The sequence below is a fragment of the Doryrhamphus excisus genome, chromosome 23, assembly GCF_030265055.1.
Source record: "Doryrhamphus excisus isolate RoL2022-K1 chromosome 23, RoL_Dexc_1.0, whole genome shotgun sequence".
NCBI classification, from domain to species: domain Eukaryota; kingdom Metazoa; phylum Chordata; class Actinopteri; order Syngnathiformes; family Syngnathidae; genus Doryrhamphus; species Doryrhamphus excisus.
Genome location: NC_080488.1, coordinates 4,609,582 through 4,679,237, shown reverse-complemented (window position 1 = coordinate 4,679,237; position 69,656 = coordinate 4,609,582). Strand labels below are relative to the sequence as shown.

The 69,656-nt window shown below is 39.7% G+C and overlaps 7 protein-coding genes across 23 annotated transcripts in view; 1 reads left to right on the top strand and 6 right to left on the bottom strand.

Annotated features, from left to right (window-relative positions):
• The window catches only part of ccdc142 (coiled-coil domain containing 142), a 12,969-nt gene extending 1,119 nt beyond the window's left edge, over positions 1-11,850 (bottom strand). The window contains exons 1-17 of one of the 2 annotated variants that reach the window (XM_058063899.1): positions 11,811-11,850; positions 11,594-11,737; positions 11,333-11,407; positions 9,861-9,889; positions 9,443-9,488; positions 9,050-9,279; positions 8,713-8,937; positions 6,453-7,486; positions 6,093-6,352; positions 4,743-4,829; positions 4,421-4,603; positions 3,592-3,758; positions 2,231-2,377; positions 1,692-1,806; positions 1,254-1,431; positions 1,062-1,172; positions 781-881 (exon numbers count right to left, since the gene is read on the bottom strand). In XM_058063899.1, coding sequence (XP_057919882.1) covers positions 781-881; positions 1,062-1,172; positions 1,254-1,431; positions 1,692-1,806; positions 2,231-2,377; positions 3,592-3,758; positions 4,421-4,603; positions 4,743-4,829; positions 6,093-6,352; positions 6,453-7,486; positions 8,713-8,937; positions 9,050-9,279; positions 9,443-9,488; positions 9,861-9,889; positions 11,333-11,396 — 2,977 coding nt within the window. In that variant the 5' untranslated portion in view covers positions 11,397-11,407; positions 11,594-11,737; positions 11,811-11,850. The other variant, XM_058063898.1, reaches the window with a different exon arrangement.
• Positions 11,851-13,246: 1,396 nt separating this feature from the next.
• immt (inner membrane protein, mitochondrial (mitofilin)) lies at positions 13,247-25,988 on the bottom strand. Of its 8 annotated transcripts, none has more exons than XM_058063692.1 (16): positions 25,851-25,988; positions 25,416-25,477; positions 24,990-25,048; positions 24,360-24,552; positions 24,095-24,233; positions 23,418-23,435; positions 23,020-23,112; positions 21,167-21,310; positions 20,957-21,090; positions 19,018-19,121; positions 18,701-18,836; positions 16,451-16,580; positions 16,148-16,371; positions 15,954-16,085; positions 14,177-14,306; positions 13,248-14,058 (listed from the first exon to the last, which is right to left on the bottom strand). In XM_058063692.1, the coding sequence occupies exons 2-16, from the start codon at positions 25,455-25,457 to the stop codon at positions 13,451-13,453; spliced, it is 2,286 nt and encodes a 761-aa protein (XP_057919675.1). In that variant the 5' UTR covers positions 25,458-25,477; positions 25,851-25,988; the 3' UTR covers positions 13,248-13,450. The 8 variants fall into 8 exon arrangements, with proteins under 8 accessions (XP_057919681.1, XP_057919675.1, XP_057919677.1 ...); XM_058063694.1 differs by having other exon boundaries at positions 24,360-24,549; XM_058063698.1 differs by lacking the exon at positions 25,851-25,988 and having other exon boundaries at positions 13,247-14,058; positions 21,167-21,253; positions 25,416-25,595.
• Positions 25,989-26,144: 156 nt separating this feature from the next.
• On the bottom strand, positions 26,145-32,970 carry slbp (stem-loop binding protein). Of its 2 annotated transcripts, none has more exons than XM_058063700.1 (8): positions 32,812-32,970; positions 31,899-32,018; positions 29,513-29,617; positions 29,282-29,353; positions 27,990-28,112; positions 27,713-27,859; positions 27,522-27,630; positions 26,145-26,537 (listed from the first exon to the last, which is right to left on the bottom strand). In XM_058063700.1, exons 1-8 carry the CDS (start codon positions 32,862-32,864, stop codon positions 26,472-26,474), a joined length of 795 nt encoding a protein of 264 aa, XP_057919683.1. In that variant the 5' UTR covers positions 32,865-32,970; the 3' UTR covers positions 26,145-26,471. The 2 variants fall into 2 exon arrangements, with proteins under 2 accessions (XP_057919683.1, XP_057919684.1); XM_058063701.1 differs by having other exon boundaries at positions 29,282-29,347.
• A 274-nt stretch (positions 32,971-33,244) lies between these two features.
• LOC131110427 (fibroblast growth factor 4A-like) lies at positions 33,245-35,961 on the bottom strand. The gene is made up of 3 exons (XM_058063537.1): positions 35,610-35,961; positions 35,266-35,369; positions 33,245-33,726 (listed from the first exon to the last, which is right to left on the bottom strand). The coding sequence occupies exons 1-3, from the start codon at positions 35,959-35,961 to the stop codon at positions 33,550-33,552; spliced, it is 633 nt and encodes a 210-aa protein (XP_057919520.1). The 3' UTR covers positions 33,245-33,549.
• ugl (ureidoglycolate lyase) lies at positions 35,660-49,636 on the bottom strand. 5 transcript variants are annotated; one of them, XM_058063529.1, is made up of 20 exons: positions 49,493-49,636; positions 48,266-48,544; positions 48,124-48,182; positions 47,957-48,031; positions 47,613-47,741; positions 46,433-46,651; positions 45,960-46,050; positions 45,818-45,894; positions 45,625-45,735; positions 44,258-44,317; positions 43,954-44,110; positions 43,456-43,654; positions 43,226-43,304; positions 43,069-43,161; positions 41,792-41,864; positions 41,656-41,723; positions 41,406-41,527; positions 40,443-40,586; positions 38,969-39,080; positions 36,119-36,265 (listed from the first exon to the last, which is right to left on the bottom strand). In XM_058063529.1, the coding sequence occupies exons 4-19, from the start codon at positions 47,960-47,962 to the stop codon at positions 39,017-39,019; spliced, it is 1,692 nt and encodes a 563-aa protein (XP_057919512.1). In that variant the 5' UTR covers positions 47,963-48,031; positions 48,124-48,182; positions 48,266-48,544; positions 49,493-49,636; the 3' UTR covers positions 36,119-36,265; positions 38,969-39,016. The 5 variants fall into 5 exon arrangements, with proteins under 5 accessions (XP_057919511.1, XP_057919512.1, XP_057919514.1 ...); XM_058063531.1 differs by having other exon boundaries at positions 48,266-48,416; positions 49,493-49,616; XM_058063530.1 differs by lacking the exon at positions 49,493-49,636 and adding an exon at positions 49,158-49,271.
• Positions 49,637-49,800: 164 nt separating this feature from the next.
• On the top strand, positions 49,801-57,910 carry hars (histidyl-tRNA synthetase). Of its 3 annotated transcripts, none has more exons than XM_058063534.1 (14): positions 49,835-49,992; positions 50,350-50,696; positions 50,770-50,859; positions 51,033-51,152; positions 51,238-51,333; positions 52,446-52,571; positions 52,980-53,087; positions 54,536-54,634; positions 54,722-54,815; positions 56,481-56,608; positions 56,679-56,939; positions 57,009-57,125; positions 57,206-57,352; positions 57,422-57,910. In XM_058063534.1, exons 2-14 carry the CDS (start codon positions 50,601-50,603, stop codon positions 57,503-57,505), a joined length of 1,566 nt encoding a protein of 521 aa, XP_057919517.1. In that variant the 5' UTR covers positions 49,835-49,992; positions 50,350-50,600; the 3' UTR covers positions 57,506-57,910. The 3 variants fall into 3 exon arrangements, with proteins under 3 accessions (XP_057919519.1, XP_057919517.1, XP_057919518.1); XM_058063535.1 differs by having other exon boundaries at positions 49,837-49,992; positions 50,449-50,696; XM_058063536.1 differs by lacking the exon at positions 50,350-50,696 and having other exon boundaries at positions 49,801-49,992; positions 57,422-57,906.
• A 2,776-nt stretch (positions 57,911-60,686) lies between these two features.
• On the bottom strand, positions 60,687-65,081 carry dnd1 (DND microRNA-mediated repression inhibitor 1). Of its 2 annotated transcripts, none has more exons than XM_058063434.1 (5): positions 64,951-65,081; positions 63,283-63,388; positions 62,794-63,119; positions 61,439-61,571; positions 60,687-61,215 (listed from the first exon to the last, which is right to left on the bottom strand). In XM_058063434.1, the coding sequence occupies exons 1-5, from the start codon at positions 65,074-65,076 to the stop codon at positions 60,698-60,700; spliced, it is 1,209 nt and encodes a 402-aa protein (XP_057919417.1). In that variant the 5' UTR covers positions 65,077-65,081; the 3' UTR covers positions 60,687-60,697. The 2 variants fall into 2 exon arrangements, with proteins under 2 accessions (XP_057919417.1, XP_057919418.1); XM_058063435.1 differs by having other exon boundaries at positions 64,979-65,072.
• Between the last annotated feature and the right edge of the window lie 4,575 nt (positions 65,082-69,656).

Sequence of the window (69,656 nt, the reverse complement as noted above, 5' to 3'; positions counted from 1 at the left end):
TTCATTGCCCAGTCCAGGTACATTGGAAACATAGTCAAGGAAGTGCCTTTTTATAATGGATAAAATCCGATTTACGCATATACCGGATATAAATCCGATATATGCGTAAAACGGACATTTTCCGGTATACGCATATAACGGATTTCGCTTATATCGGACAAAACCAGTGGGAACAATTGAATCCGATATATCCGAGGTTTACTGTACTATTGACAGATGAAAATATTCAACACATGACTTCATGAAAGTACAGTGGAACTCGTTTTTTTTTTTTTTAATGAAACCCATGAAAATTCTTGTCAAAAATCTCGACATTATTGTACGGGCAAACAAAGTATCCACGCATTGTGCATGAGGTGTTCGAGCCCCCTGTATATGTTTTTGATTATTTAAATTAAAAACGCGTTCATGACCTGCCATGTCCAGTTCCAAATCAAAAACCACTGTTGAACAAAAAAGGGCATTAAGGCTTGTCTCAATTTTTTCCTCAAGACCTTTGGGAAAATACTCTGGTCTGAAGAAACAAAAGTTGAACTCTGTGGAAGGTGTGCGTTCCATTACAAGTAACGCCACCTTTCAGAAAAAGAACATCATACTAACAGTAAAAGATGGTGGTGGTAGTGTGATGGTTTAGGACCGTTTTGCTGCTTCAGGACCTGCATGACTTGCTATATATGTTCAGGTTTTTGCTGGACCTTTTGGAACAGATTAAAAAAAAACAAAAGCCGAGGTTCCACCGTATTTCGGATTACCCATTGATTGCCAGATTGCGAGACTCACAGCAGCGTGTGAAAGGCTCCCAAGCTGTGCTGTGAAGATACGGTTTCACGTGGGGCTGCTGAAGCAGGCACAAGACTGCAGAGTCCACCTGCTGAAAGACTCTGCAGACAAAAAAAAATACTAATCTGTCCATCAGATCTACAATGACATAATGACCTGCTAACACTTCAGAAATGGCTAATAAAAATGAGCAAACTACTTCCTGTTTGACTGACACAAAGTGGCGCTTTCAGTCGTGCCATGGTAGTGGTTCCTTGCTAAAATATTCCGAGGCCTGATACCTGAGGCCGAGTAATGGCTGAAGGCGTTCCTCTGGCAGACCGTACGCGTTCGAGCAAATCAGTTCTCTGATGGAGTCAAAGTCCTGCTTGAGTTGGAGCGCTCCCTGAACACTTGAGAAGAAGCAGAGAACATGTCAACTCACAACTGACTCGCCTGTTTTCTGGCGAGTGTAACTGGAGCGTAGGACGTACCTGAATTTGATCTTGTGCTTGAGGATGTGTTCCATCCATGCCTCCATGAAGGCAGTCGTGCTTACACTGAGAGCTTGGATGCAGGCATCATCAGACAACGATGTCACCCCCTCCAAAACCTGACCGATGATGTTCTGAGCCGCTAGAGACGCATATTCACTGGGACTGCTGGGAAAGCCTGAATTCATGAAACAGAATATCTTGCGTTTGCAGCGTTGCATGCGCGTCCAGGTACATTGGAAACATAGTCAAGGAAGTGCCTTTTTATAACGGATAAAATCCGATTTACGCATATACCGGATATAAATCCAATATATGCGTAAAACTGACATTTTCCGGTATATGCATATAACGGATTTCGCTTATATCGGACAAAACCAGTGGGAACAATTAAATCCGATATATCCGAGGTTTACTGTAGTTGCATGATGAGAGTACCTGGCCTGTGGTTGAGTCTCCAGTGTCCAGCAGGGGGCATGGTTTGCTCAAAGGCGTCAGCAGATATTCTTTTGCAGTCATTGGAAAAGGTCTCCAGCACCAGAGAAGAAAGGGTCTGATGATAGTAGATGGTGGTGGAAACACAAAGTAGTCATTAAGGATGAAGTAGGGCCTTTCTCGCCTTTGTTTACGTTCTTGATTCCACTTGCAATAACTTCTTGCCTGACTGGGTTGTATGTGTAGACTACGGTATTCTTGAAGGTCGGTTATAAAAGGCTGAATTTGAATAAAAATCAACTATTTATATAAACAGCAAAGACATTCTATGTAAAATGTATGCTATGCAGCATCAGGCTCCTCTGAATCAATTTTAAAAGACACCCCTAGTATCAAAGTATGAAAATGTAATTTTTACTATCCTCCCCCAAAGTGTAAGATACTGGAGATATTGACATTGCTTGACAAAACGGAGCTCCTAACTTCACTTCCACTTCCACGCACAAGTGTGTTGCCTTGCAAACTAGGGATGATGAAGTCACCTGCAGTTGAGATACAGCCACGTCTAGCTTTGTGCGCTGCTGCGTGAATAGCAGCTGGTTGTGAATGTGAAGAGCGGAAAGACCGTCCGAGTCGATCTTCAAGCATGTGGTCTGCTGCACCATTGTGTCCAGTGACTCTCTCAGCACCTGCAACCGATAAATAACATTTGTATTACATGGTTGTTCCTTCACAGAGCAATCAGGGGTTGATGCTTTTTATTTTTATCTAATTTCGTGACATGCAAGTTGAACAGAAAATAAAATCCACAACGGATTGACATGATTATCACACCAAAACTAGCATCAATACACAACACAGAATGTGAACAAAAAAATGTGCTTGAGTTGTAGTGTTGACTGCTGAAAGAAAATGGATGGCTAGACCAGGGGTGGGCAAACTACGGCCCGGGGGCCACATCCGGCCCGCCAAGTGTTTGAATACGGCCCGCCTGTTCTTTCCAAAGTATTTCATTTAAACTCAACATACAACCTGGCATCACGGCTTGAGCCAGCCTTTTGATGGTGGAAATAGCTGTTTTATCAATTTCGTTATTTGATGTGGTCTGTTGTTTACAAAATTCATCCATTCATTCATTCATTTTCTACCGCTTATCCTCACTGGGCTCCAAAATGATTGTTTGTCTATATGTGCCCTGTGATTGGCTAGCGACCAGTCCAGGGTGTACCCCGCCTCTCGCCCGAAGACAGCTGTTTACAAAATGCTTCTGAAAAAAGGGACACAAACACATAATAATAAAAATAACAATAATAATAATAAAATAATAATAATAATAATTCATTCATTCTCTACCGCTTTTTCCCACGAGGGTTGCGGGGGATGCTGGAGCCTATCCCAGCTGTCTATGGGCGAGAAGCGGGGTACAACCTGGACTAGTCGACAGCCAATCACAGGGCACATATAGACAAACAACCATTCACACTCACATTCATACCTATGGACAATTTGGAGTCGCCAATTAACCTAGCATGTTTTTGGAATGTGGGAGGAAACCGGAGAACCCGGAGAAAACCCACGCATGCACGGGGAGAACATGCAAACTCCACACAGAGATGGCCGAGGGTGGAATTGAACCCTGGTCGCCTCGCTGTGAGGTCTGCGCGCTAACCTTATAATAATAATAAATGTAATTTATAACGCACTTTACATCAAATAAATGATCTCAAAGTGCACATATAGCAGATTGCATGACACTTTTACTTGTAAAAAAATGGACTGTTACTTGTAAAATACTATAGAGTCTGCCCCCCCGTCAATTTTGTTAAATTAATGCGGCCCGCGAGTCAAAAAGTTTGCCCACCCCTGGGCTAGACAGATACAAGTATTGTGATTAACATCTTACATTCAGGTCTCCTTGTGTAATGAGTAGGAACTTGTTAAGGCTCCATGAGGAGAGGAACTGGTAGGCCTTCGACATTAGCCACACTGTGGCTAGCTGGACTGTGGCTAACATCGAGTTAATGGTCCATCTGCAGAGCGCGTTCCATGATGGCAAGAGGTTCAAGGAACCTGAACAACGAGTGGAACAGTGCGTTAGAATATTTCAAAATGTTTCCCCCACATTAGAAAGTATGTAGGATAAAGTATTAAGCTTAGTACCAGTACTGATTTTGAGTAGCTATGAAATATTTGTAACCAACAGGTAGTTGGCACATGGGTAGTACATGGATCTGAGATATTCCTTTTTCTATTCTTGATGTGAATCGAAACATAAGCACCGTAAATTCTTTTGTGTAAGCCACACCCACTACATATAGAAGAATAAAAGGATTTGTACATACAGTATTAAGCTGCACATGTCCACCTCATAAAATAAAAAGGAGCCAATCACAACAAGCTTGTCACCCATTGGAAATTGCAAGTCATTACTCAGTATTACAGTTGAGTCATCTAAAAAAAAAAAAAGCTCATCACACAGCAACTTAACACCCAAAAGCTATATCTAATAAATATACAAATAAGTATTAATACGAGTGTAAAATGTAACCCCACCCAACTATTTTTACTTGTATTTTCTCACAATGCGTTTCATTGGATGACACAATGCTGCCTCTGAAAAGCCCAGAGGGAGGCTGACGTCAATGCACCCCCCCCCCCCCCCAATTTATACTCATATTGATACTTTTCACACTGGAAATTACGGTAATAGTAACAAATATTTGAGTGTTTACTTGCAGCACCGCAGTAGGACACACAGGACAGTAGAGGTGGAGGAAGCTGCAGCAGGTTTTCCGCAGTCAGTGACATCATCACACTATCGTTGCGATTGAACGATGGTGTCAAAAACCGGCCACGCTGATTGACATGTGTTTGACACTTGTCATTCAAAGCCGCTCCTAAACTTCTGCACACCGCTGTAAAAATAGACACATTTCAACAATAAGATTAAATCAATGCCAAACATGGAAGTTTGTACCCCAAGCCAAACAAGGAAAACCCACAAGAATTAGTGCACAACCTTTTAAAAAAAAAGGTGAATTTATAGACACTAACCGTAGTCCCACTGAGCATGCGCTGTGCTGACTAACATATTTAGACTGAACTCCTCCAGCATGGCTCTGCCCTCCTTTGGAAGTAAATCTGCGATCAAAACAACAGCACCACAGCAATTTGTTATATAACAAAAGATGCAAAAAGTCTAGCCTCCAAGGGGACACAGGAAATAATATTGAACAAAGCATTTAAATCCTAATGCAGTGTTTTTCAACCTTTTTTGAGCCACGGCACGTTTTTTACATTGGAAAAATCTTGTGGCACACCACTAATCAAAAATGTTCCAAAATGTCACCACGACCTCAAACGTGATTCAATAAGTCTATGGGAGGAACAAGGTAGGTGTTGCCACACGGACCAATATTACATTGCTCTGCCAGTCTTTACACCACAGACACTCCACAGTAGCCACGTTTTTACATCACCACTTTTTCTCTTTCCGAATGACCTTTCGGGAAACAATGGTATCCATAGAAAGGAATATTCCAATCTCTTGTCTACATGCGCCGTGAAAATCAAACAGAATAGTCAACAGGGCATGCCCAGTAAAACGTAAACACCAACATCACGTGATACCGGCTTCCCCGAGTTTTTCTTTCACTTGTTGGAATAACTCCGTATTGACAGTTTTTCGTCTGTCCAGTCTTGAAATTTAGTTTGAATCAAAAACAAACTTTGCTTAGTCCAGTGCCGATTGCTGGCCTCCATTTTTAAGAACGTCTGGATTTGCGTGTTACGTCATATCTGAGCATGCGCTGAAAGAACGCACCCGGGATAAATTTAAACAGGAAAAGATCAAATTCAATCTTGCTGATATTTTATCATTAAACTAAGGACATGTTTTATATAGATATATATTTTCTTTTTTTAATAAAACTGCACTTGTGAATGGCGTATAGAAGGGTTTAGATTCTGTTTCACAGATGGCGGTAATGCACACGAAAGCTGCTTGCCAACCGCCAATAAACAACAGAAGAAGAAAAACACCACGAAGAAGATACCTCAATAGGAATATTCCATCTCTTTCCGTTTGAGCAAATAAACCAAATGCAATTGGAATATTTGGGTCCATGTATACTATTGACATAATGGCTATTGACATAATATTTGCAAATGATGATTAACAAATGTTAATTATAAAAAGTGATATTGGATAATTCCTGACGGTTTCTCAAGGTACACTAGTGTGCCGCGGCACAGTGGTTGAAAATCACTGTCCTAATGTAATACGTAGTAGGGGAAAAACAGCAAATCTCTCCTTTAATTTGGACATGCTGAAATATCATAAGTAATACAAATTCCTAGTGTGGTAACACAAAGTGGATTCTGAATATCAACACGTCGTCTTACCTGTCTTAGAGGCCTGGCTGATTATCTGCAGGACTTGAAAACACCTGTGGTTGTCGTGGAGGTTGATGCTACCGACGCGTCTTCCCTCTAGTGGTACGTGCATCTGCAGCCGCAGTGCTTTGCCGCAGCGAGCCCACAGAAGGGTGTGGTAGTGCCCCAGCAGATCATCCAAAGCCAACGACTGATCCAAGTCCAACCACTGAACGGAGCGATGTTCATGCTCGGCGGTTTGTTTGGGGCCTGGTTGTCCATCACCGGAGCTGAGGGACACACAGACAAGATGTTAGGATGACGTGGTTATGTGTTGAGCATACGCTGCACACACACAATAATGATTACATAACTTCAGCAGCAATTTACCTGTGATGGCCTGCCAGTGTGGCGGTTATCTCCAGTTGGACAACTTCTTGGTCATTTCCCTCTATACTACAATCCTTGGTCTTTTGCTTTAACGTTTCAAGCTTCTGGTCAGCTTTTCGAGTTGTATCATCACAGTGCAACGTTTGTATCGTTGTCTCTGCTAGTGATGGATCCGATGCCAGTGGAAGCAGCAGATCATTGGAGGAAGCGAGCATGTGAAAAAGAAGCTCCACTTTGGATCGGTCTTGCTGGCAAAGTCGGAAGAGAGGGATGGTCGACAAATGGCTGAAGGACATAGGTGGAAAATGCTGGGAGTTTTTTTTACATTCTAGGTGTGTCCGGACTGGACCAGTCTTGTGTAAACATGTTTGGCACCGGTTGGAGTGTTTTCCTTTTTCAAAGTGAACTTCAGGAGTGTAAAGATGGCACGTCTTAGTAGAGGAGCAAGAAATAAAGAAATTGTCCTGCAACTGCTTCCAAGTTGCCAGAGAAGGTAATCTGACCGGTAGATTGTTTTGTTTAGTGTGTGATGGACACAAACACTGCTGGTAAGTCCAGCGATGGAGCTGATTGGCTGCCATGTTTGCATGTTGGACCGCTAGAATACTCAGTAGGTCCTTGACTGAAACAGCAGCGGGGTGATGTCTTTGACTCATTGTCTGTTGTGATATGTGACTTCTCGGCTCAGTGATGCTGTGTTGTAGTCGCTGCTCCTCCACTGCTTGGCTGTACAGGTCTGTACTATCCAGAATATCTGCCAGGACTTCCCTTGGTAGGTGGTCCATATCAGCGTGCGCCACAGCGGACAGAACAGCATTCACATAACGCTCCATTAAAACCAACGCCTGCAGTCGAAGCAAGTCAAGAGTCTGTCTGATGTCTCTCAGCAACTTGTTATGCCGGCCCAGAGCACGCCTCAGGTGAGGATCAGACTGGACTTTTGCAGACAGGCAAGACCAGTGGTTGAGATGAATCCGGAACTCCTGGCACAAGGAGCTAAGATGGACTCTGACTGAAGAGCACAGATGTGGAGTCTGAAGAAAAAAGTATAAGCATAATTACATATCAGTTCAGTTCATTCATTCATTCATTCATTTTCTACCGCTTTTTCCTCACGAGGGTCGTGGGGGGTGCTGGAGCCTATCCCAGCTGTCTTCAGGGCGAGAGGCGGGGTACACCCTGGACTGGTCGCCAGCCAATCACAGGACACAAATAGACAAACAACCATTCACACTCACATTCATACCTATGGACAATTTGGAGTCGCTAAATAACCTAGCATGTTTTTGGAATGTGGGAGGAAACCGCAGTACCCGGAGAAAACCCACGCATGCACGGGGAGAAAATGCAAACTCCACACAGAGATGGCCGAGGGTGGGGAAAGACAAAATAAAAAGCCAAAAAGTTACCACTTCCACACAAAATAGGAGGAGAACTCATTCATTCATTCATTTTCTACCGCTTATCCTCACAAGGATCGCAGGGGGTGCTGGAGCCTATCCCAGCTGTCTTCAGGGCGAGAGGTGGGGTACACCCTGGACTGGTGGCCAGCCAATCACAGGGCACATATAGACAAACAACCATTCACACTCACATTCATACCTATGGACAATTTGGAGTCGCTAATTAACCTAGCATGTTTTTGGAATGTGGGAGGAAACCGGAGTACCCGGAGAAAACCCACGCATGGAACATGGAAACTCCAGTTCAGGGTGTACCCCGCCTCTCACCCTGAAGACAGCTGGGATAGGCTCCAGCACCCCCCACGACCCTTGTGAGGATAAGCGGTAGAAAATGAATGAATGAATGAGTTCTCCTCCTATTTTGTGTGGAAGTGGTAACTTTTTGGCTTTTTATTTTGTCTTTCCCCACCCTCGGGCATCTCTGTGTGGAGTTTGCATGTTCTCCCCGTGCATGCATGGGTTTTCTCCGGGTACTCCGGTTACCCCTGTACCCTTAGTGAGGAAAAAGCGGTAGAAAATGAATGAATTAATAGAACGTGAGAGATGTCATTGAGGATGTTTTTTTGCTTGGGTGATGGCGGCCTGATTGAATAGCTCCTGAGGTGTTGAGGGGGGAGTTGCCCATAATCTTACTTGCTACTCTGACCAGGTTGAGAATCTGGGTTTTTGATTTGACGTTTAGATTCCCAAACCAGCTGGTGATCCCGTACCGTAAAAAATACACTCTTATTGTTGCTCTGTAGAAAATCTGCATGATGTCCATATTGTCAGTGTGATGTTTAGCAGCTTGGACATACCTGGTCAGATGTCCAGTGTGACTTCCAGAAGCGATCTTCGAGTAGCTGGCTCACTTTGGATATGTACGCAGCAGTGAGATGAGCCCTCCTGGTGTATTCGTGGATGAAGAGCAGCAACGATCTCTGCTCCATGAGCCTCCACAGAGCGTGGTAGTGTTCGTTCAGGGAGGGTGAGGAGGGCACAAAGTAAAGCTTGCCCTCCGCTGGGAGGCCTTTGATGCAGACCTTGACAAAAGGAGAGGAAAAAGAACTAAGACTCATGCGTGTGTGTTCTGGAGGCAGACAGCTTGGAAGTAGTATCTTGTTGATTCAGCCATTTTTAAATCATGAAGCTCACCTTGTGAGGAGCGCCAACATGTTGCCACTGCATTGCCACACTCAGAAGGGCGTGTTGCAAACGTACAAGACGTGCAGAAGAGCGGGACACCAGGTTGTAGGCCTTGACTAAATTTCCTTCTTCTTCCTCCTCCTCGGAGTCATCTTGACTTTGGCCAGGAAACAACCATCTCATACGCGGATTAAATGTGCTTCGGAGTAAACGAGAGATGGTCCTCTGTGACCATGAACCTGAGGGGTACACATTAAACACAATGTGCTCAACGGACAAAGAGTCGGGAAGGAGCACAGGGGTGCATATTGAGGGACTCGTCGGTTATTGATCATATCATTTACGCATGCAGAATAGCTGACTCAAAATAACCCCCGCCCCATAGCTTTTATTACACTGTACCATGTGTGTTCTGCTCTTCTGTTGCTGTACAGGACGTGCACGCCTTCTGAAAGATCAATCAAAAATGACAGCTCAGTGAATTGTAAATGTGTCTTCTCACATTCATATCCCAATTTCATATCAGAGGTCATTTGACGAATCCAAAACACCCTGAGATGAGACTACTTTGGCTTCGTTCCGAGCATTTTGAGGGCTGATTATGTAATAGGCAAAAACTTTAATTGTTAATTAAAATTTAAAAATAGTAGAAATTTTAAAAATATTCACATTAGCAAGGCTGAAATTTTAGGGTATTTAAATTTTTTACCTGAAAAAACATTCATCAAATACCAAAATAGTTTTCAATTTATTTGATAATTGATTAATCACTGATTCAAAGTTGCAGTAATGACATTGTATTCCACAAATAAAACACTACCTTCTCCCCTTCTGAAGATCCAGACTCTCCTGAAAGAAAACAAAAGAGAGAAAAAGAATGTGAATCTTCACATATAGACAAACAACCATTCACACTCACATTCATACCTATAGACAATTTGGAGTCGCCAATTAACCTAGCATGTTTTTGGAATGTGGGAGGAAACCGGAGTACCCAGAGAAAACCCACGCATGCATGGGGAGAACATGCAAACTCCACACAGAGATGGCCGAGGGTGGAATTGAACCCTGGTCTCCTAGCTATGAGGTCTGCGCGCTAACCACTCGACCGCCGTGCCGCCCAGAATGTGAATCATCACATACGAAAAAGACAGTAGAAGTCTATATTCAAAGAGCTGATTTGATCCCAGCTTGAAATGTGTCATAAATATGGAGGGGTGAAAAAAGCAGTGATCTTTCCACACATACAGTCAAATATCACTTTCACGACCACGTCAGTGGTGTCTTATTGAAACACGTCAATCCATATATTCATTATAATGAATAATGGCAACTTTCCTTGTGAAATGTTAAATGGGATTTTGGAGGAAACGTCTTGGGTGACATCCTGGGATATCGATATCCTCGAAGTAGAATGCTGGGATAGAAACAGGGACTTTGTTTTGGTCAAACATGATAATAATGGGGCTGCATGACGGTCGAGTGGTTACTGCGTAGACCTCACAGCTAGGAAACCAGGATTCAATTCCACCCTCAGCCATCTCTGTGTGGAGTTTTGATGTTCCTGTGCATGTGTGGGTTTTCTCCGGGTATGCGTGGGTTTTCTCCGGGTACTCCGGTTTTCTCCCACATTCCAAAAACATGCTAGGTTAATTAGCGACTCCAAATTGTCCATAGGTATGAATGCTGGGATAGAAACAGTGACTTTGTTTTGGTCAAACATGATAATAATGGGGCTGCATGATGGTCGAGTGGTTAGCGCGTAGACCTCACAGCTAGGAGACCAGGATTCAATCCCACCCTCGGCCATCTCTGTGTGGAGTTTTCATGTTCTCCCTGTGCATGCGTGGGTTTTATCCGGGTACTCCGGTTTCCTCCCACATTCCAAAAACATGCTAGGTTAATTGGCGACTCCAAATTGTCCATAGGTATGAATGAGAGTGTGAATGGTTGTTTGTCTATATGTGCCCTGTGATTGGCTGGCGACCCTCGGGAGGATAAGCGGTAGAAAATTAATGATAATGATCAGATGGGTTTTATTTAGAAACCGTAAATTCCTTGATCCCCTTAAAATATCCCAACACAAAACTATTAGTGACTAATGTTTTTTCCCACATTTCTCACTCCCTGGGGTCATGTGACTTAGGAGTGGTCTTAGGAGTGAATGTTCAATTTGGTACTGAATTGTCAATGAGTTTCATATATGTATCAGCTATGGTTATAGAAGCGTTTCAATATTATGAATATATATATTATCATCACATGTTTAAGACATTCGTTTCTTAATATCACCTGTCGTTGTAGCAGCGTTTCCATCAGGATGTTTGACGAAGTCCACATTGTTTCCATGATCCATTACAGTCCCGTCTGTGGTACAAAACACAGTATGTCCATTTGAATTAAGATTTAAATAAACAGCACAGTTGGGGTGTAAATTTGGTTACAAGCACAGCAGAAGTTACAATTTATGAATTCTAAACCCTAAGTTCAAATGTGGTCGTTTTAAAGCGTCAAACTCTTGACTCAAATCGTTGACACGTTACAGGCACTCACCAACATTTAAGCCACAAATGTCCTCGTTGTGTCCTCGTGCGTCAAACGTCTTTTCTTCACATTAACTCGACATTTAAACTCGATATGTCGCTAACATGGCAAGCTTCTTTATCCGCCCGTCAGCCGTGCTGTGTTTTCTTTCCACTGCACAACATTTAAGAAATGTTTATCTTCTTAAGCTCCATGTTTAAAAATAGACCAAGCTCGCGAGACTTACCATAGCAGCCAATCAGATCGGATCTGATCGTCTTTGGTTGTCATGGAAAACAAGAAAGCTTCCGTAGTTTCTTCTTCGTGTAAAAATTCTTCTTCTGGGTGTTTTGCTGTTACTGCTGCCATCTTTTGGAGACACTTGAATATTGCAATGAAGTTGCAAAACAAAGCACCCAAGCAGACGTACGGTTTAATTTAATGTACCTTTAGTTAAATCTGAATATCTGAAACCGATGTTTATATTAAATGATGAAATATAGGAACCGATCTATAAATGAAATGATGAAATAAGAACGGATGTATGTAGATAAACAGGAAACAACACACTGCATGTTACACTGAAATATAAATGAAATAGGAACCAATGTACACATGAAATGATGTAATAGGAGCAATTGAAGCAGAAGAGGACAAATATATTTTAAAATATAAAGGAGTGAGACTTGTGGATAGAGTTGGCTACAGGATTAAAATTAAAAGATTAAAAATATGACTTATTTTATGACTGATTTTCTAATCAGGCTTAGCATTTGTCTGTATCGTTATTTTGACAACTGGAAAAAAGTTGATGTCTTACAGCAAATACTAGTGGAGTAGTGTATAGTAGTTGTATGACATTGACATAAACATTCATTCATTTTCTACCGCTTTTCCTCACAAGGGTCGCTGGAGCCTATCCCAGCTGTCTTCAGGCGAGAGGCGGGGTACACCCTAAACTGGTGGCCAGCCAATCACAGGGCACATATAGACAAACAACCATTCACACTCACATTCATACCCATGGACAATTTGAAGTCGCTAATTAACCTAGCATGTTTTTGGAATGTGGGAGGAAACCGGAGTACCCGGAGAAAAAAACCCATGCATGCACGGGGAGAACATGCAAACTCCACACATAGATGGCCAAGGGTGGTCAAAGACACAATAAGAAGCCAAAAAGTTACCACTTCCACACAAAATCAGAGGAGAACTCATTCATTCATTCATTTTCTACCGCTTTTCCTCACGAGGGTCGCGGGGGTTGCTGGAGCCTATCCCAGCTGTATTGGGGCGAGAGGCGGGGTACACCCTAGACTGGTGGCCAGCCAATCACAGGGCACATATAGACAAACAACCATTCACACTCACATTCATACCTATGGACAATTTGGAGTCGCTAATTAACCTAGCATGTTTTTGGAATGTGGGAGGAAACCGGAGTACCCGGAGAAAACCCACGCATGCACGGGGAGAACATGCAAACTCCACACAGAGATGCCCGAGGGTGGAATTGAACCCTGGTCTCCTAGCTGTGAGGTCTGCGCGCTATTGACATAAACAGTCATTTCTAACTAAATGTGTGAAAGCAGAGCCGTTGAACTCATGATTGGATGTGATTTATATTGTGTATTATGTACAGTATGTAGTATGGATATTATAAGACTGAACGGTGGCAGAAAAAATGAACAATTTCCACTTTCTAATGATTTATTGTGATGTGCATTATTGAGAAAAGATCTATTCTTTAAACAAGTGAATGACACTTGAGCAGAGAACAAATAAATAAGTGGTCGATCATCCATGAAAATCTCTACAATTAACTCGGTGTGGAAAAGCAGGGCGGGTACGATACTGAAGCATTTTCTAAAAGGTGAGAAGATGAGCCTACGGAGCCTGTGTGGTTCCTAAGCCGACAGCGTTAGCATAAGCCGACAACAAATTGACCGCCTGTTTGGTTTCTAGGGTGAGTCTGGCTTCATGAAGCCAATCCTCCACCACTCTCCTGGCCTCTCCTGTCAGCTGGTTGAGCAGCTTAGCTGCCAACTCCAGATCGCCATGCTCCAGGCAGTAGCTGGCATATGACAGCAGCTTGAACGGGTCTAGATCCTCACTGTTTAGCTGGGCGGGGGGTGCTTCCTGCTTACTCTCAAACAGCAGTGCGGCTTGCAGGTAGGACAGGAAGTACTGGTACAAAGAGTTGTGAGATTCGTCGATGAGTGCGACTCTGCGCACCAGCGAGCGCAGACCATAGAACCGTGCGCGGAGAGACGCCTCGCTGTAGACGCCGCGCTGTAGAGATTCTTGGGGAAGCGCCGAAGCCAGAGCCAAGGCAAAGGTGTTGTCATGGCAACTGTCTCGCACCACCTGAGCGGCGCCCTCGAGCGGCTGCGTGGGGGTGTCGGCGTCTGCCGTTTTCAAGGTGTAGTTGAGAGCTTCCACGCTGAGCCACAGCTGGTGGGCTTTTCGAGCCTCCTCCTCTGCAACCACGTGACCTGCACACGCATCAAACATCACCTTTCATGAGGAGGTAACACCTGCGATGTGGATGGACTACCACAGCAACTTTCCATTTTGGTTCAATTCCTAATGATATAACTTTAAGGTTCTTACTGTCGATGGCCTCCTCCATTCCCTTGAGTCTTGCGTAGGCAGCGTTCATATCCAGAGTGAAGTTATCCAGGTGCTCCTGGCTCAGCTGACGGTATTGAGTCTCTTGTTCCAACAGCTTGCTGTTCAGGACCTAAAGACACCCAAGGAGCCCCATGAGCTACAAGACCTCAACTCTCTATGACACCTGGACCACAAACTTAAAGGCCTCATTATGTTCGAGCATCACAGCTCCATCATAAGTGATGCAGGCTGGCCCCACCCTGGCTCCAAACCCTCAGACGTAGCTTGATGTGCAACCCCCCCTCAAGAATGATGCCGACCGGTACCACTATTTTTACAAAAAAAAATGTACCTGAATGTGTACAAAAGATGTACACTTCAGGGTCAAAGCATGGAGGGGTGATGTATAGTTAAATTACCTGCTCGATCTACCATCTTATCCCTGACGTCTTTATGCCAGGGGTGCTCACACTTTTTCAGCATGCGAGCTACTTTTAAAATGACCGAGTCAAAATGATCTACCCACTACAAAAATGCAAAACATCTATTTATTCTCAAATGTATTGAGGATTATTTGTACGTACAATGTATGTTGATGTACCTTACATAACCAAATCAGCCAATATTGCAAAACACACATAATTAACTATTAACATTTTTTGTAATTACCTGAGTTTACTTTGATGACTTGCACTGAATTGAACCAGCCAGGGATGCATAGTCCGGACAGTAGCTGCTGATAGCCAGCCTCAAGCACACTTCCAAATGTTCATGTACATTGTGAAAAAAAAAGTCCAGCTCCCATTCCGTATGGAAGTGATATGTTTTTGCCTTTTTACTTGGTCCAGCTCCTTCACTCATTTTAGTGACCATAAACTTTAGCGAGGGCTTAAAATCTGACGCAATTCGCCGACTAGCTTAGCACTTTGCATCGTTGTTTACGCATGAGCGGTGACCTAAAGGTCAAAATTCAGTTGTCATCTGACTGGTTGTCCTGTATGTCAATCAAGTAACGGGGATGGATGATAGGCTGACATCGTAAGTTCTGCTGCACTTGGAGACGTTGTTTGATTTGATTGGTCGCCCGAAGGGCAACATTCAGTTGTCATCTGAATGGCTGCCCTGTATATCAATCAAGTGACGGCATTGATGCTGGGATGATATTTTTTTAATGTCACGCCGCGATCGACCAGCGATCGACCAGTACCACCTCCGCGATCGACCGGTAGATCGCGATCGACTTAATGAGCACCCCTGCTTTATGCTATTGGTATGCTATTATTACAGTAAAAATGATGTCAAGCAGTGAGTTTTTAATTACTGTAACTGTATGGCTGTAATTGTGTTTACTATCACGGTTCATGTCTTCATTGTTACTATTGCTACTGGTAAGTTGGACTGTTTCATTTCACTGATATCATCTCCATTGTGACCCTTAGCCATCATTGACATTTAACTGTTCTGTTTGTCACTGTTGTTGTTATGGGAATTCTTGTTGCTGCTGTTTTTGTCTCTCTCTCTACTCCCCCCCCCCACACACCCCAGTTTCTCTTCTTCTTTTCTGTGTTTCTTTTTGCTCCGGTCCGGTCGCTCCAAATGTGCATAACAAAAACATCAAATAACGGCAAATACGGTAACGGTACAGGGAAGTAGCCAACACCTTTCCTGACACAGAGCAAATCTGTTTAGCATGTAAGGGCATTTAGATCAACAATACTATCTGCACCAATGGCTGGACGGGACAAAAACAAAAACAAAACAAAAAAAAAAAAATTACCTGCTCAGCTTCAGCTTTCAGTTCCTGCTCCTGCACTTTGAGAACATCTTGGACGTGGTCTGTGTGAGCGGCGGCCTGACGTCGAAGTTGAGTCCTCATCTCTGCCTCCATCACTTCTCTCAATTCAGCTAGCTGCAAAAAACAAACATCAGCTTTTATGGCATGACGATTGTATGACTCTTTTAATACGTTACCTTCCTCTCCTGTTCCAGCCTGGCCTCCTCCTTGATGTGCTGTAGGGACATATTCACGCTTTCTTCACGGGATTTCAGGTGCTCCATCTTCTGTTGCTTCAGAGCCGCATCGATGTGGATCTGCTCCCTTACTCTCTGCTCGGCAAGCTCGCGGTTGAGCTGGTCAATGCGACGGTGCGCGTGGGCGATCAGCGCATTCAGGTCATCAGTTGACAGCTTTCCAGCTAACACAAATGACACTTAATGGACTTGACGGTACACAATTGAAACATCATGGGCTACATGAAGTTGACGTGGTCTTACTGAGTCCCTTCCAGTTGGCTTGAATCTCTGGAGTAAGGCTGCTCACTTCTTTCTGGAATTGTAGTTTAGCTTCCTGAACCAGTTCACTGTACTGAGACACGATCTTAGCTTCCGTCTCTGCAGACTGAACCTACACGACACACACAGTATGATGTTAGGACTACATGTATTGATGCTTTTCATTTCATAGAGTGCTCACAATTGTTGTTGACAAAGGGTCCAATTCTAGCATGTAGCGCCCAGGCTATGCGGGATTCTCCCGCTTCTACTTAAGTGTGTCGCTGCGCACTTTCATTCAAGATATGCACTTTTACGCACTACTATTCTCGACTTGACTTAAGCACTTTTGTCCTGGCATGTTTCTGAGGCTGCAAGTAAAGTTTGTTGCGTATTAATATAGTACAACAGTTTTTTTCATGGGCGGCACGGCGGAAGAGTGGTTAGCGTGTAGACCTCACAGCTAGGAGGACCAGGGTTCGATTCCACCCTCGGCCATCTCCGTGTGGAGTTTGCATGTTCTCCCCATGCATGCGTGGGTTTTCTCCAGGAACTCTGGTTTCCTCCCACATTCCAAAAACATGCTAGGTTAATTAGCGACTCCAAATTGTCCATAGGTATGAATGTGAGTGTGAATGGTTGTTTGTTTATATGTGCCCTGTGATTGGCTGGCGACCAGTCCAGGGTGTACCCCGCCTTTCACCCGAAGACACCTGGGATAGGCTCCAGCACCCCCGCGACCCTCATGAGGAAAAAGCGGTAGAAAATGAATGAATGAATGAATTCTTTTCATTCATTCATTCATTTTCTACCGCTTTTTCCTCATGAGGGTTGCGGGGGTGCTGGAGCCTATGTGTGGGAGGAAACCGCAGTACCCGGAGAAAACCCACGCATCCACGGGTAGAACATGCAAACTCCACACAGAGATGGCCGAGGGTGGGGAAAGACAAAATAAAAAGCCAAAAAGTTACCACTTCCACACAAAATAGGAGAACTCATTCATTCATTCATTTTCTACCGCTTATCCTCACAAGGGTCGCAGGGGGTGCTGGAGCCTATCAACAGCTGTCTTCGGGCGAGAGGCGGGGTACACCCTGGACTGGTGGCCAGCCAATCACAGGGCACATATAGACAAACAACCATTCACACTCACATTCATACCTATGGACAATTTGGAGTCGCCAATTAACCTAGCATGTTTTTGGAATGTGGGAGGAAACCGGAGTACCCGGAGAAAATCCACGCATGCACGGGGAGAACATGCAAACTCCACACAGAGATGGCCGAGGGTGGAATCGAACCCTGGTCCTCCTAGCTGTGAGGTCTGCGCGCTAACCACTCGACCGCCGTGCCCATTTTCTTTTCTTCTTTCTTTATTATTTTCTGGATAATATTATAAACCTACCACATATTTTGTCTTTCCATTGCATAATTCATTCCTATTACCTATCATCCATTAGCCGTTACAGTGTATCATTCACAGTTTGACAGTTTGAACTATGCGACAAATAAAAAATAGACATTGTAGCGTCTGTCAGAAGCTCCAAAAGGAATGAGGAGATGATTGAAGTAATCAATCAAAATAGGTTGCCGTCGGCCGCAATTCCATCACAAAGATCAGCAAGAATGTAGCATGCAGAGTACAAGAACATTGCGCAAACGAGTACAGGCCCCCTTAGTGTGTAGTTTGTGTGTTCTGCACAATTTAACAGTTTATATAGTACAGTAAACCTCGGATATATCGGATTCAATTGTTCCCACTGGTTTTGTCCGATATAAGCGAAATCCGTTATATGCGTATACCGGAAAATGTCCGTTTTACGCATATATCGGATTTATATCCGGTATATGCGTAAATCGGATTTTATCCGTTATAAAAAGGCACTTCCTTGACTATGTTTCCAATGTACCTGGACGCGCAGGCAACGCTGCAAATGACGTCGTATAGCGGCCTGTCACGATTCGGCGAATCGGAGCGCCACGATGCGGCCATCCGATATATGCGAGGGAAATTTAATGGAAATGCATTGGAACGGGACTGGAGATTTTGTCCGAAATAGGCGAAATCCGTTATAAAAAATCCGATATATGCAATGAATTTTTATTGGAAATGCATTACAGAAAAATCGGTTCTTTTTTATCTGTCCGTTGTGAGCGAATTTCCGATATATCCGAGTCCGATATATCCGAGGTTTACTGTAGTTAGGTTGACCCTACTGAGCTGGAACGATCTGGGATGGAGTGCAAGCTTACCCTACTGCACACTTTATCCAGGTCCACCGCCATCTTGTGGAGATTCTCCTCTGCCGCTAAGATGAGCGGGCGCACGGCAGGGATATTCTTGTCTTGGGATTTGACAATGACAGACTTGAGACTGTCCAAAGACTCGCTACAATGAGAGACACATCAAATGTACATCACTATCAAAAATGTACATACATTCATCTACATATGCTTGTTTGTTATGAACTACATACTGCTACGTCAATTATTGTTAACAAAAGAGCAATGTCTGGGTCTGAAGAAAGTCGCTTCCAGGGGAAAAAAAAACCCCAAAAACTTCCTCTTACTTAGCTTTCAGCAGAGCAGTCCTGGCATCTTCTTCAGCAGATGTTCTATTGGCAAGACTAGCCTCCAAATCCTTCCACTGGGATGACTTCTCCTGAGGTGGAACCTGAATCGAAGAACATTTGTTTTTAATCAACACAAGAACGGGCACACAGCTAGAATGTCCTGTTTTTAAAAAAAGATTAAAGACGCACCTTTTTAATCAGGCTTTTAACTCATATTTTTAAGCTTTTCTTATGTTTTTATCTTTTTAGTCCTATTTTATGCTCTTAGTCTTCAGCTTTTAACTCCAGTGTTATGTTTTATCTTTTTAGTCCTATTTTATGCTCTTAGTCTTTAGCTTTTAACTCCAGTGTTTTGTTTAATCTTTTTAGTCCTATTTTATGCTCTTAGTCTTCAGCTTTTAACTCAAGTGTTTTGTTTTTATCTTTTTAGTCGTATTTTATGCTCTTAGTCTTCAGCTTTTATTTCCAGTGTTTTGTTTTTATCTTTTTAGTCCTATTTTATGCTCTTAGTCTTTAGCTTTTAACTCCAGTGTTTTGTTTTTATCTTTTTAGTCCTATTTTATGCTCTTGGTCTTTAGCTTCTAACTCCAGTGTTTTGTTTTTATCTTTTTAGTCCTATTTTATGCTCTTGGTCTTTAGCTTCTAACTCCAGTGTTTTGTTTTTATCTTTTTAGTCCTATTTTATGCTCTTGGTCTTCAGCTTTTAACTCCAGTGTTTTGTTTTTATCTTTTTAGTCCTATTTTTTTGCTCTTGGTCTTCAGCTTTTAACGTCAGTGTTTTGTTTTTATCTTTTTAGTCCTATTTCATGCTCTTAGTCTTTAGCTTCTAACTCCAGTGTTATGTTTTATCTTTTTAGTCCTATATTATGCTCTTAGTCTTTAGCTTTTAACTCCAGTGTTTTGTTTTTATCTTTTTAGTCCTATTTTATGCTCTTCGTCTTCAGCTTTTAACTCCAGTGTTATGTTTTATTCTTTTTAGTCCTATTTTATGCTCTTAGTCTTTAGCTTTTAACTCCAGTGTTATGTTTTATTCTTTTTAGTCCTATTTTATGCTCTTGGTCTTTAGCTTCTAACTCCAGTGTTTTGTTTTTTTATCTTTTTAGTCCTATTTTATGCTCTTGGTCTTTAGCTTCTAACTCCAGTGTTATGTTTTATCTTTTTAGTCCTATTTTATGCTCTTAGTCTTCAGCTTTTAACTCCAGTGTTATGTTTTTATCTTTTTAGTCCTATTTTTTGCTCTTGGTCTTCAGCTTTTAACTCCAGTATCTTTTTAGTCCTATTTTATGCTCTTAGTCTTCAGCTTTTAACTCCAGTGTTTTGTTTTTATCTTTTTAGTCCTATTTTTTGCTCTTGGTCTTCAGCTTTTAACTCCAGTGTTTTGTTTTTATCTTTTTAGTCATATTTTTTGCTCTTAGTCTTTAGCTTTTAACGCCAGTGTTTCCTCAGGGGGGTCCTCCACACTGGGGGCTGTGTCGGGTCTGCTGAGGGGGTGCCATCCTTGGGTCCCTTCGACACGGCCGGCTGGGGGTTCCTCCCGTTGATGTGGGGGTCCGCCCGTCTGTCGGAGTCGGGGGGCCCGGGTGCTGGTCCTCTGATGGCACGGCCTGCAGCTCCTCCCAGTGTGGACGGCCCCAAAGGTGGCGTTTCCTTGTTCCTCAGTGCCATGCCATGTCTCCCTACTGTGTGTGATTGTGTGCTTGCGTGTGTGTGGGGGTCTAGTATGGAGGGTGGGAAGGAGGGGCTTTCTTTTGTTTCTTTGTTTTTTCCTTTTAATTGTGGAAATTGTTTTAATTCTGTAAATCACTTTGTGTTGCATTTCTTTGCAGGAAAAGTGCTATACAAATAAAGTTGATTTGATTAGCGTATTAGCCAGTAAACAGCTCATACGTGTGTCTGTGTGTTGCGCAGTTATTAGGAAGTGATTGAGATGGTGTACCTCTGCTTCCATAGCTTCCTTCAGTTTTTGTGTGTGTCGAGTAATGGCCTGAAGGGCGGCCTCCTGAGCACCAATGGCTTGCAGTGTAGCTTTAGCTGAGCTGGCCAGTGAGTCATCAAGATTAGCCGACACCACTGGAAAAACACAAGACACGCGTCGTGTATTGTTAGCAGTCCCGAAGAATCATTCTGCAATACGCTGCTGGCTTACATGCGAGGATGTCCTGTTCTTCTTGGTCTTGTTGAGCCAGTCGAGCCGTCACCTCTTCTACGGGACGTTCTTTGAGTGCTTCTACTGCTGCGAGAGACTCGGTTTCCGGACTCTGCTTATGCCCATGACACTCCTTGCATTCCTCTAGATCAGGGGTGGGCAAACTTTTTGACTCGCATTGATTTAACAATGGGGGGGGGGGGGGGGGGGGGGGGGGGGGCATATATATTTTACACGTAACAGTCCACCTGGTATTATTGTATCTGTAAAAGTGTCATGCAATCTGCTATTATTTATTATTTTATATTTATATTTAAATATTTTATATTTAAATATTTTTATTTTAATATTTTATATTTAAATATTTTAAAATTTATTATTATTATTATTATTATCATCATTATGCTTGTGTCAGACTATATATTTTACACGTAACAGTCCACCTGGTATTATTGTATCTGTAAAAGTGTCATGCAATCTGCTATTATTATTTATTATTTTATATTTATATTTAAATATTTTATATTTAAATATTTTTATTTTAATATTTTATATTTAAGTATTTTAACATTTATTATTATTATTATTATCATCATTATGCTTGTGTCAGACTATATATTTTACATGTAACAGTCCACCTGGTATTATTGTATCTGTAAAAGTGTCATGCAATCTGCTATTATTTATTATTTTATATTTAAATATTTTATATTTAAATATTTTTATTTTAATATTTTATATTTAAATATTTTAAAATTTATTATTATTATTATCATCATTATGCTTGTGTCAGACTATATATTTTACACGTAACAGTCCACCTGGTATTATTGTATCTGTAAAAGTGTCATGCAATCTGCTATTATTATTTATTATTTTATATTTATATTTAAATATTTTATATTTAAATATTTTAAAATTTATTATTATTATTATCATCATTATGCTTGTGTCAGACTATATATTTTACATGTAACAGTCCACCTGGTATTATTGTATCTGTAAAAGTGTCATGCAATCTGCTATTATTTATTATTTTATATTTAAATATTTTATATTTAAATATTTTTATTTTAATATTTTATATTTAAATATTTTAAAATTTATTATTATTATTATCATCATTATGCTTGTGTCAGACTATATATTTTACACGTAACAGTCCACCTGGTATTATTGTATCTGTAAAAGTGTCATGCAATCTGCTATTATTATTTATTATTTTATATTTATATTTAAATATTTTATATTTAAATATTTTTATTTTAATATTTTATATTTAAATATTTTAAAATTTATTATTATTATTATTATTATCATCATTATGCTTGTGTCAGACTATATATTTTACACGTAACAGTCCACCTGGTATTATTGTATCTGTAAAAGTGTCATGCAATCTGCTATTATTATTTATTATTTTATATTTATATTTAAATATTTTATATTTAAATATTTTTATTTAAATATTTTTATTTAAATATTTTAAAATGTATTATTATTATTATTATCATCATCATTATGCTTGTGTCCCTTTTTTCAGGAGCACTTTGTAAACAACAGACCACATCAAATAACAAAATTGATAAAACCATCAAAAGGTTGGCTCAAGCCATGATGCCACTTCGTATGTTGAGTTTAAATGAAATACTTTGGAAAGAACGGACGGGCCGTATTCAAACACTTGGCGGGCCGGATGTGGCCCCCGAGCCGTAGTTTGCCCACCCCTGCTCTAGATAGACACATGAACACTGAATAACAGAGGGTCCATACGGCATCGGATAATGCTGATAGTTAAACAGGATGTATCATGAGGTAATGTCTATGTGGTATTAATGGTGAAGAGGTTCTACCTTTGAGTGGTGTCACCTCAGTGTCACAAGGAGCAGGAACTGATGGAACTTCACTGATGGCTGAAATGATATGCGTCGCCTCCACTGAGGCCTCTGGGCAGAATACAAAACATATGAATGCATGAGAATCACATTTATCAGGACGGGAACGCACAACTATTTCCTAGTATCACTGCTAGTACATCAAGTACAAGGATCAGTTTAGTACTTTAAAGAGGATGTCCTAATGAGGTTGTAATGCTAACAAAAAAAGTGTAGAAGAAATACAATTTCTACAGCAAGCGAGTCTATGAGGACACGTTTTTCAATCTGCTTTGTTTATATTTGAAATATCAGATTCCTGAAACAACAAACTAGTAATACACATTAAAAAGTACAGCACTACAGGATCATCTTACCCTCAGGGATGTCGCCGACTGCATGAAAACAACAAAGTTTACACTTGAACATGGCAGAAGTACATTGGATTACTCCACTGCCATGTGGAAAAGACACAAACCGTGAAACATTTAATGGCCTCTCCCCGAGTATGTGCGACCCACGTAACACACGCGGACGCATGTTACCACGGTTATACCTGTTAGTCAGCTAATGACAACAAAGTTTAGTTACTAATGTTAGCATCACTCATTTATCACGGTTAATTGGTTCCAGACCCGGCCATGATAAGTGATTTTGTAGACATAAAAGAAAATAAGGTATTATATGACATAAATAAGATGATATGAAATAAGACTCGCACAAGTGAAGCATTGGGAGAATTTGGATTTTACACCATGGATGGGAAAATGCATGGATACAAAAGTGTTTAGGACTTCATTCTCGTAATATTATGCCTTTATTGTCACAAATGTATGACTTTATTCTTGTAATCTTACCATTTTTCTTGTGAATTTACTACTTTATTGTCATAGTACAGTATTGGGTATTTTTTATTGTAAATGTAGGACTTTATTCTCATAAATTTAGGACTTCATTCTTGTAATATTATGCCTTTATTTTCATAAATTTATGACTTTATTCTTGTAATCTTACCATTTTTTCTTATTAGTAGTATTTGTATCGAAAAACGTACCCTCCAGGCTCTGTGTGGGTTGTACTGATGGAAGACTGGCTTCTTTCATAGGACTCTCTGACGAATCCTTCACTTTCTTGTCCGGCTTGGCTTTTTTCATTGTTCTATCCATCATTGACGGCGGCTGGGCCGAATCAGTCTACAGGAATAATCAATATGATGCAGATTGACATTTTATTGAAACTGCATACATCATGTTGCAGATGCTAATAAGTAACAGTAAAGATGATTATTTCCTTCAACCATTTTCTGACTGTGTTCTGACCTGTTTCTTGAAAGGAAGTGCAGTTTCTTGGGGAGGAGGTCCCAAAGCAAGACCCAAAAGCCAATCTGAATAGGGAACATTTCTCTCCACTGCCGATCTGAACTTGTGGTCCCATTTGGCGCAGAGTATGGTTCCTCCGATGCCACCGCCGACCGTCACCAAGCCCACTGTCATCACCTTGGCAGCACCACTGCTAGACGACAAGACCGGAAGTTACTATCAATCTAGCACAGGGGTGGGCAAACTTTTTGATTCGCGGGCCGCATTGATTTTACAAAAATTGACGGGGGGCCAGACTATATATTTTAAACATATAATTCTAACAGTCCACCTGGAATGATTGTATCTGTAAAGGTGTCATGCAACCTGCTATATGTGCTTGTGTGCTTTTTTTCAGGAGCACTTTGTAAACAGCAGATCACATCAAATAAACAAATTGATAAAAAAAAACCTACCTAAACCATCAAAAGGTTGGCTAAAGCCATGATGTCAGGTTGTATGTTAAGTTTCAATGAAATACTTTGGAAAGAATGTGCGGGCCATATTTAAACACTTGGCGGGCCGGATGTGGCCCCCGGGCCGTAGTTTGCCCACCCCTGATCTAGCATCATCATCTCTGCATAATATTACCTGCTATCTCCACCTGTGTAATGTCTGCAGTGTTGCAGCGTGATTCTCCCATGTTGCTTCTAAAAAAAAATGTTAAAACACAAACGACACGATTAAAAAATGTAAAATTGTACACATTACGAGAAATAAACTTGAGGTAATCGTGGAAGAATTGACGTCAGCGGCTCGTGCATTGGACTTGGAATCATTCGCTGTGACGTCATGGTTCAGAAAATAACTCAAAATAAGTAAATCTTCACACTCATCATTTTATGCGTCCATTGTAACGGTATTTTTATGTGGAAATGATGAGAAAATATTGTTATTATGAATCCGTTACGGCAGCATGAGATTCGAGTCCGGCTGTGGGTCACTGAATGACAACTAGCATGCTAATGCTAACATGGACATGCTTGCGAAGTAGAGAAATGTCAAGTGCGGTCTTACCTGGAGTGTAAAGTTTGCACCTCTGAGACAAGCCCTCAGCATGGTCCCCAATCCCTTTAGTCCTTAAAGACAAGTGAACTTCAGATGAGTACTCAAATCTGCGACTATTTTCCCTGCTGTGGGTGTTATGTCTTATTCGGCAAGGATAATGTCCTTGGGCAAACAAACATGGCTATAGCGCCACCACGCGCGTGGGCGGTATATTTATTTTCCTTCACTTTGTAACATGAAGGAATGTATTTTTTCCTTACTGACGTTTGGATAATTTATTCTGTCGTCACGAAAATGTCACTTCGTTTTCACGTCAAAACGAATTAATTAATTCAGCCTTTCAGCAATGGCGTTCAGGGTGGCCTGAAAGTATATATATATATTTTAAATCTCATAACGCCGTCATGTAGTTGGTTAACAGCTTTCTGAAAAGGATATAGTCACCTGTCCAGAAGTGAGCTGCTGCCAAAACACCAATTTATATATCATTAAAATCATTACAAGTAATGAATTAAGTATGGAAATATTTTGCGGCCATATGCACAGTAAATAAAGACGAAGGCCCTAGTGCGCATGCGTTCTTCTATTGTTTAACAGCGCCACATGTAGGTGTGCCTTATGTATTACATCCCAAGTGATTAGTTTCCGGTCCTGTTGCTCTCTAGTCATGTCAAACAATTTAAGAAAATAGAACATACACATTTTTTTATTTCAACATCTTCACCATGAAGCAAAACAATACATTTCTATTAAAAAACACAATCTGTGTAAAGAAAAAAATAAACAAAAAAAAAAGCCCAACGCCCTTCAGCTTTTAAAATTGTACACTGAAAATACAGCTTACAATGAAGCGTTAAAAGAAAAGCATTTGTTTTAAATATGCCATTTCTCTTCTATTGTATGTGTGCCTCTAGCAATACTTGAACCGATAATCTGCTATAAACACTGGAAATAAACAATCCCTGAGAATGTGTCATTATTTTTGAAGAACTACATAGTATTGTGTGAAAGTTGTCCTGATTTGGAGGAGTGAAAGTAAAAACATTGAACAGTCGGCATGCTATGCTAAGCCATGTTGGGCTCTGTTGACGTCTTCTGCACTTTGACCGGAGTTCCTGCGCAGTCATCATCCTGAAGCACAAGAAACATTTATTAATATATACTGCATGAAAAAAAAAAAAAAAAACACAGAGGAACGTATGAAAGGAACTGTTGATAACTGTTAATTCGGGCTCTTTGAACTTGGAAGTTCCACTTTCACTTAAAAAGCATGGCATCTTCTATCACGTGTATGTGGACGACTGCCAGCTGTACTTGCCACTCCTCAACTATAAAGGCCCCCCTATAGACTTCGGTCCCCTCCAAAACAACATTCGTCCCACAGCCACCACCCTTGGCGACATAATAGACAGTGATTTTAAACTCAACAAATTAATCGGAGTGAGTCGTATGGTCCTGTGTATTTTAGTTCTTTGTTTTTATTGTAATTGGTTTTATTTTTTATACTTTTATTGCTTTGTTTCTTGTTTTTAATATTTTAATATCTATTTTACAATTTTATTTCTTAAATGCTCTTTTAGTTTTGGATTATTACTTTTTATTTTTACTAGTCTGTGCAGCACTTTGGAAACTCTGTTTATAAAATGTGCTATACAGTAAACCTCGGATATATCGGACTTGGATATATCGGAAATTCGCTCACAACGGACAGATAAAAAAGTGAGTGACGTCAATAATACTAGCACAGCAGTGAATGAGATCTTAACCTCACTATTGGAAATAACGTAGGCCTGACGGGCATAACAGGGCCTAGCTTAATTAACAATTTGTTATGCTCAGAGTCCAATAAAGTTAAATTCTCATTACCTTACGTCTCTTTTCATTGCCCAGTCCAGGTACATTGGAAACATAGTCAAGGAAGTGCCTTTTTATAACGGATAAAATCCGATTTACGCATATACCGGATATAAATCCGATATATGCGTAAAACGGACATTTTCCGGTATACGCATATAACTTCGCTTATATCGGACAAAACCAGTGGGAACAATTGAATCCGATATATCCAAGGTTTACTGTATAAATAAAGTGGATTGGATTGGAAGTAAAGCTCACCTCCAGTGCGAGACCGTGTGTGGTGAGAGAGCAAGTGCCATCCCCAGAATCGGCTAAGAGTGGGAAGTCCAGTTCAATGTCCATCACATCGTCCAGACCCAGCTGTTCACTGCAGGAGCAGAGCAAAGAGCTTGAAGACGCCGACACTGTAGCGTACACTGGCGCACATAGAAGATACAAGCTTAGCTTACACAGGTTGGCCTTGATCGCAGTCTGTTGGCGGGTCCCAGGCGTGCAGTTTCACCCTCCACAGCTTAATCTGCTGATCCCACGAACGCCGACTATACTTACGAAACTTATTAGGAGTTCTTGGATGGACACCTGCCTGTCGCATATTTCTTCAAAAGACAATCATCTTTTAGTTTCTCTACTACTCAATTACCATAAAAGTTATAAGTCACTGAGTACTAGTTATGAGCCGTTTATACAGTAAATTGGTTCTGAGATGCGGTGCGACTTTGGACCTACTTAGGAATTTCTTTGATGTATCGGTCGTAGGCCAGCGTGTTCTTGCCGTAGTTGATCTGTTTCTGTCGCCGCAGCAACACGGACTCATCCATCTCCACATTGTCACCCTCTTTGGAGTCAGAGCTGCAGATGAAGACTTGTCATCAAAAACAAGCGGTGATGATGTTGCTTTTAGGACGGTCATGACATCACAATCACTTTACAGCTCTGGGTGGGGGTGGGGGCTCGGTGGCAAACGATGGTAACGGGACACAAAGCTATCACATTTAATCACAAATTCAAGAAACAATACAAACAGTTGATGTTTGCTAAATACAAGGATGAAGAGTCTTGAACCAGTCATGATGTGCTATATATATCACTATATTGACACTTACTATGGTACACATTATGTCATTTTATGGTCATATCACCTCGTACTTCAGTACGTGACAAAATAAAAAATAAGGGTTATGGTTAACCTAACCCTACAAATATATATACACATACACACATATATGTATATATACACATATACATTTAAAAGAAAACTAATTATATTCGGAAAGCAGGAAGTGAACAAATGTAATGTTCACTTCCTGCTTTCCAAATATTATTTATATATATATATATATATATATATATATATATATATATATATATATATATATATATATATATATATATATATATATATATATATATATATATATATATATATATATATATATATACACACACACACACACACACACACACACACACACACATATATATGTATATATACATATAGACATACATTTAAAATAAAACTTTAATTATATTTGGAAAGCAGGAAGTGAACAAATGTAATGTTCACTTCCTGCTTTCCAAATATTATATATATATACACATACACACACATATATATACATATACACACACACACACACACATATATACATATACACATATATACATACATACACACACACATTTAAAAGAAAGCTTTAATTATATTTGGAAAGCAGGAAGTGAACATAACATTTGTTCACTTCCTGCTTTCCAAATATAATTAAAGCTTTCTTTTAAATGTTACTGATTGTAAAAAGTACCAGATGATGGGTAGGATTTAATAAGCTTTGCTTCTTCCTACTCCTTTTGGACATGTGGAACTGTGAACTGATTATGGGATGCATTCAATTGTAATCTGATGCATGTTTAAATGAAATAAAATCATTACCATTTTATCATACTACTTTTAATAATAGACCGTGTGACATTGTTTAGTAATTGTGGGGAATGTCAAAACAAACGGATATTGGATAGCACACCTGCCAGAAGAGCCAGAAGACGTTTTTCTCTCTCTCTGAGTGACATCTGCAGCGAGTATCCTCCTCCTGTAACTGGAAGTCAACACGATTAGAAATAAATGTATTTTCCCACTCAACAATACAGTATGGCTTCTTCAGCACACCCAATCATCTGATGAAAGTACTTCATCAGGCTCCATCCTTCACAACTGTTCACTCTGATAAAATGGGACTAAAAAACAAAATGGTTACCGTTGCATGTCTCTGTGAACATCTCTCCTCATCTCATCATCCTCCACCTGACTGCCCCAGTCGGCAAAGCGAGACACTGGACCTCTGCTCTCTGGAGTGGTGAAGCTAGACACACAATAAAAGCCCACATCAAAGCCTCATTTCATGCAGAATCAATGTGCTTACGTAGCCCACGTAGAAGCAGCTGATTAGTTGGAGTGCAAATACTAAAGAGGCGACAAAAAAATAGAAAATGTGGGAGCATTTCAGGCTCAAGAGCAAATAGCGCAAATCAACGAGATGACCGTTGAACCGACCAATGACGGTTGAACGTTAGCCGTGTGGATGGCCAGCTTTCACTTAATTACTTTATTACAACGGTAATGGTTCCAGTTGGTTGCTGCGGCCGCTTCAGGAAAGAATTTGGCTTCTCAAAAACAATACGCCTTCAAAAGAGTAATATGTAAAATTAGCATCATAGAAATAAAGCAAGTCAGACCTCACGATCACATGGAGGTACAGTAAACCTCGGATATATCGGATTCAATTGTTCCCACTGGTTTTGTCCGATATAAGCGAAATCCGTTATATGCGTATACCGGAAAATGTCCGTTTTACGCATATATCGGATTTATATCCGGTATATGCGTAAATCGGATTTTATCCGTTATAAAAAGGCACTTCCTTGACTATGTTTCCAATGTACCTGGACGCGCAGGCAACGCTGCAAACGCTGCAAATGACGTCGTATAGCGGCCTGTCACGATTCTGTCGCGAATCGGAGCGCCACGATGCGGCCATCCGATATATGCGAGGGAAATTTAATGGAAATGCATTGGAACGGGACTGGAGATTTTGTCCGAAATAGGCGAAATCCGTTATAAAAAATCCGATATATGCAATGAATTTTTATTGGAAATGCATTACAGAAAAATTGGTTCTTTTTTATCTGTCTGTTGTGAGCGAATTTCCGATATATCCGAGGTTTACTGTACTTTGTCTTTTTCGTTGCATCACTGCGTGCTATCGCATGTGCATTGTGTACCGTATGTGGTGAAGCCGCAGCCATCTTGTTTACAAATGTGTTCCACAGCGAATGACGATGCAAACTTCGCAGCCATCCTCACTCCACGCAAAGCAATAAACAGGCGATAGACCACAGTGATAGAAACTTAATCCACTCAGATTTTGATCTGGATTATAGTTTAGATTAATCAATTAATCAAATTCGATGTTGGATTGAAAAAACAGGCCCTATATATGGTTGTTTCCCCGCCACTAGAAGTAAATCAAGCATTCGCCCACTAATATGGCAAGACGTTTCCCTGTCAAACTACAAGACACATAGGCATATAAATCAAACAGTAGGCTTTATTGATGCATGTAACTTGCTCATGAGAATGATCACAGGTTTTTGTTCTTGTAATTGTTGAGTAGTTAAGGGTAACATGCTAAGAAATTCACCAAAAATATGCATTCACAAATAAACTGTGGGTACTACAGTAAACCTCGGCTATATCGGACTTGGATATATCGGAAATTCGCTCACAACGGACAGATAAAAAAGAACCGATTTTTCTGTAATGCATTTCCAATAAAAATTCATTGCATATATCGGATTTTTTATAACGGATTTCGCCTATTTCGGACAAAATCTCCTGTCCCGTTCCAATGCATTTTCATTAAATTTCCCTCGCATACATCGGATGGCCGCATCGTTATGCTAATCTTGTTGATGTCACTGGCTATTGTCTTTCTCCTGGCTCCAGATTTAGGACAAATATAAAAGTGAGTGACGTCAATAATACTAGCACAGCAGTGAATGAGATCTTAACCTCACTATTGGAAATAACGTAGGCCTGACGGGCGTAACAGGGCCTAGCTTAATTAACAATTTGTTATGCTCAGAGTCCAATAAAGTTAAATTCTCATTACCTTACGTCTCTTTTCATTGCCCAGTCCAGGTACATTGGAAACATAGTCAAGGAAGTGCCTTTTTATAACGGATAAAATCCGATTTACGCATATACCGGATATAAATCCGATATATGCGTAAAACGGACATTTTCCGGTATACGCATATAACGGATTTCGCTTATATCGGACAAAACCAGTGGGAATAATTGAATCCGATATATCCGAGGTTTACTGTATATACTATGATAATGTTTTTTCCAAGTTGTATTTGTTATGTACGAATTGACACACTGCTACGAATGAGTGTCGATAATTGCTATTTTCATCATAGAAGGTAGGATAGTCTGTCACTACTTGTTCAAACGGTGGTGCCAGACCTCCACATCATCATTAGTGCGATGATATTGTTCGATTTATATAAAATGGCGTCTTGGGGGTCTGACGGGGGGGGGGAAAGTACAGAATCCGAAATAACAGCACACACGCTTACCTGGCATTTCTGTTGTCAGCGTGAGCATCCTCGTCACCTTGAACATTGTCGCTCCTGGCCCGCAAGCTTCCATCAATCCCTCTTTTTCTGCAGTTGGACCAACGGGATGAACTAGGAGTTCTACACAAGGCACAAGACATTCATCAAATATTTCATTGCAAATAACTCAAAACCAAGACTTCTTTCATAAATCTTACAGAATGGCCCTAATCTAATTGTCCCCAACTCAACTATATCATATATTAGAAGATGATGTGTGTATGCATGTGTATATTTATATATATGTGTGTGTAGATATGTGTCTATGTATATATAAATAGATATTGTAAGTGTATTGTATTGTAAGTGTATATGTGAGAACGAATAATGTAACATAGTATGCATATCTGAAATAAATTAAGAAAAGAAAGAAAGAAGAAGAAGTTGCTTATGATGAATTATTGTAACTACAATTCGCAATTCATTTCACATGGTAAACATTTACCGAAATGGATATTCCAAGCAAATTTCAAAACGGTGAAATCAGAGCGGCTTCAGTGACACTTCATTATATAACTATTTCTCTTTCGTTTTGTAGAAAAAGAAACAGTGAAAGTATCCAAATGTTGATGTGTCGCAACAGGACACACTCTTTTGTTCAACTTGCTTTCTCCCGCCATTAGCTTATCACTTCCGGTTGCCGGTCCCTCCACCAAATATGTTTTTTTTCCCTCCACCAAAGATGTTCCGAAAGCTTAGCTTAGTTTAGTTTAGCCGCCTTCAATTACGTTGCGGTAGCATGACACATTAGAAGATACAGCTAGTGTGTGATTTAGCTCCTTAAATGCGTAAAACATGACAAGTCTGAAATGGAATTCATAGCCGGCAACAGTATCCTATTTTTTACATCTACAAAAGTCGAAATTATTGTTACCTGTTTGCTGGTCCGCTGTCGTCATTCGCTGTGTGTTTGATCCAGTCAGACATGTTGATAAGGGCTCAAATATGCTCAATTACTGCGTGCCTTCCAGAACGAGCAGTCAACAAACACCCGCCAACACTGCAACCCGCGACTGAACTATACTAATGTCATGTGACCGGAAAGGGCGGCTATATACGTCATTGTCCTTTTAGGAGGTTAACGCGCATGTGCACGAATTACCAAAAAAAAAAAAAAAAAAAGAGTGGGCAATACTGCTAATGTTGGTATGAATTTCGATACCGACTATATAGAAGGCCTGTATTACCGATACATTTCTTGATTATGCGTATAGTATGAGTATAACAATGATGATAATGATAATAAAGATTCACAAAAGATAGTGGTCATAATGTAAAATGAAACAACAAAACTCCAAGTGGTTGGTATCATTTTGAATTGAGTATTTTTATTGAACAAAAACACTTATTGAACTTGCTAACACCACAAGATCATAACAGGTGTACATTGGTTTTTATGTACCCTGCCCTTTATAGACATTGGGTACACTGCAATTTGATATTATTGTTTTATCTTTGATGTAATAATTCCTGTATTGTATGACATTGATATGAGTGTATTTTGTGTGATCTGAATGTATGCCCTGCCCATCAATTTTTTTAACAGTGAAATATCAAATATCAATCCAAACAAATTGATTTTGTGCTGAAAATAAAGCAAAATGTTTGTATATCACATCCGAGGGAGGAAGTGTGTCATGGCCATGGTGGTTGTGACCTGGTTGCCTCGCTTGGTTTTACCAGTCCTGCTGAGGCCAATGAACATGCCGGGGTGCGATACCGATTCATAGGCGTTGTAGTTGTTGGACAGCAGGATCTCCTTGAACTTACACTCATCACTGTAGTGACCCTGATGAAAATGTAATAAATAAAGAAAATGTAATAAATACATCACCACGGTCATTGTTATTCCCTTGGATGCATGATATATGCATCACATATGATATCAACACCACCTTGTCTACAAAATGATATAACACGTATGATATCAATTCACCTTGGATACATGATGATGCTTCACATATGATAGTAAACTCACCTTGTATACATGATGATACATATGATATCACCCTTTATCACATACTACAGTACTAATTGGCCCTGTACCCTAGAAACCGCGTGCCAGTATGAACCCTCGACTTTTGGTCTTGGGCTGATACTGACACTTGGTGGCATGATACCTGGCCTGATACCAGACAAACCATGTGATAACCTACGTCACTTTGTGTAAATGATGATACATTAGTGGCTCATGATCTGTCTATTTCCTTCTGCTCCTTCTGTATGTTCTGCGTTGTGATGTGTTCAGGCACACTCCTAATTGAGAGTGTTAAGCACTAATTGCGTTAAGTTTTACTCACTCGCTTTTTCAGCCTGCAAGCCACTTTGGGAAACTAGGTGATTCATTCATTCATTTTCTACCGCTTTTTCCGGTGCTGGAGCCTATCCCAGCTGTCTTCGGGCGAGAGGCGGGGTACACACTGGACTGGTGGCCAGCCAATCACAGGGCACATATAGACAAACAACCATTCACACTCACATTCATACCTATGGACAATTTGGAGTGGCTAATTAACCTAGCATGTTTTTGGAATGTGGGAGGAAACCGGAGTACCCGGAGAAAACCCACGCATGCACGGGGAGAACATGCAAACTCCACACAGAGATGGTGGAATTGAACCCTGGTCTCCTAGCTGTGAGGTCTGCGCGCTAACCACTCGACCACCGTGCCGCCGGAAGCTAGGTGATATCTCACATACAGTAAACCTCGGATATATCGGACTCGGATATATCGGAAATTCGCTCACAACGGACAGATAAAAAAGAACCAATTTTTCTGTAATGCATTTCCAATAAAAAATCATTGCATATATCAGATTTTTTATAACGGATTTCGCCTATTTCGGACAAAATCTCCAGTCCCGTTCCAATGCATTTCCATTAAATTTCCCTCGCATATATCGGATGGCCGCATCGTGGCGCTCCGATTCGCCGAATCGTGACAGGCCGCTATACGACGTCATTTGCAGCGTTTGCAGCGTTGCCTGCGCGTCCAGGTACATTGGAAACATAGTCAAGGAAGTGCCTTTTTATAACGGATACAATCCGATTTACGCATATACCGGATATAAATCCGATATATGCGTAAAACGGACATTTTCCGGTATACGCATATAACGGATTTCGCTTATATCGGACAAAACCAGTGGGAACAATTGAATCCGATATATCTGAGGTTTACTGTATTACGTCAAAATAATAATGCATCTTGTATACATGATGATACATCACATATGATATCAACATCACCTTGTGGACACGATGATACACAACATACAATATCAAACGATCATTGCAATCATTAACACAATCGATGACTGGATCTTACCGAGCCGTAGAGTTTTCCGTTCTCTGTCATGGCAACAAAGAGACCGCTTCTCACCCCAAAGAGAGTCAGCACTCCTCTCTCCAACGACCACATTTCAAGAAGGCCTTTCCAAACAAACCCATTAAAAAAAAAACAGTAAAAATAAAAATCGGTATATCAAGATGATGGTTAGCTTTTTTGCACAGGTGTGCCTTAGCCTGGCCACAATAAAAGGTCACTCCACAATGTGCAGTTTTACTATATGGGGTAGTGTTGTAAATCAAGTCACCACTGTATATGAAGGTGAATATGTGAATCATAAAGTTATACAGTATAATATTAGATATTACTAATGTATTACTTACTGTAACTGCTGTCTTCATGCACACCTGAGATCTTTCCATTTGGTAAAAGTTGGAGGTGGAAGCCGATGCCCACATTACAGTAGAGCCTTCGGACTCTCCTGATGCCCATGAGATGTACTGCATCTCCAGAGGTGATGGACCCGCTGGTCCAGACGGTTGACGTGGTAGCGAGTGGGCTTTGTGCCTGGATGCTGCCGGCGAGAAACGTACACACAAGGAAGACGTGCATGAGCAACTTCAACTTGGCTTTCCTCTGCCGAAGAACGCAACTCTTCTTCCTCATTGTCCAATCAGATGTCTTTTTGCTGTGTAGTGGACACCAAAGTGGGCTTATATGCGCTGCATATGACATCACTTACCACCTGGGGTTCCTGCTTGTGAGTCACTAACTTGGAAACACAATCCTGACACAAAGACGCAGTTATTCAACATTTCAAGTGTATAATAAAATGCAGTATTTGTACTACCACCATGCACATTGTCACCTGATGTCAACAAGTATTGTATTTCCTTTTCCTGTTGTGCTTCAGTAGTTCATTCATGTATTTTCTACCGATTATCCTCACGAGGGTTGCAGCCGGGGTGCTGGAGCCTATCCCAGCTGTCTTTGAGCGAGAGGCGGGGTAACCGGAGTACCCAGAGAACTCCACACAGAGCTGGCCGAGGGTGGGGAAAGACAAAATAAGAAGCCAAAAAGTTACCACTTCCACACAAAATAGGAGGAGAACTCATTCATTCATTAATTTTCTATCGTTTATCCTCACAAGGGTCGCGGGGGTGCTGGAGCCTATCCCAGCTGTCTTCGGGTCAAGAGGCGGGGTACACCCTGGACTGGTGGCCAGCCAATCACAGGGCACAAACAACCATTCACACTCACATTCATACCTATGGACAATTTGGAGTCGCTAATTAACCTAGCATGTTTTTGGAATGTGGGCGGAAACCGGAGTACCCGGAGAAAACCCACGCATGCACGGGGAGAACATGCAAACGCCACACAGAGATGGCCGAGGGTGGGGAAAGACAAAATAAGAAGCCAAAAAGTTACCACTTCCACACAAAATAGGAGGAGAACTCATTCATTCATTCATTTTCTATCGCTTATCCTCACGAGGGTCACAAGGGGTGCTGGAGCCTATCCCAGCTGTCTTCGGGTCAAGAGGCGGGGTACACCCTGGACTGGTCGCCAACCAATCACAGGGCACATATAGACAAACAACCATTCACACTCACATTCATACCTATGGACAATTTGGAGTCGCTAATTAACCTAGCATGTTTTTGGAATGTGGGAGGAAACCGGAGTACCCGGATAAAACCCATGCATGCACGGGGGGAACATCAAAACTCCACACAGAGATGTCCGAGGGTGGAATTGAATCCTGGTCTCCTAGCTGTGAGGTCTACGCGCTAACCACTCGACCGTCATGCAGCCCCATTATTATCATGTTTGACCAAAACAAAGTCCCTGTTTCTATCCCAGCATTCCACTTCCAGGATATCGATATTCCAGGATGTCACCCAAGACGTTTCCTCCAAAATCCCATTTTGGAGGAACTGGAGTACCCGAAGAAAACCCACGCATGCACAAGGAGAACAAGCAAACTCCACAACAGAGATGGCCGAGGGTGGAATTGAACCCTGGTCTCCTAGCTGTGAGGTCTGACGGCTAACCACTCAACCGCCGTGCAGCCATGCTTGAATTAATATTAAACTGGATAGAGGAGCAGCTCCAACTATCAGTTCCAGCCTCAAACTGGTGTGCTCATTGAGCAGGAAGTGAGCCAACCTCGGGCCTTGAGGCTCAGGAGGTTGTACTGCACCTTGGGAGTGGATTTTGAACATGAACAACTGGGTCTTGGGCTGGCGTAGAGCACAGCCAGGTGCTTTAGCGCTAGGCCTCGAGGGCGGGAGTGGGGGGTTTGGGGGTGGGGGGCAGGAGAGTCACAGGAGGACAACTGTGAGCAGGCTGCTATTTCTGGGAGTTCCCAACAAACATGGATGTCAAAACCTGACATGCATAATGTATAATGGTGAATATGTATTTGTGTTTGTGTCCATGTGTGGACCATGCTGTGATGACACACATTTTCTTTGCACCATACCACATGTGGAGCAACTCAAATGAAATCTATGTTCACGCTGCTGCCTCACAGTTGTGAATGTTGTACTAAAATCATTTTATATGAGGTAATTAAAAAAATAAACCTTTTTAACATAAAACAAAGTATGATGAAGAATGCTGTGTGTACATTCATTCATTCATTCATTTTCTACCGCTTTTCCTCACAAGGTTCGCGGGGGGTGCTGGAGCCTATCCCAGCTGTCTTCGGGTCAAGAGGCGGGGTACACCCTGGACTGGTGGCCAGCCAATCACAGGGCACATATAGACAAACAACCATTCACACTCACATTCATACCTATGGACAATTTGGAGTCGCTAATTAACCTAGCATGTTTTTGGAATGTGGGAGGAAACCGGAGTACCCGGAGAACATGCAAACTCCACACAGAGCTGGCCGAGGGTGGGGAAAGACAAAATAAGAAGCCAAAAAGTTACCACTTCCACACAAAATAGGAGGAGAACTCATTCATTCATTTTCTACCACTTATCCTCACAAGGGTCGCGGGGGTGCTGGAGCCTATCCCAGCTGTCTTCGGGCACACCCTGGACTGGTCGCCAGCCAATCACAGGGCACATATAGACAAACAACCATTCACACTCACATTCATACCTATGGACAATTTGGAGTCGCTAATTAACCTAGCATGTTTTTGGAATGCGGGAGGAAACGGGAGTACCCGGAGAAAACCCACGCATGCACGGGGAGAACATGCAAACTCCACACAGAGATGGCCGAGGGTGGAATTGAACTCTGATCTCCTAGCTGTGAGGGCTGCGTGCTAACCACTCGAAACTTATTCATTCATTCATTTTCTACCGCTTTTCCTCACAAGGGTCGTGGGGGGTGCTGGAGCCTATCCCAGCTGTCTTCGGGTCAATAGGCGGGGTACACCCTGGACTGGTGGCCAGCCAATCACAGGGCACATATAGACAAACAACCATTCACACTCACATTCATACCTATGGACAATTTGGAGTCGCTAATTAACCTAGCATGTTTTTGGAATGTGGGAGGAAACCGGAGTACCCGGAGAAAACCCACGCATGCACGGGGAGAACATGCAAACTCCACACAGAGATGGCCGAGGGTGGAATTGAACCCTGGTCTCCTAGCTGTGAGGGCTGCGTGCTAACCACTCGACCACCGTGCCTCAATAAACTTAGTGTTCATAAAAGTATAAACGGAGCAACAATGCAGTCCAGGAAGAAACAAGACTAAAAAGTAAAAACCTACCCAGGAAACTGCTCAAGCTTGAGCCCCCCCGAGTTCCTCTGCTGCTAACTACCAGTCCAGGGTGCAGCCCACCTGTCGGCCAAAATCATCAGGGATAGACTCCGGCCCTGACCTGAAAGGACAAATGAATGCATATTATAGAATGAGATGATTGCTGTTGGGTATGCTGTGAATCATACCTACTCACATTAACGCATACACACACACACATACACACACACACGGTGGAGAGTTGATGTGTTCTGACATTTGGTGCGTCATATCGGACTAAAAAGGAAATAAGGAAGAGACAATAAGTGATTCATTTGTGTAAGAGTTGAATCTTCCTGCTGTGACATGAAATCATTGTGTTTTATGTCTTTCCAGTACGCTTAACTCATTACATCACATGACACAATTCAGCATTGATGAAAAAGATGTAAGTTCAAGTCGGACCAATTTACTCCCACAAACCAAAAATTTTGCCTAAAATTAAGGATTTTCAAGCATAAAAATGGCTAAATGAGCTAAAATATGTGGTGCTCTGATCGATTGGCCACTGATTGTATCGGCCGATTTCACCCATGAAATATCAGGATCGGTATCGGCTTTTCCTCATGAGGGTGGCGGGAGTGCTGGAGCCTATCCCAGCTGTCTTAGGGCGAGAGGCGGGGTACACACTGGACTGGTCGCCAGCCAATCACAGGGCACATGGGGACAAACAACCATTCACACTCACATTCATACCTATGGACAATTTGGAGTCGCCAATTAACCTAGCATGTTTTTGGAATGTGGGAGGAAACCGGAGTACCCGGAGAAATCCCACGCATGCACGGGGAGAACATGCAAACTCCACAAGGCCCAAGGTGGAATTGAACCCTGGTCTCCTAGCTGTGAGGTTTGCGCACTAACCACTCAACCACCGTGCCGCCTTGATTGGAACATACCTGGCTAAAATACATTCAAAGATATGTAGTACTCTACACTGGCCAGTGATGTCAGTAATGTTACATTGAAGAGAAAATGGCCGCAGCAGGAAGCACTTTGTGTCATTCTCCAACTACTCACACGTGAGTCCATATTATGTGTTATGTCTATTATTTTGGGTAATACAAGGGGAAAGCTATCTATTCACATCACTGTTTTCCTATACAATGAAAAAACATAGGATTAATGGGAAGTAATATAGATAGCAATAGTTCATACTTAAAAATCAATTATTTCATCGTTGGTGCATAGAAAACCTGTTTTACGACCTTACATATGTGTTTAGTATTAGAGCCCTGTAGACATTAAATAACACCCCTATAGTCACCTTTACACTTTATCACCATTAATGTACATTATCATTACATGACTGACACCTAGTGACCAGTGTAGAATAATACATATGACCACACATACAGTATATACACTTTCATTCATTCATTCTTGGTTTGTATGGTTTTATTATTTTGTAAATGATCAAAACTTGGCACGGTGGACGTCTGACTTGAAATCTTCGGCTTGCTGATTCTCCTGGGAGCTGAGAAAGGTGTGGTCCTGATTCAGGAAAGATGTGATGAACTCTGGGAAATCTCTCCGCAGAACCACTTCCAAGAACATGTCTGCTGCTGTTTGGAACCTCTGTTTCACGCTGAAAGAGACAAGACGAAATCCGAATACTGCCACAGATGAACATACCCTCCAAGTAAGAGTATGAATAATAACTTTTTATCACATTTTCAATTGGCCTGCTAACAAACTACATTTGAGGCCATGAGGTTAGAGCTGGGACATTCTGGAGGGAATGTGCCTGGGAACACCTCAGTGTTCCTTTGCTGAAACTGGAAGCGGTGGCTAAAGACCGGGAGGTCTAGCCGTCCCTACTGAGACTGCTGCACCCAGATTAGCGGGGAAAAAACGGATAAATGTACGTCCATCTCTCTCTGATTGTGCAACTGCTAATACAGTAAACCTCGGATATATCGGACTCGGATATATCGGAAATTCGCTCACAGCTGACAGATAAAAAAAGAACCGATTTTTCTGTAATGCATTTCCAATAAAAATTCATTGCATATATCGGATTTTTTATAACAGATTTCACCTATGTCGGACAAAATCTCCAGTCCCGTTCCAATGCATTTCCATGAAATTTCCCTCGCATATATCGGATGGCCGCATCGTGGCGCTCCGATTCGCCGAATCGTGACAGGCCGCTATACGACGTCATTTGCAGCGTTTGCAGCGTTGCCTGCGCGTCCAGGTACATTGGAAACATAGTCGAGGAAGTGCCTTTTTATAACGGATAAAATCCGATTTACGCATATACCGGATATGAATCCGATATATGCGTAAAACGGACATTTTCCGGTATACGCATATAACGGATTTCGCTTATATCGGACAAAACCAGTGGGAACAATTGAATCCGATATATCCGAGGTTTACTGTAGAACACTTTATGATGTACCAAAGTGAGCAGTTTAGACAGAGCTCCATCATGACTTCTCTGGTGAGGTCAGTGACCAGCTTGCGGTTCACCAGCTTCTCCTCGTCCTCAAGTTGAGCCTGGTGACGAATCCACTGCCAGACCTACAAAGACACACCATATTCTATTCAACACCCCAAACCACGGATGGATGCCTTTTCTTGTTGTTAAAAGGAGGTGTTGCAGCATTGTTCCCTTGCAGCCTAGTTTGAGAATCGCTGTTTTAACTCACCTGTGATCGAGAAATTTCTGCTGTGGCAGAATCTTCAACCTGGCCTCGATAGTAGAAATGTCCCTTTCCTAGAAACAATATAGTATTGATTGATGACCGAGCCCAAATTCCTGCAGTCTGTGAAATGCGTTCTTACCACACAGCCAAGCGTGAATAAAGAGGACGCCTACAGCAATGTTATATTTCAAACCATGGAGTGTGACTCCTCCCTGGAAAAAGTCATAGAAAATGATTATAGATAAAGCAAACTAGACAACTGTTTTTCAACCTTTTTTGAGCCACGGCACGTTTTTTTACATTGGAAAAATCTTGTGGCACACCACTAACCAAAAATGTTCCAAAATGTCACCACGACCTCACACGTGCATCAATAAGTCTATGGGAGGAACAAGGTAGGTGTTGCCACACGGACCAATATTACATTGCTCTGCCAGTCTTTACACCACAGACACTCCACAGTAGCCACGTTTTTACATCACCACTTTTTCTCTTTCCGAATGACCTTTCGGGAAACAATGGTATCCATAGAAAGGAATATTCCAATCTCTTGTCTACATGCGTCGTGAAAATCAACCAGAATAGTCAATAGGGCATGCCCAGTAAAACGTAAACATCAACATCACGTGATACCGGCTTCCCCGAGTTTTTCTTTCACTTGTTGGAATAACTCCGTATTGACAGTTTTTCGTCTGTCCAGTCTTGAAATTTAGTTTGAATCAAAAACAAACTTTGCTTAGTCCAATGCCGATTGCTGGCCTCCATTTTTAAAAGTGAAGAACGTCTGGATCTGCGTGTTACGTCATATCTGAGCATGCGCTGAAAGAACGCACCCGGGATCAATTTAAACAGGCAAAGATCAAATTCAATCTTGCTAATATTTTATAATTAAACTAAGGACATGTTTTATATAGATATATATTTTCTTTTTTAATAAAACTGCACTTGTGAATGGCGTATAGAAGGGTTTAGATTCTGTTTCACAGATGGCGCTAATGGATACGAAAGCTGCTTGCCAACCGCCAATAAACAACAGAAGACGAAAAACACCACAAAGAAGAAGGCACCCTGACAACTTTCCGTTTGAGCGGGTACAAGATACCTGAATCGGATTGGTTAAAGGAATATTCCATCCCTGTTCAATTCTTTCCGTTTGAGCAAATAAACCAAATGCAATTGGAATATTTGGGTCCATGTATACTATTGACATAATGCCTATTGACATAAGGATGATTAATAAATGATTAATAAATGTTAATTATAAAAAGTGATATTGGATAATTCCTCACGGCACACCTGACGGTTTCTCAAGGTACACTAGTGTGCCGCGGCACAGTGGTTGAAAATCACTGAACTAGACAACTGTTCTTAGTCGTGTTATTTTGACTATGATGTTATGTCATTCACAGAACCTACCCCAGGCATGGTCAGCAGGTCTTTGGACGTCACCCTGACGTGAGTGACAAGCTTGTGAAGCTGGTTATCACCTTCAGTGTGGACCTGAAAGAGCTGACACGGGGTACTTCTCATTGGAGAGCCTGCACATGAAGGTGTGCAGAAGGATGATACTTACTTCCTGCATCGGCTTGATGAGTTTCTGGTCGTAGACCATGAAACCATCCACACCTGCCTCTATCTCAAGCAACTTAAGTCTGAGAGAAAAACAGAAAAATATTTTATATTTCATGTCCTTATTCTTCTGAAATGATACAACTTGGCTGATTCTCCCAAAAACAACAATGACTTGAAATATTTCAGTCGTCCGAGCTCTCCGTTAGCAATTCAACGATAAAGGCAGTGTACCTGCTAACAGTAGCCATCACTCTCCTGTAGGAGTCACTGTGGGGGTCCTCGGGAAGCAGAAGAGCCGCCATACCTCCGGTTGCCAAAGCTCCGCGCCGATGACACGTCTGAACCAGCAAGTCCATGTAGCTGCGTAGAAAACGCTTCTCCATGTTGACATATTTGCTGCGGTCAGGAAGCAGGAAGGCCCGCCTGTGGCCTACATGATATACGTAGATGTATGGCTAAATACTACTACAATACTACTTAACGGAGAAGAAGGAGCCTACATGACAAAGATACTACTACTTCTACAACATGTATAAATGAATGAGCACATGAATATAGATGTATTTATATTTACTCCAAAACAAAAGGTCAATGCAGGTTCTTTTAAACTTGGATAAAAATAGCTTTTAATGGGTTAATTATGTCCTAGATGTAATTGGCGTTCAGATTAATATGGATAGCTAGAATGAATGAATATGAGTGCATGCATGGAATATGAGTGAAACGCACCAAATTTATTGACAAAGGAGGCCGAATAATCCCATAATCCACAGTTGAGTCCTGCTGAGTGTTCTCGCAGCTCGTAGAGAATCTCCTCCATTTCAAATGCTGCTAGTACATTTTCTATTAAAACGGTGGCCTTGATGCTGCCCTGTGGAAGAAGCAGCTAAACACACACACACACAAATCAGTGGTGATAGAACCTTGAAATACATCCAATAGATTAGGAGTAATAAACATAATAGATAGTATTTTGTACTTATTACAAAGTCAAGTTTAAAAATAAAAACAATATATAATTGCAGTAATCAACCTTGTTTTGTGCCCAGACAAATATGTTGTTCCATAATCTGGCCTCCAAAAAGCTCTCCACCTACACACAAACAAAGAGAAGACATACACGTCAATTGATCATCTTAACATCTTTTTGTGTATGCTTGTCCTCATGAGGCTCGCCGTGAGATAGAGCCTATCCCAGCCGACATACGCTGAGATGGATTCTATCCCAGTTGACTCTCGACACCAGGTTCTGATCAGCAGTGATAATCTTATGTTTGCGTTACTCTTTTTAATGCTAACCTGCATAATCTGCATGAATGCCATTGTATTGGATGTATTGTTTTCTGTGTGGCATCCAATATTAGTAGTACAGTATTACACTTTCATTGGCAAAGCTTATTAAATCCTACCCCTCCATCTGGTACTTTTACAATCAGTAACTGTTACATTTGTTCACTTCCTGCTTTCCTAATATAGTTTTTTTATTTTATTTTAGTCACATAATCAGTTCACAGTTCCACATGTCCAAAAGGAGTAGGAAGAAGCAAAGCTTATTAAATCCTACCCCTCCATCTGGTACTTTTACAATCAGTAACTGTTACATTTGTTCACTTCCTGCTTTCCTAATATAGTTTTTTTATTTTATTTTATTTTAGTCACATAATCAGTTCACAGTTCCACATGTCCAAAAGGAGTAGGAAGAAGCAAAGCTTATTAAATCCTACCCCTCCATCTGGTACTTTTACAATCAGTAACTGTTACATTTGTTCACTTCCTGCTTCCCTAATATAGTTTATTTTTCATTCATTCATTTTCTACCGCTTTTTCCTCACGAGGGTCGCGGGGGCTGCTGGAGCCTATCCCAGCTGTCTTCAGGTGAGAGGCGGGGTACACCCTGGACTGGTGGCCAGCCAATCACAGGGCACATATAGACAAACAACCATTCACACTCACATTCATACCTATGGACAATTTGGAGTCGCTAATTAACCTAGCATGTTTTTGGAATGTGGGAGGAAACGGGAGTATCCGGAGAAAACCCACACATGCACGGGGAGAACATGCAAACTCCACACAGAGATAGCCGAGGGTGGGGAAAGACAAAATAAGAAGCCAAAAAGTTACCACTTCCACACAAAATAGGAGGAGAACTCATTCATTCATTCATTTTCTACCGCTTTTTCTCACGAGTGTTTATTTTATTTTTGTCACACACCGAAGTACGAGGTGATATGACCCATACAATGACATAATGGGTACCATAGTAACTGTCAATATAGTGATATATAGATATATATGAATGAAACCGTTTCAGGGAAAAAAACTATTCCGTATGCAGCCATTGATGTCATCCCAGACATGTAAGTGACATATTTCCATGTATATACCTGTTGGACTTACTTTGGACAGGTAGAAAAAGGGCCCACTCTTGCTTTCAAACAGAGTCTTTCCACAGTGGAACATCACAAGTCCAAAGTCAAAGAGAGGACCAGGAACCTCCTTCCCCTTCACCTAAACATTCCATACAAAACCACACAAGATGATTGACTTTCCTCAAGAGACTTCACTCATTACATTCCAATGTTAAAAGTACCATCATATTGTGTTCCACCATATTCCAAGCGCGTGGGCGAATCATGAGCACGGGAGCCTGAGATATGTGTGGAACATCTGTTTTAAACATGGAAAGATGTCAGTAGGTACTACTTCATCTGTTACCCAGGAAAAACACGTACCAGAAAAACCACCGTGCACCGCTGTCAAGACATTATGAATTCCTTTGATCTGGTTGTAAAATGTCGGACAGTTGCCATCGTCAAAGTCAACCTGCAGAAAAAAAAGAATCAAAGAAACATTTAAACTGGATCTTGGATTCATCCATCTATTTCTTTTGCTGATCCACTCATTAGAGAAGGCCAGACTTCACGGTCTCCAGCCCAGAGGCCTCCCCTCAGAATGGGCATGCCTGGAACACCTCACCAGGGAGGCGTCCAGGAAGCATCCAGACTAGACGTCAGAGCCACATCAACTGGCTCCTCTTGATGTGAAGGAGCAGCGGCGCCACAGACTGAGCTCCTCATCCTACAGAGGGATCTCATTTTGACTATTTGTAGCTACTACCCAAAGCTCATGACCAGGTGAGGGTAGGAACACAAATCGACAGCTAAATCGAGAACTTTGACTTCAGGCAGGTACCAGGTAGCGGTACCTGTATTCCTTGTGCTGGGGACTGGAGAGCTTTCAGAAAGCGGTGGGTGTCACAAGGAGCCAGATCACCGATATCCACATGTCGCCTCTGGAGCCGTGGAGGTACAGGCGACACTCTCCAACTTGTGTCGCTTCTGATGTCGCTGGTGCTCTCTAAGAAGTTTGGAAGATCCCCAGACAAGTCCAAGTCAACCTTCCTTGATAGTCGCAACCGCAAAATCTGAACGTAGCAAAGAAAAGCACTAAGAAACACTAACAAAGTTGTACGATCTTGTACTTCACTTGTATAATAATAATAATAATGCTATTATAATAATGCCATGTGACCAACATGTAAAATGCTATTAAGTCATATGTTCTATTTCACCTGGGGAAGTCAGGTATAGGAGGTCCTTAGTCTATGAACATGTTCCGTTGCTACAATGGCGTTGAATGTTCATTTCACAGTCTGAACATATACAGTAAACCTCGGATATATCGGACTCGGATATATCGGAAATTCGCTCACAACGGACAGATAAAAAAGAACCGATTTTTCTGTAATGCATTTCCAATAAAAATTCAATGCATATATTGGATTTTTTATAACGGATTTCGCCTATTTCGGACAAAATCTCCAGTCCCGTTCCAATGCATTTCCATTAAATTTCCCTCGCATATATCGGATGGCCGCATCGTGGTGCTCTGATTCGCCGAATCGTGACAGGCCGCTATACAACGTCATTTGCAGCGTTGCCTGCGCGTCCAGGTACATTGGAAACATAGTCAAGGAAGTGCCTTTTTATAACGGATAAAATCCGATTTACGCATATACCGGATATAAATCCGATATATGCGTAAAACGGACATTTTCCGGTATACGCATATAACGGATTTCGCTTATATCGGACAAAACCAGTGGGAACAATTGAATCTGATATATCCGAGGTTTACTGTACCTAAATCTTAGCAAAATAAAGGCTAAAAAAGAGGGAGAGACAGGACAAAGTATCCATGATGCGCTGCACTACCTAGTTATTACTTTCCATTTCATTGGAGCACATCCTTTCACATGTTCAAAAGACACCATCATCATCCTTCATCCTTCACGTCAGCGTTTGTGCCAGTCATGTGTCGTTCATGAACGAAACGACTCTTAGCAACGGCTCTTTTAATTTTTTTTATATTCAAGTATTGTCTACCTGATCCACTGCTTCATCAAAAGTGGAGATGAGCTCATACAGAAAGTGCAGGCAGTCAGGGGTGAAAAGTATTTCATACATTGCTTCTAGTCCTGCTGGAGGAGGACAAATCTCCATCTTCACTGCTTCCTGTCAACAGTAAACAGATGACACACACTTATCTCAGGAGGAAGGTGATACAACATACTTCTACAATGATTAAAAATATATATATATTTTAAATATGAAATATGGTCAATTTAGTGCTCCTCATAAGGGATACGAGTATATCAGGCCCAATGTGCAACATTCATTCATTCATTTTCTACCGCTTATCCTCAAAAAACACAAAATGTGATACTTACAGACATACTGAAAGTAGATGTCGCTGGATGAGTGGAAATGGACGATGGACTTTGTCCGGCAATGTGATTTTGGAACTGTTTGAACAGAGGAATGTTTGGACGGAGAGGGAGGTAAAAGTCCAGCTCCGTTAAATGTCCCACACAGTAAAAGTCATATTCATACTTACTTTGTCAATCACGTTACTTTCATTGTCAACATTTTTCAAAGAAGAAACATTTCATTGGCCTGTTGAAACAAAGGTTTCAGGTTCAGGGGGTATACTGCAAAAGTGGCTCAACAAAGTACTGCTATGTTGGTTATCAACTTACTTTGTCAAATCCGGTGCACAAAATGGCTGCCGGTGCACGTTCACATAACAGGAGGCGTTTGACGTCATAGTTGCTGATACTGACATTAACCAACAAGGTGATTCCGACACTGACTCTAACGCCCCGACATGTCCAGCCGTGACTTTAATTCCTGTTGGGGAGGTTGACTTGAAAAGGACTCCCGAATGAATGGGGCAGAGTAAAATACTATGGAGCGGAAGATCCGCCATCATTGTGAGCAAAGGAGGTCGGCGGGGCCAGGCGGACAAAGGTGTATCTCTGAGTATAAAATAAAGTGCGTTGTGATCGAAATGTGTCCGAATAACGTGCCCCTACACAGATTACAACACAAGACAAAAATGAGAAATTAATTTTTAAACTAAATACATGTGTTAAGCCATACACACCATAGAGACCGCGAATAAAAGGGCAATAGGAAGGCGTGACCAAAACTTATATACACAGGAAGTGTTGCACTAATTAGGAGCAGTAGGGGGTACACGGTGACGTTCTTAGCGTTCCACATCAACATGACAACACAAACACATCAGGTATTACTTAAACAGAAATTTGTGTAATTGTAACATGAACATATATACAATATTTACAATAACATTATAACCCTATTACATCTGTACGTACACTTTGATAAAATGAATAAATGACAATTACTCAACACAATGGATTTATATGTATAATGTGTAAAAAAATTATTTATATTGCAGAAATATGACCAACATGTAGATGTCAATAAACACCTTAAACACCTTAGCAGCAGCATGAAATAAACTTTTTCCTTCTTTGACTTTTTTCCTTCCTTACTTACAGTTTTACCAACATAATAATAGTTAGTTTACACAACGCACATCTTTAACATTTTTAAGACACATACCTGTCTTTGTTTTCGGGAACATGAAAAATGACAAATATGCTCCTTTAAACCGTCGACTAATGGCTGAGCAGTGTGCCGGAGACATGTTTACAGTGCTCACCATCATGGCGGCCAAACCCGCGCAAGGGCGTACTACGGAAGTCGTTGCAGATCTGTTTATGTCTAGATGTCAATAAACAACATGTAGATGTCAATAAACACCTTAAACACCTTAGCAGCAGCATAAAATAAACTTTTTCCTTCTTTGACTTCTTTCATTCCTTACTTACAGTTTTACCAACATCATAATAGCTAGTTAACACAACGCACATCTTCAATATTTTTAAGACACATACCTTTCTTTGTTTTCGGGAACATGAAAAATGACAAATATGGTCCTTTAAATCGTCGACTAATGGCTGAGCAGTGTGCCGAATACATGTTTGCAGTGTGCCGAAGACATGTTTACAGTGCTCACCATCATGGCGGCCAAACCCGCGCAAGGGCGTACTACGGAAGTAGTTACAGATCTGTTTACGTCTAGATTTCCATTGGTCTGTCAAGACGAAATAGCTTCTTTTTTCCACCCGAATCCAAACTACTCTACCACAACCCGGTAGGTAGCGGTAATGTACCCATGAAGTCAAGTGCCGCACGCCGAGCATCCAAAAGAAGAAGAAGAAGAACAAGCGATTCCACTTCCGTTTCCGCTTTTTACGGCACAAGTTAGCAAACGTAGCGCATGTTTGTGGCCATTTGATCAGCAATGGAAGGCAAAGCACGCATTCAAGATGCCATTAAAAGCCAAGGAGAATTAGTTCGGAAGTTGAAGTCTGAGAAGGCGAGCAAAGAGCAGGTCAGCCATCTTTCATTCATATGTTCTTTTTTTTAGTGTAACATTCTTAATCGGTGTATTATTAATACACATGTACATATAAGTTATTGATTTTATTCATAAAAAATCATGTCCACATTGTGTGTGAGACATGAAGTTAATGTGGACGATGACGCAATAGCTTGACACTGCGGTTAAATGGGAAATACTGTATACAATACATTCACATTAAATATTCACATATAATTGTTATTTAATTAATAATTTTCAGATGAACATATTAGTTTTATATAATCATAGATGAAGAACAACCAGATACTGTACAGTCAATGTTTAATACAAGCTTATTGCAGTATTATGTATGTGTGTGTGCACTAGGCTGGATGCTTTGATTGACTTGGTACATCTTATGTTCTGTCCTCCTCAACTGTGATGATGATGATGATGATGCTGATGCATCATACACCGCCACCCAAGTGTTAGGGTTGCTTACCACTTTTCTCCTGTTCTTCCTGCCTGACCTTCACCGCCATCACATTATTATTTTGTGGAATATACTTGTCGCCTCTTTAAAACTGGCCGCTGACTGACTGACATTCCCATTGGATGACAACTCCAAACCATCGGCCATGTTCGCTGTTCGTACCTGCTGTGATATGCTGGGCTTCCCACGCTCAAACTTTGTGCGATGTTGCCGTTCTTTGATGGGAATTACTGTTGCACAGGTAAGCCAATGTGTTTCTGATATGATGCCATTTTGACATCACTGTCAATCCGACACTGTTTTTTCCATCACAGATTGATCAAGAAGTGGCCAAACTTCTGGAATTGAAGGCACAGTTGGGAGGTGACGATGGGAAAAACCAGTTTGTCCTGAAGACGGCAAAGGTGACGGTGCACACAGTGATATTAGAGTATTGACTTCCTAACCCATATCAGATACAGAGCCTACTTGTATTAATTGTATCCCCACTCCACTGTCTACTGTATTGCGTTGTACAGCACACACATGAAGACATGTAAACATGTTTCGATATCAAGCTGAAGTATGAATACTTTAGGGAACGAGAGACTACAACCCGAAGCAGATGGCAATAAGAGAAAAAGTTTTCAACATCATCATCAGCTGCTTCAAACGTCACGGCGCTGAAACCATCGACACTCCTGTTTTTGAATTAAAGGTAAAAAAAAAACCCAATATGAATAAATCACACAAATTATACTCATTTTGGAAACTTGGGCTGATTTCTCCTTACTGGTTTGCAGGAGACCCTTACAGGGAAGTACGGAGAAGACTCCAAGCTCATCTACGACCTGAAAGACCAAGGAGGAGAGCTGTTGTCCCTCAGATATGACCTCACCGTATCCTTCTGTTGGCGGCCATGTTTGCGTCAGACTACACCAGGGCAGCTGGGCCATTTTCAGGCATAAAACCTGTTTATGAACTGATAATGTAATGTAATGTAATGTAATGTAATGTAATGTAATTGAATTTAATATATTAAATTAAATTAAATTAAATTAAATTATAATTTAATTTAATTTAATTTAATTTAATTTAATTTAATTTAATTTAATATAATTTAATATAATTTGATTTAATTTAATATAATTTAATATAATTTAATTTATTATAATTGAATATAATATAATATAATTTAATATAATATAATTTAATATAATAAAATAAAATATATAAAAGAATATAATAAAAATAATAATAAAACAAGGCAGAAGAAAGACTACACCAGGGCAGCTGGGCCATTTTCAGGCATAAAACCTGTTTATGAACTGATAATAATATAATAAATAAATATATAATTTAATATAATTTAATATAATTTAATATAATTTAATTTAATATAATTTAATATAATTTAATTTAATATAATTTGATTTAATTTAATATAATTTAATATAATTTAATTTAATATAATTTAATTTATTATAATATAATATAATTTAATATAATATAATTTAATATAATAAAATAAAATATATAATTTAATATAATAAAAATAATAATAAAACAAGGCAGAAGAAAGACTACACCAGGGCAGCTGGGCCATTTTCAGGCATAAAACCTGTTTATGAACTGATAATAATATAATAAATAAATATATAATATAATATAATTTAATATAATTTAATTTAATATAATTTAATTTAATATAATTTAATTTAATTTAATATAATATAATAAAAAAATATAATAAAAATAATAATGAAACAAGGCAGAAGAAAGCCTGCAAGAATGAAGATGTGAATGCAGTCCTCTACGTCGGCCACAAGATGTCAGTGTTCAGTGAGACAATGACCAGATTTTTTTTGCCATAAAATTGATCCATTGTAGGTTTAAATTATCTCACAAAAGGCACAATAATAACAACATAATCATAATAATAATAATAATAATAACACAGGAAGCCAAACAAATGAAAAGACATGTTGGCCTTAATTCCCTCCTTTTTCAGGTCCCATTCGCTCGCTACCTGGCGATGAACAAGATCAGCAACATCAAACGCTATCACATTGCGAAGGTCTACCGCCGTGACAATCCCGCTATGACACGCGGACGCTATCGAGAGTTTTACCAGTGTGTGAGTCCCGACTTCTTCAATGGAATGCTGAACAAATAGCGTTTCCAGTTGATGTGATGAAACCTCCACACCAGTCATCAGTACTGTATACTGTAATTGTTAGCTTTGACTTGTCATAGTGAGTTGTAAAACATCACTTGCTGATTAATCATGATGGAATATGAGTTACCTGATTAATCCCAGCTCAGCTATTTTTCAGTACTGGTCATTTTAAACTGATAGTCAAGGTTATTTGACTCAGGTGATAAGCATGTGGAGGACTTGTTTTGGACCTAATCATAACAAGGCGGTGTGACATGAATGTGTATAATAGCATAAATACATACATATATTGGCGCATCATAATCAATATTAGTAATATTAAATTGCAGTGTTTCCCTGGCGTTAATGAATGATTGTTTCTTGCAGGATTTTGACATTGCAGGGCAGTACGACAGCATGGTTCCGGATGCCGAGTGCTTGAGGATTGTTCACGAAATCCTCAGCCAGCTGGACCTCGGCGACTTTCGCATCAAGGTATACACTCTAAAAAGTACTTCAGAGTATCTGTTGACACCACTTGATTTAATACATAAATACAATGTAAAAAATGTAATTATGTAATTCATTGAGTTAGATGGGGGCGGCACGGCGGTCGAGTGGTTAGCGCGCAGACCTCACAGCTAGGAAACCAGGGTTCAATTCCACCCTCGGCCATCTCTGTGTGGAGTTTGCATGTTCTCCCCGTGCATGCGTGGGTTTTCTCCGGGTACTCCGGTTTCCTCCCACATTCCAAAAACATGCTAGGTTAATTAGCGACTCCAAATTGTCCATAGGTATGAATGTGAGTGTGAATGGTTGTTTGTCTATATGTGCCCTGTGATTGGCTGGTGACCAGTCCAGGGTGTACCCCGCCTCTCGCCCGAAGACAGCTGGGATAGGCTCCAGCACCCCCCATGACCCTCGTGAGGAAAAAGCGGTAGAAAATGAATGAATTGATTTCGATAAACTTTCTAAGTTGCTAACTTTATTTTTTAAGTTATGTTCAAATAATAATAATGTTGGCTATTACATGAACTTAATTTAGAATGTCATATACACTCCAATTTTATTTATTTATTTTATTTAGCAAATTTTATATATATATATATTAAGTTACTGCTACTTAAAAAGCTGTGTGCATTATTATAATTAAGTAGACAACAAATTAAATAAAATGATTAAGTCATTTGACTTAACATATTTTTTTGAGTTACGAACTTAAAAAACTTTATTATTCTTATTCTTCTTTTTTTATTTAAAAATAATTATTCGGTAAGCATTACTTAAAATAAGCTTTGAGTGAAGAGGAAAAGCTAATTTGTACTTTCTAAGTTGCTGACTTTATTTTTTAAGTTATGTTCAAATAATAATAATGTTGGCTATTACATGAACTTAATTTAGAATGTCATATACACTCAAATTTTATTGTTGGTAAGCTTAAAACAAAATTCAGGTTGCCATGACTTCATAAAATTAGCTTGGTAACATAATATATACACATATATAGTATATATATAAAGTTACTGCTACTTAAAAAGTTGTGTGCATTGTTATTATAATTAAGTAGACAACAAATTAAACTATAAATATAAATAAAAATGATTAAATCATTTGACTTAACATATTTTTTTGAGTTACGAACTTAAAAACTTGTCCTTATGACAACAATTATTCAGTAAGCATTACTTAAAATAAACTTTGAGTGAAGAGGAAAAGCTAATTTATGCAATGCAATATTGTTTGTTGGTTCAAAGCAATTTCTAATTAAGTTGTCATAACTAAGAAAGACTAATGGAAATTGTTGCGTTGATTTTTTTTTTTTTTTTTTGAGGCTGAAAACATTTATTTTTTTGAGTGTATAGCATTTTATTGACAGGTAATGGTCAGCTTCATCCGAAGAAGAGCGCCATCCATCTCCGTTACCATCTGCTCTCCCATTCCAGGTCAATGACAGACGGATCCTGGATGGAATGTTTGCCGTGTGTGGCGTTCCGGACGACAAGTTTCGCACCATTTGTTCCACAGTGGACAAACTGGACAAGGTATGCAGAACGACTTGTAAGAAGCAAAGTATTGAGCAAAGTATTAGCTGTATGAGCTTTGTTGTTGTTTCTGTCGCGGTGTACCAGCTCCCATGGGAAGACGTGAAGAGGGAGATGGTGAACGAAAAAGGCCTCTCAGAGGAAGCGGCTAACCAGATTGGGGAATATGTCAGCATGCAAGGTGAGAATACAAACGTTATCACCGGCTAAGAATGTACTTACTGTATCTTACATGCTTGGGAATGTTGGTTCTGGTACATGTACTGTATGTGTAGTAGTACATCAGTGATTTTCAACCACTGTGCCGCGGCACACTAGTGTACCTTGAGAAACCTTGAGGAATTATCCAATATCACTTTTTATAATTAACATTTATTAATCATCATTTGCAAATATTATGTCAATAGCCATTATGTCAATAGTATACATGGACCCAAATATTCCAATTGCATTTGGTTTATTTGCTCAAACGGAAAGAATTGAACAGGGATGGAATATTCCTTTAACCAATCCGATTGAGGTATCTTGTACCCGCTCAAATGGAAATGTCTTCTTCGTGGTGTTTTTCTTCTTCTGTTGTTTATTGGCGGTTGGCAAGCAGCTTTCGTGTGCATTAGCGCCATCTCTGGAACAGAATCTAAACCAGGGGTGGGCAAACTTTTTGACTCGCGGGCCGCATTAATTTAACAAAATTGACGGGGGGGGATTATGTAGTATTTTACACATAACAGTCAATTTTTACACCTATATTTTTACACATATTTTACATGTAAAAGTGTCATGCAATCTGCTATATGTGCACTTTGAAATCATTTATTTGATGTAAAGTGTGTTATAAATGTATTATTATTATTATTGTTATTTTTATTAGAATTATTATTATTATTAGTTATAGTAATGTTATTATATTATTATTATTATTTTGTTAATAATAATAATATTACTACCATTATTATATTAATATTATTTACAACAATATTAATATAATAGTAGTATTATTATCATTATTGACAATATTATTATTATTATTATTATTATTATTGTGCTTGTGCTCCTTTTTCCAGGAGTATTTTGTAAACAACAGACCACATCAAATAACGAAATTGATAAAGCAGCTACCTCAACCATCAAAAAGTTGGCACAAGCCACGATGCCAGGTTATGTGTTGAGTTTAAATGAAATACTTTGGAAAAAACAGGCGGGCCATATTGAAACACTTGGCGGGCCGGATGTGGCCCCCGGGCCGTAGTTTGCCCACCCCTGATCTAAACCCTTCTATACTTTATTCACAAGTGCAGTTTTATTAAAAAAGAAAATATACAGTAAACCTCGGATATATCGGATTCAATTGTTCCCACTGGTTTTGTCCGATATAAGTGAAATCCGTTATATGCGTATACCGGAAAATGTCCGTTTTACGCATATATCGGATTTATATCCGGTATATGCGTAAATCGGATTTTATCCGTTATAAAAAGGCACTTCCTTGACTATGTTTCCAATGTACCTGGACGCGCAGGCAACGCTGCAAACGCTGCAAATGACGTCGTATAGCGGCCTGTCACGATTCGGCGAATCGGAGCGCCACGATGCGGCCATCCGATATATGCGAGGGAAATTTAATGGAAATGCATTGGAACGGGACTGGAGATTTTGTCCGAAATAGGCGAAATCCGTTATAAAAAATCCGATATATGCAATGAATTTTTATTGGAAATGCATTACAGAAAAATCGGTTCTTTTTTTATCTGTCCGTTGTGAGCGAATTTCCGATATATCCTAGTCCGATATATCCGAGGTTTACTGTACATGCTTGCTAATGTTTTTTTTTTTTTTCATCTTGGAGGTGGCATGGACTTAGCAGAGCGCCTCCTTCAGGATGAGAAGATGTCTCAGAGCAAGCAGGCTTCTGCAGGCCTGTCAGACATCAAACTGCTCTTCAGCTACTTGAAGCTTTTTCAGGTTACGGACAAGGTATGAAACACACACACATACACACACACACTCAGTGTTGCGTAATCTTACCATATTTTGTGGTCTCCAGGTGGTGTTTGACCTGAGTCTGGCTCGGGGTCTGGACTATTACACAGGAGTCATTTACGAGGCAGTGCTGTCTCAGGCCTCCACCGAGGAACAAAATGGCTGCTGCCCCGCCGATGAGGGTGTGAGCGTGGGCAGCGTCGCTGGTGGAGGACGCTACGACGGACTGGTGGGCATGTTTGCCCCCAGTGGAAAGAAAGTACCCTGTGTGGGTGTCAGCATCGGCATTGAGAGAATCTTCTCCATCATGGAGCAAAAAGCGGAGGTGAGATCTTCATCACATGTGACATTTTTTAGTTCCGATAGTTACTCACATTCATAATCTTTCTTCCAGGCTTCAGAGGCCAAGATTCGCACGACGGAGGTGCAGGTGATGGTGGCGTCTGCTCAGAAGAACTTGTTGGACGAGAGGCTGAGACTTGTCACTGAGCTTTGGAACGCTGGAATCAAGGTGAGTTTTTTTTTTTCTCAACATTTCTTATAATTTGCATAATCTGAAATATTGTATTATTATTGTGTGTGTGTGTGCAGGCGGAGGTGATGTACAAGAAGAACCCCAAATTGCTGAGTCAGCTGCAGCACTGTGAGGAGACGGGCATCCCTCTGGTGGCAATCCTTGGAGAACAGGAGCTGAAAGACGGTGTTGTCAAGCTGCGTGACGTCACCACCAGAGAGGAGGTACTGCTGAGTCATGTTTCCAATATTTTAAAAAATCAGAAATAACATTATTTTACTCGTTTCCATCAGGTTGATATCTCCAGAGCTGATCTTGTCGATGAGATCAGGAGGAGAACCTCTGAGGACCAACTAGTTACGCCACAAAGACAATAGCTGCTGCATGAAGAATGAAGAATTATGTCTGGCCATAACATGAAAATATGAATATCTTACATATTGTGATGTTAATGTAGACACTTAATAGTGTACATGTGTATTGTTTTGTCATGCTTTAAAGACAAGAACATTAATGGAAACAAGTTGTATAGCTCCTCGCGTCCACTAGGGGTCCCCAAACACAACTGTTTGAATGCTTTAAAGACAAGAACATCAATGGAAACATTGCAGAAAAAAAGTAAATAATTGATTCCATACAGTATATTTATTGTCAAGACAAAAATGTATGACAATAATAAAACCTCTTTACTGCTACTTTGAACTGTAGTGATGTATTTTCTTTAACTACATTATATTTACTAATAACTATTTTAATACAGTATGAATTATTTATAAACCATGTTATTGGAGTGACCTAAGTGGTGGTATAGCACCTCGCGTCCACTAGGGGTCCCCAAAACACAACTGTTTGAATGCTTTAAAGACAAGAACATCAATGGAAACATTGCAGAAAGAAAAGTAAATAATTGATTCCATACAGGGCGGCACGGCGGTCTGGTGGTTAGTGCGCAGACCTCACAGCTAGGAGACCAGGGTTCGGTCCCCGCCCTCGGCCATCTCTGTGTGGAGTTTGCATGTTCTCCCCGTGCATGCGTGGGTTTTCTCCGGGTACTCCGGTTTCCTCCCACATTCCAAAAACATGCTAGGTTAATTGGCCACTCCAAATTGTCCATAGGTATGAATGCGAGTGTGAATGGTTGTTTGTCTATATGTGCCCTGTGATTGGCTGGCGACCAGTCCAGGGTGTACCCCGCCTCTCGCCCGAAGACAGCTGGGATAGGCTCCAGCACCCCCCGCGACCCTCGTGAGGAAAAAAGCGGTAGAAAATGAATGAATGAATGATTCCATACAGTATATTTATTGTCAAGACAAAAATGTATGACAATAATAAAACCTCTTTACTGCTACTTTGAACTGTAGTGATGTATTTTCTTTAACTACATTATATTTACTAATAACTATTTTAATACAGTATGAATTATCAACCATGTTATTGGAGTGACCTAAGTGGTGGTATAGCACCTCGCGTCCACTAGGGGTCCCCAAACACAACTGTTTGAATGCTTTAAAGACAAGAACATCAATGGAAACATTGCAGAAAAAAAGTAAATAATTGATTCCATACAGTATATTTATTGTCAAGACAAAAATGTATGACAATAATAAAACCTCTTTACTGCTACTTTGAACTGTAGTGATGTATTTCCTTTAACTACATTATATTTACTAATAACTATTTTAATACAGTATGAATTATTTATAAACCATGTTATTGGAGTGACCTAAGTGGTGGTATAGCACCTCGCGTCCACTAGGGGTCCCCAAAACACAACTGTTTGAATGCTTTAAAGACAAGAACATCAATGGAAACATTGCAGAAAAAAAAGTAAATAATTGATTCCATACAGTATATTTATTGTCAAGACAAAAGTGTATGACAATAATAAAACCTCTTTACTGCTACTTTGAACTGTAGTGATGTATTGTATTTACTAATAACTATTTTAATACAGTATGAATTATCAACCATGTTATTGGAGTGACCTAAGTGGTATAGCACCTCGCGTCCACTAGGGGCCCCCAAAACACAACTGTTTGAATGCTTTAAAGTCAAGAACATCAATGGAAACATTGCAGAAAAAAAAATTAAAGAATTGATTCCATACATTATTTATTTATTGTCTCCTTGACCTTCCAGACAAAAATGTATGACAATAATAAAACCTCTTTACTGCTACTTTGAACTGTAGTGATGTATTTTCTTTAACTACATTATATTTACTAATAACTATTTTAATACAGTATGAATTATTTATAAACCATGTTATTGGAGTGACCTAAGTGGTGGTATAGCACCTCGCGTCCACCAGGGGTCCCCAAACACAACTGTTTGAATGCTGCGGTTCTCATTCAGCTAATTGAGAGTAATTAAGTGATAAAGTCCGTGTAGGGCAAAAGATGAGGTTTATAAAGGATGTAGAGATACTGTAATTTTTTGGGGGAGTGTGTGTGACCACACTGACGACCCGAAAATTGACTCGCTTGGGTCTAAAGGCACCGTCCTCAAAATGGAGGATGTGGGTTGACCGTTTTCCTAAGATGTATGACAATAATAAAACCTCTTTACTGCTACTTTGAACTGTAGTGATGTATTTTCTTTAACTACATTATATTTACTAATAACTATTTTAATACAGTATGAATTATTTATCAACCATGTTATTGGAGTGACCTAAGTGGTGGTATAGCACCTCGCGTCCACCAGGGGTCCCCAAACACAACTGTTTGAATGCTGCGGTTCTCATTCAGCTAATTGAGAGTAATTAAGTGATAAAGTCCGTGTAGGGCAAAAGATAAGGTTTATAAAGGATGCAGAGATACTGTAATTTTTTGGGGGAGTGTGTGTGACCACACTGACGACCCGAAAATTGACTCTCTTGGTTCTCTAAAGCAGTGTTTTTCAACCTTTTTTGAACAAAATGTCACCACTACCTCTCACGTGCATCACTAAGTCTATTAGGAGGAACGAGGCAATCAGCTACGTGTTGCCACACGGACGAATATTACATTGCTCTGCCAGTCTTTACACCAATAACACGCGATAATAACATAATATTTGCAGAAAATTATTAATACATGTTAATTAAAAAAGTGATATTGAATAATTCCTCACGGTACACTAGTGTGCCGCGGCACAGTTGATGAAAATCACTGCTCTAAAGGCACCGTCCTCAAAATGGAGGATGTGGGTTGACACTTTTTCCGAAGAGGGATTTGAACGTCGCACCCACTGAGCGTTGTGGACACTATCATCCATTCAGTTAAGGTTGAGGGTCATCATACAGGATTTGGATAAAGACCTGTTCGAGTCCAGTACGCCTATTTTGCCTCCCTTTCCCTCCGTGTCTTTGAGCTGGTGACTACAACAACCGGATGTGACGTCACATATACTTTAAATATATATATTTTTGATACAAAGACAACACCAAAGCATCTTTTCAGCCTTTTTTAAAGGAACAATAATCAACAACAGAAGAAACAATAACAAACAAGTGAAAACACACTCTAGAACAATCCTTAAAAGCATGCACAAACCACACAAAAGATGTTTTTTAAAAAAAAATGTTTTCAGTAAGACAACTGCATGCTGTTCAAGACTTGCTGCGCCGCAGCCTCCTGAGCTCTCTCCAGTAGTGTGGTAGTGGTCGTGGGACCTGGTAAGACCGTGAAATGACCTCTGAAGACAGTGGCTACACCGGGGACACGCGCTTTGTAGGTGACGCCGATACATCCGTTGGGCGCCACGTGGCTCCAATAAAAATCAAAATGCGGTGGGCCAACGCCGATGGCTGCGCACATTTTCTGAAGCACGTTTGCTGCGGACAACTGCATGACGGACGCATCGTTTTTTGAAGCAATGGGTCCTCCCACTGCTTTGCAGAAATCAGGGGGAACACACAGAGGGTATTTCAGGCGAGGAGGAGGCGGGGCCAAGATGTGCGGAGGGTTCACGGTGTGGCATGGAAGCTTCAGGGGCGACGCCATAGGACTTGTGTTCTTTTCGGAAGCGTGCAAGTCATCCATGTGTGGTTTGATCATAAACATCCACTTGATGGAGATGTTTAAGCCGTACTGCTTCTGGAACGCTACAACATGAGCACAAGTTATGGACAGGAACCTTCAAAATAAATGTCTAATATTTATATAGATTCCTCAAAATGGCAAACGCTTGGTATTCTCTCAAGCAGACCTGCATCTGAAATGGTTTTCACTTCACAGACGTGCCTTCTCGGCATTACTTAGTGGAATTTCTTGCCTTATTAATGGAGTTGGAAGCACACTTTTGGCCTGTGATTCACGTTGACTCACCTTCTACTAGCATCCTCTTTGCCATTGACGCAGTATGATGAGATGAGAAGACAACTTGAGCTGACACACCTTCAATTCCTGGGCCGGTCTTCAGAGAAAGTCTCTCCACCCCATCCGTCATCCCGCACAACACCTGAGAAATATGATCAATATTTCATACAAAAGGGAGACAAATGGGAAGAAGTGCTGAAGGGTAGAACTGGGATTCAAGATAAGACATATTTGTAGGTTAAATAAAAGGCAAATAAAGTAAAGATAATCATATAATATAATGCAATTTTGCTTTGTTTCTTTACAATGCAATTGTTTTTCGTTTCTTTTTCAGTTGCTGCCATGAATTGGACCGGTGAGCATGGCGCTTTTATTGTGGAAACGTTTATCAAAACAAACAAATCTGTACAAGCGTTCCGTGTGCACTCAAATCTTGGTAGACATGATCCTGAACCAGCTGGAAACACCATCTTGTTATGGGTTACCAACAAAAAAAACAACCCCCACCCCAAAAAAAAAAAACAAAAACAAAAAAAACAAAAAAAAAACAAACAAAAAAACAAAACAAAAAAATAAATTTCTCGTCTCGTTGTGTCATTCAGTCCATTCCAAAAAAAAATAAAAAAAATAAATTTAATATATCTGCTCCTGCATATGCTCCTGTGCAATACTATGTGTATATTTTGGATATCTTGTTAAATTGTGTTTTTTACTTTACTTTTATATACTTTTTTTTTTTTAAACTTGACTACTGCACTGAAAGGAGAAGCTCTCCAATCTCGTTGTACATCTTGTATAATGACAATAAAGGCCATTCCATTCCATTCCATTCCATTCCATTCCATTCCAACTTCAGAGCTACTGGATCTGCATTGAAAGCAAAATGAAACAGCATTATATGTACTTTTTTGAAAATTAAACACTTTTTTTTACTTTATTTGCCTTTTTTTAACCTATAAATGGGCGGCACGGTGTTCAAGTGGTTAGCGCGCAGACCTCACAGCTAGGAGACCAGGGTTCAATTCCACCCTCGGCCATCTCTGTGTGGAGTTTGCGTGTTCTCCCCGTCCACATTCCAAAAACATGCTAGGTTAATTAGCGACTCCAAATTGTCCTTAGGTATGAATGTGAGTGTGAATGGTTGTTTGTCTATATGTGCCAAACTGTGATTGGCTGGCGACCAGTCCAGGGTGTACCCCGCCTCTCGCCCGAAGACACCTATAAATGTGTCAGCTCATTTTGCCTGACTTTGTATCTCGTCTGAAATGAAGTGGTTCTTCAAATCATGGTCTGCTGACCTCTTGACTCTATTTTGCTCTGTCTTGGTGTTCTATCTGGCTCTCCGGAAGACATGACACACATACCTGAAGAAGCTTATCCGGCTTGGTGGTCGGCGGCAGATTTGTGATGCAGAGGTTCCTCTTCTCGGTGCTGCGGCAGACACTAATATGCACGCCGGGTTCCAGCATATAACCGTGTAGCTGCTGTATAGCATGTTTCGCTAAACACGCGGTGCCATATTTGGCATAGGCAAATCCACGGCTGTACCCGCTGAAGTTCATCATGAGGCGAAACTCCCACAATGGTCCCACGGCACTGAATAGTGGGATCAGAATGTCCTCGTAGGTGTCCACTGGGATGTGGTTGATGAACACCTCACAGTTGGATCCTGGTGTAGGACCGTTCCATCCTATCATGGCGACACAGAAAAGTTGGTCCAATAGCGGTTAAGATGAAAAGCACTCAGACCTCCAGAAGACCACTAATATGTGGACTCCATGAGGTCCTTCCATCCAGCAATGGAGTTCAATAAGTGATGGGAATCATGGGTTCTACTCAAGCAGCATTCTCACCCTCAGGTGGTCCTCCATACTTTCGCTGGCCGTTAAATTGAGTGAGCTTCGTGTTGCTTGTTTTTAGCCACTTTTGCAACGCTTGCATGCGCTCATATTTCATCACCTGAAACAGAACACAAGATTTTCAACATAGGCTTTCATAATCCTGCTTACTGAAAAGAAACAATCCAAAAACTCTCTTTTTGTGTGGAAGTGGTAATTTTTGTAACAATTTAATGTAGTATATCAATGTAAAGATGACTATAGGGGTGTTAATTCATGTCTAGAGGGCTCTAATGTTAAAAAAAAACATATTTAGAAAGTCATAAACCGGTTTTCTATGTTCTAAATATGAAAGCGACTTAACAAGCTTAACCTGGAATTTCATTCATTCATTTTCTACCGCTTTTCCTCACGAGGGTCGCGGGGGTTGCTGGAGCCTATCCCAGCTGTCTTCGGGCGAGAGCCGGGGTACAGGGCCAATCACATGGCACATATAGACAAACAACCATTCACACTCACATTCATACCTATGGACAATTTAGAGTCGCTAATTAACCTAGCATGTTTTTTTTGGAATGTGGGAGGAAACCGGAGTACCCGGAAAAAAACCCACGCATGCACGGGGAGAACATGCAAACTCCACACAGAGATGGCTGAGGGTGGGGAAAGACAAAATAAGAAGCCAAAAAGTTACCACTTCCACACAAAATAGGAGAACTCATTCATTCATTCATTTTCTACCGCTTATCCTCACGAGGGTCGTGGGGGGGGGGGGGTGCTGGAGCCTATCCCAGCTGTCTTTGGACGAGAGGCGGGGTACACCCTGGACTGGTGGCCAGCCAATCACAGGGCACATATAGACAAACAACCATTCACACTCACATTCATACCTATGGACAATTTGGAGTCGCTAATTAACCTAGCATGTTTTTTTGGAATGTGGGAAAAAAACGGAGTACCCGGAGAAAACCCACGCATGCACGGGGAGAACATGCAAACTCCACACAGAGATGGCCGAGGGTGGAATTGAACCCTGGTTTCCTAGCTGTGAGGTCTGCTTGACCGCCGTGCCGCCCCTTAACCTGGAATTTATCTTTTCTAAACATACCATTTCCACATGGAAAACTATGACTGACTTCCTGCAGTGTTAAGGTAATGCAATGTAAGGTAATGTCTCAATTTTTTGTGTACTTTCGTTAGAGTAAATAAAATACTGTTAATTAAATCAAAATTCCAATCATGCCAACTTTTCTAATTGAATGACATCCTATGCAGACATGAAAGGCATCACAGATCCTCAAAAATCTGTAATGCCCGTGTTTTTGGTTCAGTTTACAAGTGGTTAATTAGTTGTCTTAATTAGTTGAATTAATTGTAGCAAGCACAATTTGAAATCCTTCACCCAATTCAATACAATTCATCCTTTTCAGCGTAGAAAGTCAGAATGAGAAAAGAACAAAAAACAATGAATTCATAATAATTTGTCATTCATTGCTACCACGTTTAAAAGCAAGACAATTATATTATTTATATCCACGACAGTGAGCAACAAGTACGCGAGTGTTACTTCGAAGAGTACACCCAAACAATTTCCCAAACGACACCAAATCGCGGCGTAAAGTAACTATGTATTCCAATCAAATGACACAATTAAACACAAAATAATACGTTTCTAAATATTACCCTTTTATTTTCCATCTTTTCCACACACCTTTCGTCCGTCAAGCATTGAGTAGTTATCGAAGACGCTGCAGAGCAGCAAGACAGACTACTTCCACACTTACGACGATGGGCGGGTTTGGCCGCCATCTTTAGTGGTGACGAAATGTCGTGGTGTATTTAGAACGATTTGTGTACAGTTGCTGTAAATAATGAACTCGATCCTAAGTCGCAGACAATGATGAAGATTAAATTGTTATTTTTTTAATAAGTGATAAATATTTCAATGTTCAACAACCAAATATGAAAACAAAACATTCTGTACTGTAATGATATCCAACCGATAGGTGTCAGTGTTGTACAGATTAATGATGGTGACGAACGAATCGGCTCTAAGAGTCGGTTCTTTGAATTGAACGACAGTAACCGAAAAAACAAAAGCACAGGTGCAAATTAGCATCGGGTACTGATTTGGGGGGGACCTACTGTGGTGTTGACTTTGTGCCTCAGTAGGAGGAAGGTTTCACTTCCGTTTTTAGAGCCATGTGGTTGTTGTATAGCGATTGAGATGTTGATTTGTTCAATGGATAATAAATAAACGATTAATTCCACTCAATTTTGCTTTGGTTATCAGTCACATTGACAGAAATAAAGTAGAGTTCTTGTTCTTTGGCTTTTTTCTGTCATATTTGTAAAACATACAAGCATGTATGAAACATATTGCTTGTGTTTTTATCAAACATCTGTTGTGATGATGCTTTAGGCTGTGGTGAGTGATGCTGCTATGCTACTATCAGGACCATCACACGTGTGTGTGTGTGTGTGTGTGTGTGTGTGTGTGCTCTGTAGCAAGGCGAACAAACATGTTCATTTCAGTCAGTGTCTGCAAAGCCAATATTGATCAGTGGTCAACATGGATCAGTTCAAATGAAACGGTAGCGATGCAGCACCAATGTCAATATACGACCTGCACACATTGACTCTACATACTTTATATCAGGGGTGTCCAAAGTGCGGCTTGGCTTTTTTTTTATTGGCCATGGCACATTCTACAAATATAATTTAACAAGAAAACAAACGAAAAAAAAAACAAAACACAGTAACCGCAAAATAGAAAAATCAGCAATAATTTAAACAAGAATAAAGTCAAAATATATGGAAGAAAAAAGTCATTTTAGCTGTAGTGCTATGGGAAACAAACCAACATATAAAGTTTTCTGAGAATTAGATTGCAAAATGTTATGTTACAAGAAAAAAGTCATAATTACAAGAAGAAAATTTTAAAGAAAAAGTTTAATTAGTTGGAAACAAACCAACATATAAAGTTTTCTGAGAATTCGATTGCAAAATGTTATGTTACAAGAAAAAAGTCATAATTACAAGAAGAAAATTTAAAAGAAAAACTTTAAATAGTTGGAAACAAACCAACATATAAAGTTTTCTGAGAATTCGATTGCAAAATGTTATGTTAAAAGAAAAAAGTCATAATTACAAGAAGAAAATTTAAAAGAAAAACTTTAATAAGTTGGAAACAAAACAACATATAAAGTTTTCTGAGAATTTGATTGCAAAATGTTATGTTACAAGAAAAAAAGTCATAATTACAAGAAGAAAATTTAAAAGAAAAAGTTTAATTAGTTGGAAACAAACCAACATGTAAAATTCTTTGAAAATTAGATTGCAAAATGTTATGTTACAAGAAAAAAAGTCATTATTACAAGAAGAAAATTTAAAAGAAAAACTTTAATTAGTTGGAAACAAACCAACATATAAAGTTTTCTAAAAATTAGATTGCAAAATGTTATGTTACAAGAAAAAAGTCATAATTACAAGAAGAAAATTTTAAGGAAAAACTTTAATTAGTTGGAAACAAAACAACATATAAAGTTTTCTGAAAATTAGATTGCAAAATGTTATGTTACAAGAAAAAAGTCATAATTACAAGAAGAAAATTTAAAATAAAAACTTTAAATAGTTGGAAACAAACCAACAGATTAAGTTTTCTGAGAATTTGATTGCAAAATGTTATGTTACAAGAAAAAAGTCATAATTACAAGAAGAAAATTTTAAGGAAAAACTTTAATTAGTTGGAAACAAAACAACATATAAAGTTTTCTGAAAATTAGATTGCAAAATGTTATGTTACAAGAAAAAAGTCATAATTACAAGAAGAAAATTTAAAATAAAAACTTTAAATAGTTGGAAACAAACCAACAGATTAAGTTTTCTGAGAATTTGATTGCAAAATGTTATGTTACAAGAAAAAAGTCATAATTACAAGAAGAAAATTTAAATTCAAAAGTTTAAATAGTTGGAAACAAACCAACATATAAAGTTTTTTGAAAATTAGATTGCAAAATGTTATTTTACAAGAAAAAAGTCATAATTACAAGAAGAAAATTTAAAATAAAAACTTTAAATAGTTGGAAACAAACCAACATATAAAGTTTTCTGAAAATTAGATTGCAAAATGTTATGTTACAAGAAAAAAGTCATAATTACAAGAAGAAAATTTAAAAGAAAAACTTTAAATAGTTGGAAACAAACCAACATATAAAGTTTTCTGAGAATTCGATTGCAAAATGTTATGTTAAAAGAAAAAAGTCATAATTACAAGAAGAAAATTTAAAAGAAAAACTTTAATAAGTTGGAAACAAAACAACATATAAAGTTTTCTGAGAATTTGATTGCAAAATGTTATGTTACAAGAAAAAAAGTCATAATTACAAGAAGAAAATTTAAAAGAAAAAGTTTAATTAGTTGGAAACAAACCAACATGTAAAATTCTTTGAAAATTAGATTGCAAAATGTTATGTTACAAGAAAAAAGTCATAATTACAAGAAGAAAATTTAAAATAAAAACTTTAAATAGTTGGAAACAAACCAACATATAAAGTTTTCTGAAAATTAGATTGCAAAATGTTATGTTACAAGAAAAAAGTCATAATTACAAGAAGAAAATTTAAAATAAAAACTTTAAATAGTTGGAAACAAACCAACATATAAAGTTTTCTAAAAAATTGATTGCAAAATGTTATGTTACAAGAAAAAAGTCATAATTACAAGAAGAAAATTTAAAAGAAAAACTTTAATTAGTTGGAAACAAAACAACATATAAAGTTTTCTGATAATTCGATTGCAAAATGTTATGTTACAAGAAAAACGTCATAATTACAAGAAAAAAAAATAAAAGAAAAAGTGTAAATAGTTGAAAATTTACAGCAGAAATTGAAAAAAAACAGCCATCATTTTACAAGAATAAAGTCAAATAATAGAAAAAGTCATACTGTAATAAGACTGAGTCCTATAGAGCAGCTACACAAGATAGCCAGCACACAAAGCTTTCAAGATCTTCCAGAGTCTGCACCTATTCCAGCTGTATTTCTTTGGATTTTGTGCTTCCCATGAAAACGGTCTGTTTTAATTTATTCCACCCAGGTATGCCCACTCCGCTGTGATTTGTCACACATCCGGGTGTTGTGCCGATAGCTGCTGAAGCCAACTTTATCAAATTTAATAAACAGCATTGGAGTTGATAATAAACTGCAATGTTTCTTTTTAAACTTTTGGTGTCTAACCTGGAAAATGTAACTGTAACTGGAGGCAAATGAGAGGGAATTCAACACTCACAGTTCTGTATTTTGTGCAGAGTGCACTATTAATTCATAAAAAAATTAATTCAGATTATCTGTTGACACCACTTGATTTTATACATGAATGCAATGTAAAAAATGTAATTAATTGATTTAGATAAACTTTCCAAGTTGCTAATTTTATTTTTTAAGTTATGTTCAAATAATAATAATGTTGGCTATTACATGAACTTTATTTAGAATGTCATATACACTCCAATTTTATTTATTTATTTTATTTAGCAAATTTTATTATTATTTATTATAATTACTGCTACTTAAAAAGTTGTGTGTATTATTATAATTAAGTAGACAACAAATTAAACTACTTTGAATAAAATGATTAAGTCAGTTGACTTAACATATTTTTTTGAGTTACGAACTTAAAAACTTTATTATTCTTATTATTCTTTTTTTTCCATTTAAAAATAATTATTCAGTAAGCATTACTTAAAATAAGCTTTGAGTGATAAAAAGCTAATTAGTGCAATGCAATATTGTTTGTTGGTTCAAAGCAATTTCTAATTAAGTTGTCATAACTAAGAAAGACTAATGGAAATTGTTGCATTGTTTTTTTTTGTTGAGGCTAATTTATTATTATAATTATAATATTATTTTTAATATAAAATATAAAATATAAAAATTATTTTTATAATTATTTTTTGAGTGTATAGCATTTTATTGACAGGTAACGGTCATCTTCCCGAAGAGCGCCGTCCATCTTGGTTATTACATGAACTTAATTTAGAATGTCATATACACTCATATTTTATTGTTGGTAAGCTTAAAACAAAATTCAGGTTGCCATGACTTCATAAAATTAGCTTGGTAACATAATATATATATACACACATATATATATATAGTATATATATATTAAGTTACTGCCACTTAAAAAGTTGTGTGCATTGTTATTATAATTAAGTAGACAACAAATGAAACTACTTTGAATAAAATGATTAAGTCAGTTGACTTAACATATTTTTTGAGTCACAAACTTAAAAACTTTGACAACAATTATTCAGTAAGCATTACTTAAAATAAGCTTTGATTGAAGAGGAAAAGCTAATTTGTGCAATGCAATATTGTTTGTTGGTT

Excerpts from the sequence above, each read along its gene's own strand:
- immt (XM_058063692.1), bottom strand. The coding sequence starts at position 25,457 with ATGCTGAGGGCTTGTCTCAGAGGTGCAAACTTTACACTCCAG. Across the intron at positions 25,049-25,415 it reads GTGCAAACTTTACACTCCAG|AAGCAACATGGGAGAATCAC; the intron begins GTAAGACCGCAC and ends ATTTTTTTTTAG. Across the intron at positions 24,234-24,359 it reads CACTTCCTTTCAAGAAACAG|ACTGATTCGGCCCAGCCGCC; the intron begins GTCAGAACACAG and ends TTATTCCTGTAG.
- slbp (XM_058063700.1), bottom strand. The coding sequence starts at position 32,864 with ATGTCTGACTGGATCAAACACACAGCGAATGACGACAGCGGACCAGCA. Across the intron at positions 29,354-29,512 it reads GTTCACAGAGACATGCAACG|TTACAGGAGGAGGATACTCG; the intron begins GTAACCATTTTG and ends GTTGACTTCCAG. Across the intron at positions 26,538-27,521 it reads CACACGGTCTCGCACTGGAG|GATGATGACTGCGCAGGAAC; the intron begins GTGAGCTTTACT and ends CTTGTGCTTCAG.
- LOC131110427 (XM_058063537.1), bottom strand. The coding sequence starts at position 35,961 with ATGTCATATGCAGCGCATATAAGCCCACTTTGGTGTCCACTACACAGC. Across the intron at positions 35,370-35,609 it reads GCATGAAGACAGCAGTTACA|GCCTTCTTGAAATGTGGTCG; the intron begins GTAAGTAATACA and ends TTGTTTGGAAAG. Across the intron at positions 33,727-35,265 it reads ACGGAAAACTCTACGGCTCG|GGTCACTACAGTGATGAGTG; the intron begins GTAAGATCCAGT and ends CATTTTCATCAG.
- ugl (XM_058063529.1), bottom strand. Across the intron at positions 45,895-45,959 it reads GGTGCACGGTGGTTTTTCTG|ATGTTCCACACATATCTCAG; the intron begins GTACGTGTTTTT and ends TGTTTAAAACAG. Across the intron at positions 43,655-43,953 it reads CTCCTTTGTCAATAAATTTG|GCCACAGGCGGGCCTTCCTG; the intron begins GTGCGTTTCACT and ends TATATCATGTAG.
- hars (XM_058063534.1), top strand. The coding sequence starts at position 50,601 with ATGTTCGCTGTTCGTACCTGCTGTGATATGCTGGGCTTCCCACGCTCA. Across the intron at positions 54,816-56,480 it reads GGAATATGTCAGCATGCAAG|GTGGCATGGACTTAGCAGAG; the intron begins GTGAGAATACAA and ends TTCATCTTGGAG. Across the intron at positions 57,126-57,205 it reads TTTGGAACGCTGGAATCAAG|GCGGAGGTGATGTACAAGAA; the intron begins GTGAGTTTTTTT and ends GTGTGTGTGCAG.
- dnd1 (XM_058063434.1), bottom strand. The coding sequence starts at position 65,076 with ATGGCGGCCAAACCCGCCCATCGTCGTAAGTGTGGAAGTAGTCTGTCT. Across the intron at positions 61,572-62,793 it reads AGCCGGATAAGCTTCTTCAG|GTGTTGTGCGGGATGACGGA; the intron begins GTATGTGTGTCA and ends CATATTTCTCAG. Across the intron at positions 61,216-61,438 it reads AAAGAGGATGCTAGTAGAAG|CGTTCCAGAAGCAGTACGGC; the intron begins GTGAGTCAACGT and ends CTCATGTTGTAG.